Source organism: Streptopelia decaocto (assembly GCF_964273445.1).
Source record: "Streptopelia decaocto genome assembly, contig: HAP1_SCAFFOLD_796, whole genome shotgun sequence".
Classification (NCBI taxonomy): Eukaryota; Metazoa; Chordata; class Aves; order Columbiformes; family Columbidae; genus Streptopelia; species Streptopelia decaocto.
Genome location: NW_028115874.1, coordinates 1 through 55,908, shown reverse-complemented (window position 1 = coordinate 55,908; position 55,908 = coordinate 1). Strand labels below are relative to the sequence as shown.

Here is a 55,908-nt window from a genome sequence, read left to right as displayed (position 1 = left end):
GGGGGCACTGGTTGGACTGGGGGGTGCAGGGGGCACTTTGGGGGGGTCGGTTTGGGGGGGTCACTTTGGGGGGGTCGTTTGGGGTCCCACCTCGCAGCCGCGCGTCCTCGGGTCCGTCCTGCAGGGTCTCCAGGCGGGCGGCGAACGGGGGGTACGCCCTGGGGGGGCAGGGGCAGGGGTTTGGGGGTTCAGGGTTTGGGGGTTCGGGATGGGGGTGCGGGGGTTTGGGGGTTCAAGGGATTTGGGGGTTCAGGGTTCATGGGGTTCAGGGTTCAGGGTTTGGGGGATCAGGGGATTTGGGGGTTCAGGGTTTGGGGGTTCGGGGGTTCAGGATGGGGGTGCGGGGGTTTGGGGGTTCAAGGGATTTGGGGGTTCAGGGTTTGGGGGGTTCAGGGTTCATGGGGTTCAGGGTTCAGGGTTTGGGGGATCAGGGGATTTGGGGGTTCAGGGTTTGGGGGTTCGGGGGTTCAGGATGGGGGTGCGGGGGTTTGGGGGTTCAAGGGATTTGGGGGTTCAGGGTTTGGGGGGTTCAGGGTTCATGGGGTTCAGGGTTCAGGGTTTGGGGGATCAGGGGATTTGGGGGTTCAGGGTTTGGGGGTTCGGGGGTTCAGGATGGGGGTGCGGGGGTTTGGGGGTTCAAGGGATTTGGGGGTTCAGGGTTCGGGGGGTTCAGGGTTCAGGGTTTGGGGGATCAGGGGATTTGGGGGTTCAGGGTTTGGGGGTTCGGGGGTTCAGGATGGGGGTGCGGGGGTTTGGGGGTTCAAGGGATTTGGGGGTTCAGGGTTTGGGGGGTTCAGGTTTCATGGGGTTCATGGGGTTCAGGGTTCAGGGTTTGGGGGATCAGGGTTTGGGGGTTCGGGATGGGGGTGCGGGGGTTTGGGGGTTCAAGGGATTTGGGGGTTCAGGGTTTGGGGGTTTCAGGGTTCATGGGGTTCATGGGGTTCAGGGTTCAGGGTTTGGGGGATCAGGGTTTGGGGTTTCAGGGTTTTGGGGGTTCAGGTTTCATGGGGTTCGGGGGGTTCAGGTTGTTCAGAGACCTGGGGGTCGGGGGGTTCGGGGTTTCAGGGTTTGGGGGGTTCAGGGTTTCAGGGTTCAGGGGTTTGGGCTTCAGGGGGTTCTGGTGTTTGGGGTTCAGGGGGTTCAGGGGTTTGGGGGGTTCAGGGTTCGGGGTTCAGGTTTGGGGGTTCAGGGCTCAGGGTTCAGGGATTCGGGGTTCAGGTTTTGGGGGGTTCAGGGTTTGGGGGTTCAGGGGTTCGGTCCGTACCGCTGTCCCAGCCACTCGAGCAGCCGCAGCCGCCGGGCCGGGGGTTCAGGGGTCAGTTTGGGGGTTCAGGGGTCGGTTTGGGGGTTCAGGTTCAGGTTCAGGTTCATTACCGCTGTCCCAGCCACTCAAGCAGCCGCAGCCGCCGGGCCGGGGGCTCAGGGGTCAGTTCGGGGGTCAGTTTGGGGGTTCAGGGGTCAGTTCAGGGGTCGGTTTGGGGTTCAGGGGTTCAGGGTTTGGGGGTTCAGGGGTTCAGGTTCAGGTTCAGGTTCATTACCGCTGTCCCAGCCACTCGAGCAGCCGCAGCCGCAGCGCCGAGGGCGCGCAGAGCAGCCGCAGCGCCGCGGGCGGGGACAGCGGGGGCAGCGCCGACAGCGCCGGGCAGGAGAGAGCCTGGGAACGGGGGGGAACGGGACACTGAGCACCGGGACCCGGGACACCGGGACCCCCCGGCACCCCCGAGACACCGGGACAGCGGGAGCAGCGCCGACAGCGCGGGACACGACAGCGCCTGGGAATGGGGGGGACACTGAGCACCGGGACCCCCCGGGACACCGCGGGACAGACACCGGGACAGACACCGGAACACCGGGACAGACACCAGGACACCGCGGGACAGACACCGGGACACCGGGACGGACACCGGGACACCGGGAACCCCGGACACCGGGACAGGACAGCGCCTGGGAATGGGGGGGGACACTGAGCACCGGGACCCACGGGGACCCCCCGGGACCCCCGGGACAGACACCGGGACACCGGGACACCGGGACGGACACCGGGACACCGGGAACCCCGGACACCGGGACAGGACAGCGCCTGGGAACGGGGGGGACACTGAGCACCGGGACCCCCGGGACAGACACCGGGACGGACACCGGGACACCGGGACGGACACCGGGAACCCCGGACACCGGGACACCGGGACAGGACAGCGCCTGGGAACGGGGGGGACACTGAGCACCGGGACCCCCGGGACACCGGGACCCCCGGGACACCGCGGGACACGAGAGCGCCTGGGGGGACACTGAGCACCGGGACCCCCGGGACACCGCGGGACACGCCAGCGCCTGCGGGGCGGACACTGCGGCACCGGGACCCGGGGGAACCGAGACCCGAGACCCCCGGGACCGAGCCCTGGAGGCACCGGGACCCCCCGGCCCCGCCCCCGGCCCCGCCCCCCGGGCCCCCCGCCCCCGGTGCCGCCGTCACCTCCAGCCGCTCCAGCGCAGCCGCCGCCGCCGCCGCCGCCGCCATTTCCCGCGCTCCCGGCCGCCCGGCGCGATTGGCCGCCGCCGCGCCGCCGCGCACGCTGATTGGCCAGCGCCGCCGGGCGGCCCCGCCCACTGCAGTCCGCGCCCTCCTTTCCCTCTCGCTCCGCCCCGCTCGGCTGCCGCCAATCGGGAGCCTCCCCGCGCGCCGGCTCCGCCTCTCGACCAATAGGAGCGGGCGGAGCGGCGGAGTCCCCGCCCACTCCGGGAAGCGCCGCGTCAGTCGGTCGGTCCGTCCGTCCGTCCGTCCCGCAGCGACGTCACCGCCGTTCTTCCCGGGGGGGGCGGGGCCGAGGCCCGCGCGCGCGCTTCCGGGTGGCGCGCTTCATCATGGCGACCGCTGAGTGGGGCGGGGGGGCCCCAAAACTGACCAAAAACACCCCAAAAACACCCCAAAACTGACCAAAATCACCCCAAAACTGACCCAAAGCACCCCAAATCACCCCAAAACTGACACAAATCACCCCAAAACACCCCAAAACTGACCCAAATCACCCCAAAACTGACCCAAATCACCCCAAAACTGACCAAAAACAGCCCCAACACACCCCAAAACTGACCCAAAACACCCCAAAAACACCCCAAAACTGACCGAAATCACCCCAAAACTGACCAAAAACAGCCCAAATCGCCCCAAAACTGACCAAAGTCACCCAAAAGTGCCCCCCAACCCCCCTGTGCACTCAGCGTGGTGCTCGGGTACCAAAACACCTGAAACACCCCAAAACACCCCAAAAACACCCAAAAACAACCCCCAAAAGAAACATCCAAACACCCCAAACTCACCCAAAGTTCCCAAAAACACCCCCAGTGTCCCCAATGAGCCCCATTGGTCTCACCCATTGAGCTTTGGGGGCACTGGGGCTGCCAAATAGTGAGCTATAGGGGGCACTGGGGCTGCCAAATAGTGAGCCTTGGGGGGCTATGGGGCTGCCAAATAGTGAGCCTTGGGGGCAATGGGGCTGCCAAATAGTGAGCCTTGGGGGGCTATGGGGCTGCCAAATAGTGAGCCTTGGGGGGCTATGGGGCTGCCAAATAGTGAGCTATAGGGGGCAATGGGGCTGCTAAATAGGGAGCTATAGGGGGCTATGGGGCTGCCAAATAGTGAGCCTTGGGGGGCTATGGGGCTGCCAAATAGTGAGCCTTGGGGGGCTATGGGGCTGCCAAATAGTGAGCCTTGGGGGGCAATGGGGCTGCCAAATAGTGAGCTATAGGGGGCAATGGGGCTGCCAAATAGTGAGCCTTAGGGGGCTTTGGGGCTGTCTGTGGTGTCCATGATGTCCCATGGGGGGTCCCGGGGGGGGGGGTTTGTGGGGGGTCAGGGGGGGTTTTGGGGTCCTGGGGGGGTTTGTGGGTCCCGGGGGGGTCCTGGGGGGTCCCGGGGGGGTCTGGGGGTCCCAGGAGGGGGTCAGGGGTCTTTGGGGGGGCCCTGGGGGGGGGTCCGGGGGGGTCTGGGGGTCTCGGGGGTCCCCAGAGTGATGGACAGACAGACTGACCCCCCCAGGACGGATGGACAGACCGGCCCCCCCCGCAGCCGCTCGTCCCGTCCGTGTTTAATCACCCCGCGGGGGGGGGGTCGCACCGGTGCCGCCCTCACGTGACCCCCCCCCCCCAATTAAATAATCACATACGATAAATGAGAGTAAATTAAAACGCCCCCCCAGGGTGGGGGGTCAGTCAGGGGGACCCCCCCGGCTAAACGGGGCTCGTTGGGGGGGCCCGAGGGGCGGGGGGGCGGGTCTGGTGGGGGTGTCCCCAGTTTTCCCGCGAAACCCCCCCAGTTTTCCCGCGAACCTCGCCACTTCTCCCGCGAAATCCTTCCGACCACCCCTGGCTCCGCCCCCGACCTTCTCAGCCAATCAGAGCGCGGCGGCGCCGGCGCGGCTCCGGCCGTTTATGGCGCTGCGCGCGCTCTTCCCGCCCTTTTCGGCCAATCGCAGCGCAGCGCTCGCGGGACGGGCTCGTCACCGCCCCCCCCCCACCTCGGCTCCGCCCCCTCCCCGCCCCTCCCGGCCAATGGGAGCACAGCGCGCGCCGCCGCCGTTTGAAACACCCGCGGGCAACCTGAGCCCCGCCCACCCCCGCGCTCGCCGTCCTCTGATTGGTCACTTCGCGCCGCCGCTCACCTCCCCCCGCCCCGCCCACCCCGTGGCGCGCCTCCTCCCCCCCTCTCCTGATTGGCCCGCGCGGGCGGGCGGGGCGGGGCCGCGCCCGGAGTGACAGCGCCGCGGGCCAACGGCGACCCCGAAACACGCCAAAAACACCCAAATCACCCCAAAACTGACCCAAATCACCCCAAAACTGACCCAAAGCACCCCAAAACTGACTGAAATCACCCCAAATCACCCCAAAACTGACCGAAATCACCCCAAAACTGACCAAAAACACCCCAATAAGCCCCATTTGTCTCAGCCATTGAGCTATAGGGGGCAATGGGGCTGCCAGATAGTGAGCCTTGGGGGGCTATGGGGTTGCCAAATAGTGAGCCTTGGGGGGCTATGGGGCTGCCAGATAGTGAGCCTTGGGGGGCTATGGGGCTGCCAAATAGTGAGCCTTGGGGGGCTATGGGGCTGCCAGATATTGAGCCTTGGGGGGCAATGGGGCTGCCAGATAGTGAGCTATAGGGGGCAATGGGGCTGCCAAATAGTGAGCATTGGGGGGCTATGGGGCTGCCAAATAGTGAGCCTTGGGGGGCTATGGGGCTGCCAAATAGTGAGCCTTGGGGGGCTATGGGGCTGCCAGATAGTGAGCTATAGGGGGCAATGGGGCTGCCAAATAGTGAGCCTTGGGGGGCAATGGGGGACTCCTCCTCCCCCCTCTCCTGATTGGCCCACGCGGGCGGCGCGGCGGGCTCCCATTGGCTGCGGGGTGCGGTTGGCGGGTTTATTGTGGCTACGCGGGGGACACGGAGGAGCTGGACACCGAGGACACTTCGGTGCGCGACGTGGACACCTCGGAGCCGTCGTCGACCTTCTTCCCGAACAGCTGCAGGATGCAGTTCCGGAACTGCGGACACGGGGACACGGTCACGGGGGGACACGGACACGGGGACACGGACACACGGACACGGGGACACGCGGTCACGGGGGGACTCGGACACGGGGACACGGACGGACACACAGACACGGGGGTGGACACGGGGACACGGTCACGGGGGGACACGGACACGGGGACACGGACGGACACACGGACACGGGGGTGGACACGGGGACACGGTCACGGGGATGGAGACACGGACACGGGGACACACGGACATGGAGACACGGACGGACACGTGGACACGGGGATGGACACGGGGACACACGGACATGGAGACACGGACGGACACGTGGACACGGGGATGGACACGGGGACACACGGACATGGAGACACGGACGGACACGTGGACACGGGGACGGACACACGGACGGGCGGGGGTGGCTGCTGCCCGAGTCCCCGCGGCCGTGTCCGTGTGTCTGCGTGTCCGTGTGTCCGTCCCTGTTTTCCTGGGGCCATGTGTCCATGTCCGTGTGTCCGCGTGTCCATGTGTCCGTGTGTCTGTGTGTCTGCGTGTCCATGTGTCCGCGTGTCCGTCCCTGGGGCCATGTGTCCATGTCCGTGTGTCCGCGTGTCCGTCTGTCTGTGCGTCCGTGTGTCTGTCCCTGGAGCCACATGTCCATGTCCGTGTGTCTGTGTGTCCGTGTGTCCGTCCCTGTGTCCCTAGGGCCACGTGTCCGCGTGTCCATGTCCGTGTGTCCACGTGTCTGTGTGTCCACGTGTCTGTGTGTCCGTGTGTCCGTCCCTGTTTTCCTGGGGCCATGTGTCTGTGTCCGTGTGTCCGCGTGTCTATATGTCTGTGTGTCCATCTGTGTGTCTGTGTGTCCGTGAGTCCATGTGTCCGTGTGTCTGTCCGTGTCTCTGTGTGTCTGTGTGTCCGTGTGTCTGTGTGTGTGTGTCCGTGTGTCCGCGTGTCTGTGTGTGTGTGTCTGTCTGTCTGTCCGTGTGTCTGTGTGTCCGTGTGTCTGTCCCTGTGTGTCCGTGTGTCCGTACCTGTCTGTTCATGAAGACGTAGATGATGGGGTTGTAGATGGTGGCGCTCTTGGCGAAGTAGGCGGGGGTGTCCGTGTGTCTGTGTGTGTGTGTCCATGTGTCTGTCCGTGTGTCCGTGTGTCTGTCCGTGTGTCGGTGTGTCCGTACCTGTCTGTTCATGAAGACGTAGATGATGGGGTTGTAGATGGTGGCGCTCTTGGCGAAGTAGGCGGGGGTGTCCGTGTGTCTGTGTGTGTGTGTGTGTGTCTGTCCATGTGTCCGTGTGTCTGTCCGTGTGTCGGTGTGTCCGTGTGTCTGTCCCTGTGTGTCGGTGTGTCTGTACCTGTCTGTTCATGAAGACGTAGATGATGGGGTTGTAGATGGTGGCGCTCTTGGCGAAGTGGGCGGGGGTGTCCGTGTGTCTGTGTGTGTGTGTCCGTGTGTCCGTGTGTCTGTGTGTGTGTGTCCATGTGTCGGTGTGTCCGTACCTGTCTGTTCATGAAGACGTAGATGATGGGGTTGTAGATGGTGGCGCTCTTGGCGAAGTAGGCGGGGGTGTCCGTGTGTCTGTGTGTGTGTGTCCGTGTGTCTGTGTGTGTGTGTCCGTGTGTCTGTCCGTGTGTCTGTGTGTGTGTCCGTGTGTCGGTGTGTCCGTACCTGTCTGTTCATGAAGACGTAGATGATGGGGTTGTAGATGGTGGCGCTCTTGGCGAAGTAGGCGGGGGTGTCCGTGTGTCCGTGTGTCTGTGTGTGTGTGTCTGTCTGTCTGTCCGTGTGTCCGTGTGTCCGTGTGTCTGTGTGTGTGTGTGTGTGTCCGTGTGTCCGTGTGTCCGTACCTGTCTGTTCATGAAGACGTAGATGATGGGGTTGTAGATGGTGGCGCTCTTGGCGAAGTAGGCGGGGGTGTCCGTGTGTCTGTCTGTGTGTGTGTGTGTGTGTGTCTGTCTGTGTGTCCCTGTGTCTGTCTGTCTGTCTGTGTGTCTGTCTGTCCGTACCTGTCTGTTCATGAAGACGTAGATGATGGGGTTGTAGATGGTGGCGCTCTTGGCGAAGTAGGCGGGCAGCGCGGCCGCCAGGGGGTGGAAGGCGTAGCCGGGGTTGGCGGCGGCGAAACAGGCGAAGATGGTGTAGGGGCCCCAGCAGAAGCAGTAGGCGACGATCATCACCACCACCATGCGCGACACCTCCTTCTCCGCCTTCTGCGTCGACTCCGACTCCTTCTGCTGCGCCGCCACCTGGGGAGATGGGGGAGATGGGGGAGATGGGGGAGATGTGGGGCTGGGGGGTTATGGGGTTATGGGGGTTATGGGGCTGGGGGGTTATGGGGGTTATGGGGGTGATGGGGTTATGGGGTTATGGGGGTTATGGGGTTATGGGGTTATGGGGGTGATGGGGTTATGGGGTTATGGGGGTTATGGGGCTATGGGGGGTTATGGGGTTATGGGGCTATGGGGGTTATGGGGGTTATGGGCTTATGGGGGTTATGGGGGTGATGGGGTTATGGGGTTATGGGGGTTATGGGGTTATGGGGTTATGGGGGTGATGGGGTTATGGGGTTATGGGGGGTTATGGGGTTATGGGGTTATGGGGCTATGGGGGTGATGGGGTTATGGGGGTTATGGGGTTATGGGGGTTATGGGGGTTATGGGGCTATGGGGGTTATGGGGTTATGGGGTTATGGGGGTTATGGGGCTATGGGGTTTTGGGGGTTATGGGGTTATGGGGGTTATGGGGTTATGGGGTTATGGGGTTATGGGGTCTCTGACTCCTTCTCCGCCTTCTGCGTCAACTCCGACTCCTTCTGCTGGGCTGCGACCTATGGACATGGGGGAGATGTGGGGAGATGTGGGGAGATGTGGGGCTGGGGGGTTATGGGGGTTAAAGGGGACTCCGGCTTCTTCTGCTGCACCATGAGCTGGGGGGGGTATGGGGGGATGTGGGGGTTATGGGGGGATGTGGGGGCTATGGGGGGATGTGGGGGTTATGGGGGGATGTGGGGGTTATGGGGGGATGTGGGGACCCCGACTCCTGTTGCGCCGTCACCTGAACACGGGGACAAATGGGGGGTATGGAGGGTTATGGGGATGTGGGGAGACGTGGGGGACAAGCTGGGGGGCAGATCTATGGGTCAGGGCAGATCTATGGGTCAGGTCTATGGGTCAGGATGGATCTATGGGTCAGGTCTATGGGTCAGGGTGGATCTATGGGTCAGGTCTATGGGTCTCACCGCGCAGATGGCCAGCCAGACTTGCAGGTAGCGCAGGACGATGGGGCAGTGGGGGTGTGTGGGGTGGATCTATGGGGTGGATCTATGGGTCAGGGCGGATCTATGGGGCGGATCTATGGGTCAGGATGGATCTATGGGGCTCAGTGGGTCAGGTCTATGGGTCTCACCGCACGGATGCCCAGCCAGACTTGCAGGTAGCGCAGGACGATGGGGCAGTGGGGGTGTGTGGGGTGGATCTATGGGGTGGATCTATGGGTCAGGATGGATCTATGGGGCGGATCTATGGGTCAGGACGGATCTATGGGGCTCAGTGGGTCAGGTCTATGGGTCTCACCGCGCGGATGGCCAGCCAGACTTGCAGGTAGCGCAGGACGATGGGGCAGTGGGGGTGTGTGGGGTGGATCTATGGGGCGGATCTATGGGTCAGGATGGATCTATGGGGCGGATCTATGGGTCTCACCGCGCGGATGGCCAGCCAGACTTGCAGGTAGCACAGGACGATGATGGCGAGCGGGAAGAAGCAGCAGGTGACCATCAGCACCACCATGTAGCTCTGCACCCCCGGGTCGGAGCTGCCGCTGAACACGTCGGGGCCGCACGACGTCTTCAGCCCGTGGGGCCAGTACCTGCGGGGGGGCCGGCCCCACACGGCTCAGCCCCACAGCTCAGCCCCACAGCGGCTCAGCCCCACACCCGCTCCAGCCCCACACCCGCTCCAGCCCCACAGCGGCTCAGCCCCACAGCTCAGCCCCACAGCTCAGCCCCACACGGCTCAGCCCCACACGGCTCAGCCCCACAGCGGCTCAGCCCCACAGCTCAGCCCCACACGGCTCAGCCCCACAGCTCAGCCCCACACCCGCTCAGCCCCACACGGCTCAGCCCCACAGCGGCTCAGCCCCACACCGGCTCAGCCCCACACGGCTCAGCCCCACAGCGGCTCAGCCCCACACCTGCTCCAGCCCCACACAGCTCAGCCCCACACGGCTCAGCCCCACAGCGGCTCAACCCCACAGCGGCTCAGCCCCACAGCGGCTCAGCCCCACAGCTCAGCCCCACAGCGGCTCAGCCCCACACCGGCTCCAGCCCCACAGCCGCTCAGCCCCACAGCGGCTCAGCCCCACAGCTGCTCCAGCCCCACAGCGGCTCAGCCCCACACCCGCTCCAGCCCCACAGCGGCTCAGCCCCACAGCATCTCAGCCCCACACGGCTCAGCCCCACACGGCTCAGCCCCACAGCGGCTCAGCCCCACAGCTCAGCCCCACCTGCTCCAGCCCCACAGCGGCTCAGCCCCACAGCTCAGCCCCACCTGCTCCAGCCCCACAGCTCAGCCCCACAGCGGCTCAGCCCCACAGCTCAGCCCCACAGTGGCTCAGCCCCACAGCGGCTCAGCCCCACAGCTCAGCCCCACACGGCTCAGCCCCACACCCGCTCCAGCCCCACAGCGGCTCAGCCCCACACGGCTCAGCCCCACAGCCGCTCCGGCCCCACAGCGGCTCAGCCCCACAGCGGCTCAGCCCCACAGCTCAGCCCCACAGCTCAGCCCCACAGCGGCTCAGCCCCACAGCTCAGCCCCACAGCAGCTCAGCCCCACAGCAGCTCAGCCCCACAGCTCAGCCCCACAGCGGCTCAGCCCCACAGCTCAGCCCCACAGCTCAGCCCCACAGCGGCTCAGCCCCACAGCTCAGCCCCACAGCTCAGCCCCACCTGCTCCAGCCGAAGATGGGCGGCGCGGTCCACGCGCACGACCAGACCCATGAGAACACGATCCCGGCCAGCGCCAGCTTCCCGTCGAACTTGATGTTCCCGAAGGGCTTGCAGACCACGAACCAGCGCTCCCAGGAGATGATGGCGAGCGACCAGAGCGCCGTGATGCCTGTGGGGCAGGTTAGGGGCTGCCCCATAGCGAACGGACCCATGGAGCGCAGCCCCATAGAGCACAGCCCCATAGAACACAGCCCTATAGAGCACAGCCCCATAGAGCACAACCCCATAGAGCACAGCCCCATAGAACACATCCCTATAGAGCACAGACCCATAGAGCACATCCCTATAGAGCACAGACCCATAGAGCACAGCCCCATAGAACACATCCCTATAGAGCACAGCCCCATAGAGCACAGCCCCATAGAGCACAGCCCCATAGAACACATCCCTATAGAGCACAGCCCCATAGAGCACAGCCCCATAGAACACAGCCCCATAGAACACATCCCTATAGAGCACAGCCCCATAGAACACATCCCTATAGAGCACAGCCCCATAGAGCACAGACCCATAGAACACATCCCTATAGAGCACAGCCCCATGGAGCACAGACCCCTGGAGCACAGCCCCATAGAACACATCCCTATAACATATGGACCCATAGAGCACAGCCCCATGGAGCACAGCCCCATAGAACACAGCCCCATAGAACACATCCCTATAGAGCACAGCCCCATAGAGCACAGACCCATAGAACACATCCCTATAGCATATGGACCCATAGAGCACAGCCCCATGGAGCACAGCCCCATGGAGCACAGCCCCATAGAGCACAGCCCCGTAACAGGCTGACCCACAGCATTGAGCCCCACAGAGTACAGCCCCACAGCTCTGCCCCACACATCGCCCCACATCTCACCGCAGGCAGACACGGTGTAGCCCTCGATGACACACATGGGGTGCCCTCCATCTCACGCCACACCCTGCCCCACATCTCCCCACACCCTGCCCCACACATTGCCCCACATCTCACCGCAGGCAGACACGGTGTATCCTTCAATGACACACATGGGGTGTCCCACACCTCTCCCCACACCCTGCCCCACACTGACCCACACCCTGCCCCACATCTCCCTGCCCCACACATTGCCCCACATCTCACCGCAGGCAGACACGGTGTAGCCCTCGATGACACACATGGGGTGTCCCAGCACGAAGTACCCCGAGATCTGGTTGACCACGCTGATGGTGCCCCACACCCTGCCCCACATCTCCCCACACCCTGCCCCACATCTCCCCACACATTGCCCCACATCTCACCGCAGGCAGACACGGTGTATCCTTCAATGACACACATGGGGTGCCCCAGCACGAAGTACCCTGAGATCTGGTTGACCACGCTGATGGTGCCCCACACCCTGCCCCACATCTCCCCACACCCTGCCCCACACCCTGCCCCACACCCTGCCCCACATCTCCCTGCCCCACATCTCCCTGCCCCACATCTCCCCACACATTGCCCCACATCTCACCGCAGGCAGACACGGTGTATCCTTCAATGACACACATGGGGTGCCCCAGCACGAAGTACCCTGAGATCTGGTTGACCACGCTGATGGTGCCCCACACATTGCCCCACATCTCCCCACACCCTGCCCCACATCTCACCACAGGCAGACACGGTGTATCCTTCAATGACACACATGGGGTGTCCCAGCACGAAGTACCCCGAGATCTGGTTGACCACGCTGATGGTGCTGGCGATGACGGTCTCGCCCAGGTCGGCCAGCGCCAGGTTGACCAGGATCCAGTTGAGCGGGTGCCGCAGCTTCTTGAAGCGCCAGGTGGCCACCAGCACCAGCCCGTTGGTGAACACGGACGCCAGCACCACGAAGATCATCCACAGCGACGTCAGGTTGTACACCCAGCGCGGGGCGATGTGGTAGTTGGGGCCCTCGAAGGGACCTGGGGACATCGGGGTCACCAATGAGTCCCCATGGGTCACCATGGGTCACTATGGGTCACCATGGGTCACCAATGAGTCCCCATGGGTCACCATGGTCACCATGGGTCACCAATGACTCCCCATGGGTCACTATGGGTCACCAATGAGTCCCCATGGGTCACCAATGACTCCCTATGGGTCTCCAGTGGGGTCCCCAGTGTCACCAATGAGTCCCCATGGGTCACTATGGGTCACCAATGGGGTCACCAATGAGTCCCCATGGGTCACCATGGTCACCATGGGTCACCAATGGGGTCCCCAGTGTCACCAATGAGCCCCCAATGGGGTCCCCAGTGTCCCAAATGAGCCCCCAATGGGGTCCCCAGTGTCCCCATGGGTCACCAATGGTGTCCCCAGTGTCACCAATGAGTCCCCATGGGTCACCAATGGGATCTCCAGTGTCACCAATGGGTCCCCAATGGGGTCACCATGGGTCCCCATGGGTCACCAATGGGATCCCCAGTGTCCCCAATGGGGTCCCCAGTGTCCCCATGGGTCACCATGGGTCCCTAGTGTCCCCAATGGCGTCCCCAGTGTCACCATGGTCACCATGGGTCACCAGTGACTCCCTATGGGTCCCCAATGGGGTCCCCAGTGTCACCAATGAGTCCCCATGGGTCACTATGGGTCACCAATGGGATCCCCAGTGTGACCAATGAGTCCCCATGGGTCACCATGGGTCACCAGTGAGTCCCCATGGGTCACCAATGAGTCCCCATGGGTCACTATGGGACACCAATGGGGTCACCAATGAGTCCCCATGGGTCACTATGGGTCACCAGTGAGTCCCCATGGGTCACCAATGAGTCCCCATGGGTCACTATGGGTCACCAATGGGGTCACCAATGAGTCCCCATGGGTCACTATGGGTCACCAGTGAGTCCGCATGGGTCACCAATGAGTCCCCATGGGTCACCATCGGTCACCATGGGTCCCCAATGACTCCCCATGGGTCCCCAGTGTCACCAATGGGGTCCCCATGGGTCACCAATGACTCCCCATGGGTCACTAATGAGCCCCCAATGAGGTCCCCAGTGTCACCATGGGTCACCAATGGGGTCCCCATGGGTCACCAATGAGTCCCCATGGGTCACCGGTGTCCCCAATAGGGTCCCCAGTGTCACCAATGAGTCCCCATGGGTCACCAATGGGATCCCCAGTGTCACCAATGAGTCCCCATGGGTCACCATGGGTCCCCATGGGTCACCAATGAATCCCCATGGATCACCAGTGTCCCCAATGGGGTCCCCAGTGTCACCAAGGAGTCCCCATGGGTCACCAATGAGTCCCCATGGGTCACTATGGGTCACCAATGGGGTCCCCAGTGTCCCCAATGAGCCCTCAATGGGGTCCCCGGTGTCCCCATGGGTCACCAATGAGTCCCCATGGGTCACCAATGGGGTCCCCAGTGTCCCCATGGGTCACCAATGAGTCCCCATGGGTCACCAATGGGGTCCCCAGTGTCCCCAATGAGCCCTCAATGGGGTCCCCAGTGTCCCCATGGGTCACCAATGAGTCCCCATGGGTCACCAATGAGTCCCCATGGGTCACCAATGGGGTCCCCAGTGTCCCCAATGAGCCCCCAATGGGGTCCCCGGTGTCCCCATGGGTCACCAATGAGTCCCCATGGGTCACCAATGGGGTCCCCAGTGTCACCAATGAGCCCCCAATGGGGTCCCCAGTGTCCCCATGGGTCACCAATGAGTCCCCATGGGTCACCAATGGGGTCCCCAGTGTCCCCAATGAGCCCTCAATGGGGTCCCCAGTGTCCCCATGGGTCACCAATGAGTCCCCATGGGTCACCAATGGGGTCCCCAGTGTCCCCAATGAGCCCTCAATGGGGTCCCCAGTGTCCCCATGGGTCACCAATGAGCCACCATGGGTCACCAATGGGGTCCCCAGTGTCCCCATGGGTCACCAATGAGCCACCATGGGTCACCAGTGTCACCAATGGACACTGGGGGTGTCACCAGTGTCACCGGTGTCCCCAGTGGGTCACAGGGGCTCACCGGGGGTCCCCGTTGGGTCCCCAGTGTCCCCGACATCCCTGGTGTCCCAGTGGGTCCCAGTTGGGTCCCCAGTGTCCCCAACATCCTTGGTGGGTCCCAAGGGTCCCAGTGTCCCAGGGGGTCCCCATTGGGTCCCCAGGGGGTCCCAGTGTCCCCGGTGGGTCCTCAGTGGGTCCCCAATGAGCCCCTGGAGTCCCCACTGTCCCCATTGACCCCCATGTCCCCAATGTCCCCAATGTCCCCATTGCCCCCCATGTCCCCCATGTCCCCAATGTCCCCAATGTCCCCATCACCCCCAATGTCCCCATCACCCCCAATGTCCCCATCGACCCCATGTCCCCAATGTCCCCAATGTCCCCAATGTCCCCATCACCCCCCATGTCCCCATTGTCCCCATCACCCCCCATGTCCCCATTGTCCCCATTGCCCCCCATGTCCCCATTGTCCCCATTGCCCCCAATGTCCCCAATGTCCCCGATGTCCCCATCGACCCCCATGTCCCCATGTCCCCATCGACCCCCATGTCCCCAGTGTCCCCATTGTCCCCATCACCCCCAATGTCCCCATTGTCCCCATCACCCCCCCTGTCCCCATTGCCCCCAATGTCCCCAATGTCCCCATCACCCCCCATGTCCCCATTGTCCCCATTGCCCCCAATGTCCCCAATGTCCCCAATGTCCCCATCACCCCCCATGTCCCCATTGTCCCTATTGTCCCCAATGTCCCCATTGCCCCCAATGTCCCCAATGTCCCCATCACCCCCCATGTCCCCATCGCCCCCATTGCCCCCAATGTCCCCAATGTCCCCGATGTCCCCATCACCCCCATTGCCCCCATGTCCCCCCGGCCCCCCTCACCGCGGGTGTTGTTGCTGTTGGTGTAGGTGAACACGCTGTCCCGCGTCGTGTCCTCGTCCTCGTGGCGCCGCCGCGCGGCCGCGAACCCGTCCATGGTAACCACGGCAACCGCGCAACAACCGGAGCTGCGGGAACAGCCGGGAAACGGGGTAACAACCGGGAAACGGGGTAACCACGGCAACCGCGCAACAACCGGGAGCTGCGGGAACAACCGCGAACCGGGGTAACCGCGGCAACAACCGGGAACTGGGGGAACAACCGGGAAATGGGGTAACCGGGGGAACAACCAGGAGCTGTGGGAACAGCCGCGAACCGGGGTAACCACGGCAACCACGCAACAACCGGGAGCTGCGGGAACAACCGCAAAACGGGGTAACCATGGCAACTGCGCAACAACCGGGAGCTGCAGGAACAACTGGGAAACGGGGTAACCGGGGGAACAACCGGGAACTGGGGGAACAACCGGGAACCGGGGGAACAACCGGGAACTGGGGGAACCGCGGCAACAACCGGGGGAACAACCGGGAGCACTAACTGGGGTAACTGGGAGCAACCGGGGGGAACAACCGGTAACCGGGGTAACAACTGGGAGCATTAACTGGGGTAACCGAGGTAACAACCGGGGTAACCGGGAGCACTAACCAGGTAACCGGGGGGTAACGGGGTAACCGGGAGCACTAACCGGGTAACCGGGGGGTAACGGGGTAACCAGGAGCACTAACCGGGTAACCGGGGTGGTAACCGGGGTAACCGGGAGCACTAACCAGGTAACCGGGGGGTAACGGGGTAACCGGGAGCACTAACCGGGTAACCGGGGTAACAACTGGGGGAACAACCAGAATAACCGGGAGCACCGGGAGCACTAACCGGGTAACCGGGGTGGTAACCAGGGTGGTAACCGGGGTAACCAGGAGCACTAATGGGGTAACCGGGTGGTAACGGGGTAACCGGGAGCACTAACCGGGTAACCGGGGTGGTAACCGGGGTAACCAGGAGCACTAACCAGGTAACCGGGGGGGTAACCGGGCGGTAACGGGGTAACCGGGAGCACTAACCAGGTAACCGGGGTGGTAACCGGGGTAACCGGGAGCACTAACCGGGTAACCGGGGGGTAACGGGGTAACCGGGAGCACTAACCGGGTAACCGGGGTGGTAACCGGGGTAACCGGGAGCACTAACCGGGTAACCGGGGGGGTAACCGGGGTAAGAACCGGGGTAACCAGGAGCACTAATGGGGTAACCGGGCGGTAACGGGGTAACCGGGAGCACTAACCAGGTAACCAGGGGGTAACGGGGTAACCGGGAGCACTAACCGGGTAACCGGGAGCGGTAACCGGGGCAACAACCGGGGTAACAACCGGAATAACCAGGAGCACTAATGGGGTAACCGGGCGGTAACGGGGTAACCGGGAGCACTAACCAGGTAACCGGTGGTACCGGGCGGTAACCGGGGTGACCGGGTGACCGGTGCGAGGGTCCGTCGGCGCCGGGGCGCGGTGCCGCGGCTCTTATAGCCGCCCCCGATCCGCCGGCCCCCCCTGATCCCTTAATTGGGCCGGGGGGTTAATTGGTGCTAATCCCCCCCCCACCCGCCGCTGCACCGGGGCGCCCCCCCCCGACCGGGGGGCTGACCCACATAACGGGGTGGGGGGCTGAGCCACATAATGGGACATTGAACCCCCTGACCCACATAACGGGGTGGGGGGCTGACCCACATAATGGGACATTGAACCCCCCGACCCACATAACGGGTGTTGGACCCCTGACCCACATAACGGGGTGGGGGGCTGAGCCACATAATGGGACATTGAACCCCCTGACCCACATAACGGGTGTTGGACCCCTGACCCACATAACGGGGGTGGGGGGCTGACCCACATAACGGGTGTTGGACCCCTGACCCACATAACGGGTGTTGGACCCCTGACCCACATAACGGGTGTTGGACCCCTGACCCACATAACGGGGGTGGGGGGCTGACCCACATAATGGGACATTGAACCCCCTGACCCACATAACGGGTGTTGGACCCCTGACCCACATAACGGGTGTTGGACCCCCGACCCACATCACGGGTGTTGGACCCCAGACCCACATCATGGGGGTGGGGGGCTGACCCACATAATGGGACATTGAACCCCCCGACCCACATAATGGGTGTTGGACCCCTGACCCACATAACGGGTGTTGGACCCCCGACCCACATAACGGGGTGTTGGACCCCCGACCCACATAACGGGTGTTGGACCCCCGACCCACATCATGGGGTGTTGGACCCCCGACCCACATCATGGGGGTGGGGGGGCTGACCCACATAATGGGGTGTTGGACCCCTGACCCACATAACGGGTGTTGGACCCTTGACCCACATAATGGGTGTTGGACCCCCGACCCACATCATGGGGGTGGGGGGCTGACCCACATAACGGGTGTTGGACCCCTGACCCACATAACGGGTGTTGAACCCCCGACCCACATAACGGGTGTTGGACCCCCTGACCCACATAACGGGTGTTGGACCCCTGACCCACATAACGGGTGTTGAACCCCCGACCCACATAACGGGTGTTGAACCCCCGACCCACATCATGGGGTGTTGAACCCCCTGACCCATAGTGGAGTCCCAGACCCCCCCTGCCCCACATCCACCCCCCACCCCACACGCTGTGGGTCCGGCCCCCCCGCCCCCCCCACATCCACCCCCCCCGCCCCACACGCTGTGGGTCCGGCCCCCCCCCCCCCCCCCCCCCATCCGCCCCCCGCGCTCGGGGCGGTTACATCACCGGGGGGGGGAGGGGCTCCCCCGCCCCCCAATCAACCCACAGCCCTAATTACCAATTAGCCCGGGAGCTGGGGGGGGGGGCGGCCCCATGGGCGACAACGGGGGGGACCCGGGGGTGCTGCCCCATAGACGGGGGTGTCACCCCACAGATGGGGGCGCTGCCCCACAGATGGGGGTGTCGCCCCACACACGGGGGTGTCGCCCCACAGGCCCCCCCGCCCCTAATCCCCCCCCCCGGGTGGCCGGAGCCGCCCCCCCCCCCTAATCCGGGATTTTCGGGTCACCCCGGGGGAGCCCGATTAGGGGGCGCTGGAAACTTTAATCCGGGGGGCGGGAAAGGGGGGGGCGGGAAGGGGGGGGGCGGCGGCCGTGGGGCAGACGAGTGGGGCGCAGTGGGGCAGAGTGGGCGCAGTGGGGCGCAGTGGGCGCAGTGGGCGCAGTGGGGCAGAGTGGGCAAAGTGGGGCACAGTGGGGCACAGTGGGCGCAGTGGGGCAGACGAGTGGGGCGCAGTGGGGCAGAGTGGCCACAGTGGGGCACAGTGGGGCAGAGTGGGCGCAGTGGGCGCAGTGGGCGCAGTGGGGCAGAGTGGGGCAGAGTGGGCACAGTGGGTGCAGTGGGGCACAGTGGGCACAGTGGGGCAGAGTGGGCGCAGTGGGTGCAGTGGGGCAGAATGGGGCGCAGTGGGGCAGACGAGTGGGGCGCAGTGGGGCAGAGTGGCCACAGTGGGGCACAGTGGGGCAGAGTGGGCACAGTGGGTGCAGTGGGGCGCAGTGGGCACAGTGGGGCAGAGTGGGCACAGTGAGCACAGTGGGCGCAGTGGGGCAGACGAGTGGGGCGCAGTGGGGCGCAGTGGGCGCAGTGGGCGCAGTGGGGCACAGTGGGCGCAGTGGGTGCAGTGGGGCAGAGTGGGCGCAGTGAGCACAGTGGGCGCAGTGGGGCGCAGTGAGCACAGTGGGCACAGTGGGGCGCAGTGGGCGCAGTGGGTGCAGTGGGTGCAGTGGGGCGCAGTGGGGCAGACGAGTGGGGCGCAGTGGGTGCAGTGGGGCACAGTGGGGCAGAGTGGGCGCAGTGGGGTACAGTGGGGCTGGGACCCCCAGGGTGGGCGGGGGTTTGGGGGTCGGTGCCCCCCACTCATGTTTCCCCCCACTGGTGTTTCTGCCCACAGGGGCGGCCGGAGCTGGAGCCGGGGGGTGAGTGTTGGGGGACATGGGGCGATGTGGGGTGACGTGGGGTGACGTGGGGCGGCTGTGGGGCAGCACGAGCTGCTGTGGGGTGACGTGGGGCAGAAGGTGTGGGGCGTGTGGGGTGACACTGAGCCCCATGTGGCGCAGTGAGGAGCTGTGACCCGGGGGGCAGTGGGGGTCGCAGTGGGTCCGTGTCTATGGGGCAGTGGGGGTCGCAGTGGGTCCGTGTCCGTGGGGCAGTGGGGGTCCCAGTGGGGCCGTGTCCGTGGGGCAGTGGGGGGTCACAGTGGGTCCGTGTCCGTGGGGCAGTGGGGGTCGCAGTGGGTCCGTGTCCGTGGGGCAGTGGGGGTCCCAGTGGGGCCGTGTCCGTGGGGCAGTGGGGGGTCACAGTGGGTCCGTGTCCGTGGGGCAGTGGGGGTCGCAGTGGGTCCGTGTCCGTGGGGCAGTGGGGGTCGCGGTGGGTCCGTGTCTATGGGGCAGTGGGGGTCGCAGTGGGTCCGTGTCTATGGGGCAGTGGGGGTCGCAGTGGGTCCGTGTCCGTGGGGCAGTGGGGGTCGCAGTGGGGCCGTGTCCGTGGGGCAGTGGGGGTCGCAGTGGGTCCGTGTCCGTGGGGCAGTGGGGGTCGCGGTGGGTCCGTGTCTATGGGGCAGTGGGGGTCACAGTGGGGCCGTGTCTATGGGGCAGTGGGGGTCGCAGTGGGTCCGTGTCCGTGGGGCAGTGGGGGTCGCAGTGGGTCCGTGTCTATGGGGCAGTGGGGGTCGCAGTGGGTCCGTGTCTATGGGGCAGTGGGGGTCGCAGTGGGTCCGTGTCCGTGGGGCAGTGGGGGTCACAGTGGGTCCGTGTCCGTGGGGCAGTGGGGGTCGCAGTGGGTCCGTGTCTATGGGGCAGTGGGGGTCGCAGTGGGGCCGTGTCCGTGGGGCAGTGGGGGTCGCAGTGGGTCCGTGTCTATGGGGCAGTGGGGGTCACAGTGGGTCCGTGTCCGTGGGGCAGTGTGGGTCTCTATGGGTCTCTGTGTGTCCATATGTCTGTCCGTCTGTCCGTGCCCTGGGCCGTCCCCGGACACGCGTGGGGGGCGGAGGGGGGGGCTGTGGGGCAGTTGTGGGGCGGCTGTGGGGCTGGGGACGTCCATGGGGCAGCTGGGGGTGGCCGTGGGGTGTCTGTCCGTGGGGTGTCTGTGGGGCTGGGGGGTGTCTGTGGGGTGTCTGGCCGTGGGGTGGCCGTGGGGTGTCTGTGGGGCTGGGGGGTGTCCATGGGGTGTCTATGGGGTGTCTGTGGGGTGTCTGTTGGTGTCTATGGGGTGTCTATGGGGTGTCTGTGGGGTGTCTGTGGGGCTGGGGGGTGCCCACGGGGTGTCTATGGGGTGTCTGTGGGGTGGCCATGGGGTGTCCATGGGGTGTCTATGGGGTGTCTGTGGGGCTGGGGGTTGCCCGTGGGGTGCCCATGGGGTGCCCATGGGGTGTCTATGGGGCTGGGGGGTGTCTGTGGGGCAGTTCAGTTCAGTTCCGAGGCAGCAGCTGCGTCTCCATGTTTAATGTGTGGGGTGCGGGGGGTGTATGTACAACGCGGCCGTGGGGCTGCCCCACGGCGGGGGGGGGGGCGGGGGTGCGCGTGTCCCCGCCCCCCTGCGCCCCACAGCGCCCGAGCCGGGGGGCAGACGCCGTGGGGCAGACACCGTGGGGCAGACACTGTGGGGCGGTGCCATGGGGCAGATGCTGTGGGGCAGAACTCTCTGTGGGGCAGACGCCGTGGGGTGGTGCTGTGGGGCGGTGCCATGGGGCAGATGCTGTGGGGCAGATGCTGTGGGGCAGTGCTGTCTGTGGGGCTGCACTCTCCATGGGGCAGATGCTGTGGGGCTGCACTCTCCATGGGGCAGAGCTCACTGTGGGGCAGCACTGTCTGTGGGTCAGTGCCGTGGGGCAGAGGTTGTGGCGGGTCAGTGCCGTGGGGCAGGCGCTGTGGGGCAGAGGTCTCCGTGGGTCAGGGGTCTCTGTGGGTCGGGGTCTCCGTGGGTCGGGGTCTCCGTGGGTCAGGGGTCGCCGTGGGTCGGGGTCGCCGTGGGTCAGGGGTCTCCGTGGGTCAGGGGTCTCCATGGGTCAGGGGTCTCCGTGGGTCAGGGGTCGCCGTGGGGCAGGGGTCTCCGTGGGTCGGGGGTCGTGGGTCGGGGTCTCCGTGGGTCGGGGTCTCCGTGGGTCGGGGTCGCCGTGGGTCGGGGTCTCCGTGGGTCAGGGGTCTCCGTGGGTCGGGGTCTCTGTGGGTCGGGGGTCGCCGTGGGTCGGGGTCTCTGTGGGTCGGGGTCTCCGTGGGTCGGGGTCTCCGTGGGTTGGGGTCTCCGTGGGTCGGGGTCTCCGTGGGTTGGGGTTGCCGTGGGTCAGGGTCGCCGTGGGTCGGGGGTCGTGGGTCGGGGTCTCCGTGGGTCGGGGTCTCCGTGGGTCGGGGTCGCCGTGGGTCGGGGGTCGCCGTGGGTCAGGGGTCTCCGTGGGTCGGGGTCTCCGTGGGTCAGGGGTCGCCGTGGGTCGGGGTCTCCGTGGGTCAGGGGTCTCCGTGGGTCGGGGTCGCCGTGGGTCAGGGGTCGCCGTGGGTCGGGGTCGCCGTGGGTCGGGGGTCGTGGGTCGGGGTCGCCGTGGGTCGGGGTCGCCGTGGGTCGGGGTCTCCGTGGGTCAGGGGTCGCCGTGGGTCGGGGTCGCCGTGGGTCAGGGGTCTCCGTGGGTCAGGGGTCTCCGTGGGTCGGGGTCGCCGTGGGTCGGGGTCTCCGTGGGTCAGGGGTCTCCGTGGGTCGGGGTCGCCGTGGGTCAGGGGTCGCCGTGGGTCGGGGTCGCCGTGGGTCGGGGGTCGTGGGTCGGGGTCGCCGTGGGTCAGGGGTCGCCGTGGGTCGGGGTCGCCGTGGGTCAGGGGTCTCCGTGGGTCGGGGTCGCCGTGGGTCGGGGTCTCCGTGGGTCAGGGGTCTCCGTGGGTCGGGGTCGCCGTGGGTCAGGGGTCGCCGTGGGTCGGGGTCGCCGTGGGTCGGGGGTCGTGGGTCGGGGTCGCCGTGGGTCGGGGTCGCCGTGGGTCGGGGTCGCCGTGGGTCGGGGGTCGCCGTGGGTCGGGGTCGCCGTGGGTCAGGGGTCTCCGTGGGTCAGGGGTCTCCGTGGGTCGGGGTCGCCGTGGGTCGGGGTCTCCGTGGGTCAGGGGTCTCCGTGGGTCGGGGTCGCCGTGGGTCAGGGGTCGCCGTGGGTCGGGGTCGCCGTGGGTCGGGGGTCGTGGGTCGGGGTCGCCGTGGGTCAGGGGTCGCCGTGGGTCGGGGTCGCCGTGGGTCAGGGGTCTCCGTGGGTCGGGGTCGCCGTGGGTCGGGGTCTCCGTGGGTCAGGGGTCTCCGTGGGTCGGGGTCGCCGTGGGTCGGGGGTCGTGGGTCGGGGTCTCCGTGGGTCGGGGTCGCCGTGGGTCAGGGGTCGCCGTGGGTCGGGGTCGTGGGTCGGGGTCGCCCTATGCCGGGGCCACCTGGCTGGCGGAGGCGGAGCCCACGGAGGACACCTGGGTGGCCTGGGAGGAGCCCGACACGTCGTCCTCGTCCCCGAACGGGCTGCGCCCGCAGAACAGCAGCTTCAGCATGCAGGAGCGGAACTGGGGAATGACGTCATAGTGATGTCACACACCACCCATGACATCACACACCCTGTGACATCACCCCCTGCGCCCGCAGAACAGCAGCTTCAGCATGCAGGACCGGAACTGCGGGGAAATGACGTCATAGTGACGTCACACACCACCCATGACATCACACACACCCTGTGACATCACACACACACCCCCCTGCGCCCGCAGAACAGCAGCTTCAGCATGCACGACCGGAACTGGGGGGAAATGACATCATTGTGACATCACACACCACCCATGACATCACACACACCCTGTGACATCACCCCCTGCGCCCGCAGAACAGCAGCTTCAGCATGCAGGAGCGGAACTGGGGGGAAATGACGTCATAGTGACGTCACACACCACCCATGACATCACACACACCCTGTGACATCACGCCCTGCGCCCGCAGAACAGCAGCTTCAGCATGCACGACCGGAACTGGGGAATGACGTCATAGTGATGTCACACACCACCCATGACATCACACACACCCTGTGACATCACACACACCCCCCCCTGCGCCCGCAGAACAGCAGCTTCAGCATGCACGACCGGAACTGGGGAATGACGTCATAGTGATGTCACACACCACCCATGACATCACACACACCCTGTGACATCACCCCCTGCGCCCGCAGAACAGCAGCTTCAGCATGCACGACCGGAACTGGGGGAAATGACGTCACTGTGACGTCACTGTGACATCACACACACCCTGTGACATCACCCCCTGCGCCCGCAGAACAGCAGCTTCAGCATGCAGGAGCGGAACTGCGGGAATGACGTCATAGTGATGTCACACAGCCCCTGTGACATCGCACCCCTGTGATGTCACACATACACACACCCCCCCTTGATGTCATACATACCTCTATGATGTCATGCAACCCTCTGTGATGTCACACACCCCCATGACATCACACCCCCGTGATGTCACACACACCCCCTTTGATGTCATACATACCTCTATGATGTCACACAATCCTCTGCCCCACAGACCCCACAGCGCCCCATAGCGCCCCATAGCGCCCCACAGCGCCCCATAGCACTCCATAGCGCCCCATAGACCCCATAGCACCCCATAGACCCCATAGCATTCCACAGTGCCCCATAGCACCCCATAGCGCCCCATAGCGCCCCACAGCGCCCCATAGCACCCCATAGACCCCATAGCGCCCCATAGACCCCATAGCATTCCACAGCGCCCCATAGCACCCCACAGCACCCCACAGCGCCCCATAGACCCCATAGCGCCCCATAGCGCCCCATAGCACCCCACAGCACCCCACAGCGCCCTATAGACCCCATAGCGCCCCATAGCGCCCCATAGCACCCCACAGCACCCCACAGCGCCCCATAGACCCCATAGCGCCCCATAGCGCCCCATAGACCCCACAGCGCCCCATAGCGCCCCATAGACCCCATAGCGCCCCATAGCGCCCCATCACCTGTTTGTTCATGAAGACGTAGATGACGGGGTTGTAGACGGTGGAGGCCTTGGAGAACACCGAGGGCACCGACGCCAGCCCCATAGCGCCCCATAGCGCCCCATAGCGCCCCATAGTGACTCATAGCCCCCCATAGCGCCCCATAGCGCCCCATAGTGTCAACTGTTTGTTCATGAAGACGTAGATGACGGGGTTGTAGACGGTGGAGAACAGCCCCACGGACCCCATAGCGCCCCATAGTGACTCATAGCGCCCCACAGCGCCCCATAGCGCCCCATAGATCCCATAGCGTCACCTGTTTGTTCATGAAGACGTAGATGACGGGGTTGTAGACGGTGGAGGCCTTGGAGAACACGGAGGGCACCGACGCCAGCCCCATAGCGCCCCATGGAGCCCCATAGCGCCCCATAGTGACCCACAATGACCCATAGCGACCCATAGCACCCCATAGCGTCACCTGTTTGTTCATGAAGACGTAGATGACGGGGTTGTAGACGGTGGAGAACAGCCCCACGGACACCATAGCGCCCCATAGACCCCATAGCGCCCCATAGCGCCCCATCACCTGTTTGTTCATGAAGACGTAGATGACGGGGTTGTAGACGGTGGAGAACAGCCCCACGGACACCATAGTGCCCCATAGTGACTCATAGTGCCCCATAGTGACCCATAGTGACCCATAGCGCCCCATAGTGTCACCTGTTTGTTCATGAAGACGTAGATGACGGGGTTGTAGACGGTGGAGGCCTTGGAGAACACGGAGGGCACCGACGCCAGCCCCACGTCGAAGGGGCGGCCGCGGTGCGTCACCACCCAGAGCGCGAACACGGAGTAGGGCGCCCAGCACACCAGGAAGCCCAGCACCATCACCACCACCATGCGCGTCACCTCGCGCTCCGCCTTCTGCGTGCTGGCCGACTGTTCCTGCTGCCGCGCCACCTGTAATGTATGGATCATAGACATTAGATACACCAGATACACCATAGACGTCGTACAGGGACCCTATGGGACCCCCCCACGCCTTCTGCGTGCTGGCCGACTGTTCCTGCTGCCGGGCAACCTGTAATGTATGGATTGTATACATTATACATTGTACAGGGTCCCCCACACGCCTTCTGCGTGCTGGCCGACTGTTCCTGCTGCCGCGCCACCTGTAATGTATGGATCGTATACATTATACATCGTACAGGGACCCCCACACGCCTTCTGCGTGCTGGCCGACTGTTCCTGCTGACAGGCAACCTGTAATGTATGGATCATATACATTAGATACACCAGATACACCATAGACATCGTACAGGGACCCTATGGGACCCCCACACGCCTTCTGCGTGCTGGCCGACTGTTCCTGCTGCCGCGCCACCTGCAACGTATGGATCATATACATTATACATCGTACAGGGACCCTATGGGACCCCCACACGCCTTCTGCGTGCTGGCCGACTGTTCCTGCTGCCGCGCCACCTGCAATGTATGGATTGTATACATTATACATTGTACAGGGACCCCCACACGCCTTCTGCGTGCTGGCCGACTGTTCCTGCTGCCGGGCAACCTGTAATGTATGGATCATATACATTATACATCATACAGGGACCCCCACACGCCTTCTGTGTGCTGGCCGACTGTTCCTGCTGCCGCGCCACCTGGGGACGTATAGATCATATACGTTAGATACATCAGATACACCATAGACATCGTACAGGGACCCCCACACGCCTTCTGCGTGCTGGCCGACTGTTCCGGCTGCCGGGCAACCTGTAACGTATGGATCATATACATTATACATTGTACAGGGACCCTATGGGACCCCCACACGCCTTCTGCGTGCTGGCCGACTGTTCCTGCTGCCGGGCAACCTGTAACGTATGGATCATATACATTATACATTGTACGGGGACCCCCACACGCCTTCTGCGTGCTGGCCGACTGTTCCTGCTGCCGCGCCACCTGTAATGTATGGATCATAGACATTAGATACACCAGATACACCATAGACATCGTACAGGGACCCTATGGGACCCCCACACGCCTTCTGCGTGCTGGCCGACTGTTCCTGCTGCCGCGCCACCTGTAATGTATGGATCATATACATTATACATTGTACAGGGACCCTATGGGACCCCCACACGCCTTCTGCGTGCTGGCCGACTGTTCCTGCTGCCGCGCCACCTGTAATGTATGGATCGTATACATTATACATCATACAGGGACCCCCACACGCCTTCTGCGTGCTGGCCGACTGTTCCTGCTGCCGGGCAACCTGTAATGTATGGATCATATACATTATACATTGTACAGGGACCCTATGGGACCCCCACACGCCTTCTGCGTGCTGGCTGACTGTTCCTGCTGCCGGGCAACCTGTAATGTATGGATCATATACATTATACATCATACAGGGACCCCCACACGCCTTCTGCGTGCTGGCCGACTGTTCCTGCTGACAGGCAACCTGGAACGTATGGATCATATACTTTATACATTGTACGGGGACCCCCACACGCCTTCTGCGTGCTGGCCGACTGTTCCGACTGTTTGGGGGGTTTCGGGGGTGTTTTTGGGTGTTTGGGGGTGTTTTGAGGGTGTTTTGGTGTGTTTTGGGGGTGTTTGGGGGCGTTTTGGGGGTGTTTGGGGGTGTTTCGGGGTGTTTGGAGGTGTTTGGGGGTGTTTTGAGGGTGTTTTGGTGGTGTTTGGGGGTGTTTTCGTGGTGTTTTGGGGTGTTTTGAGGGTGTTTGGCGGGGTTTTGGGGGTGTTTGGGGGGGTTTTTAAGGGGTTTTGGGGGGGTTTGGGGGGGTTTGGGGGGGGTTTGCTGTGTTTGGGGGTGTTTGGGGGTGTTTTCGTGGTGTTCTGGGGTGTCTTGGGGTGTACTGGGGTGTTTGGGGGTGTTTTGAGGGTGTTTTTGGGGTGTTTTTGGGTGTTTTTGGGTGTTTTGGGGTGTTTTGGGGTGTTTTGGGGATGTTTGGGGGATGTTTGGGGGTGTTTTGGGGTGTTTTTGGGTGGTTTTGGGGTGTTTGGGGGGTGTTTTGCGGTGTTTTGGGGTGTTTCAGGGGTGTTTTGGGGGTGTTTTGGTGGTGTTTGGTGGTGTTTGGGGGTGTTTGGGGGTGTTTGGGGGTGTTTTTGGGGTGTTTTGGTGGTGTTTGGGGGTGTTTGGGGGGTGTTTTGTGGTGTTTTGGGGTGTTTCAGGGGTGTTTGGGGGTGTTTTTGGGGTGTTTTTGGGGTGTTTTTGGGGTGTTTTGGGGTGTTTTGGGGTGTTTTGGTGCGTACCGCGCGCAGGGTGAGCAGCAGGCGGCCGTAGGAGAAGACGATGAGCGCCAGGGGGACCCCGAAGCAGAAGCAGAACAGGAAGATGACGTAGGACTCGTTGTTCCACTTGTTGTTGGACGTGTACCAGTCGGGCCCACAGGAGCACTGCAGCCCCTCGGGGATGTACCTGAATACACCCGAAATACACCCCAAATACACCCGAAATACACCCAAACACCCCAGGACAGCACTGCAGCCCCTCGGGGATGTACCTGAATACACCCGAAATACACCCCAAATACACCCCAAATACACCCAAACACCCCAGGACAGCACTGCAGCCCCTCGGGGATGTACCTGTCACCCGAAATACACCCAAAATACACCCAAACACCCCAAAATACACCCCAAAATACACCTAAATACACCCAAAATACACCCCAAATACACCCAAACACCCCAGTACAGCACTGCAGCCCCTCAGGGATGTACCTGTCACCCGAAATACACCCAAAATACACCCCAAATACACCTAAATACACCCCAAATACACCAAAAATACACCCCAAATACACCCAAATACACCCCAAATACACCCAAACACCCCAGGACAGCACTGCAGCCCCTCGGGGATGTACCTGAATACACCCGAAATACACCCCAAATACACCCAAACACCCCTAAATACACCCTAAATACACCCCAAATACACCCCAAATACACCCAAACACCCCTAAATACACCCCAAATACACCCCAAATACACCCCAAATACCCCTAAATACACCCCAAAATACACCTAAATACACCCCAAATACACCCAAAAACCCCAGTACAGCACTGCAGCCCCTCGGGGATGTACCTGAATACACCCAAAATACACCCCAAATACACCCAAACACCCCTAAATACACCCCAAAATACACCTAAATACACCCAAAATACACCCCAAATACACCCAAACACCCCAGTACAGCACTGCAGCCCCTCAGGGATGTACCTGTCACCCGAAATACACCCCAAATACACCCCAAATACACCTAAATACACCCCAAATACACCTAAACACACCCCAAATACACCCAAACACCCCAGTACAGCACTGCAGCCCCTCGGGGATGTACCTGAATACACCCGAAATACACCCCAAATACACCCCAAATACACCTAAATACACCCCAAACTACACCCCAAATACACCCCAACCAACACCCCAGCGCCCCCACCTGCTCCAGCCGAAGAGCGGCGGCACGGCGGCCACCAACAACACCCCAAACTACACCCCAAACACACCCCAACTACACCCCAACTACATCCCAACTACACCCCAACTACACCCCAACTACACCCCAACTACACCCCAAACTACACCCCAAACTACACCCCAAATACATCCCAAACTACACCCCAACTACACCCCAACTACACCCCAACCGACACCCCAGCGCCCCCACCTGCTCCAGCCAAAGAGCGGCGGCGCGGCGGCCACCAGCAACACCCCAAATACACCCCAAATACACCCCAAGTACACCCCAAGTACACCCCATGGCCCCCACCTGCTCCAGCCGAAGAGCGGCGGCGCGGCGGCCACCAGCAACACCCCAAACTACACCCCAACTACACCCCAACTACACCCCAACTACACCCCAACTACACCCCAACCGACACCCCAGTGCCCCCACCTGCTCCAGCCGAAGAGCGGCGGCGCGGCGGCCACCAGCCCCAGCACCCAGGTGGCCGCGCAGCCCAGCACCGCGTGGCTGCCGCGGAACGTGAAGTTGCCCAGCGGTTTGCAGATCACCAGGAACCGCTCGAACGCCACCACGGCCAGCGACCATAGGGACACCATGCCTGGGAACATATAGATAACGTATAGACACCATAGAGACACCATAGAGACACCATAGAGACACCATGGGGCGGTTTGCAGATCACCAGGAACCGCTCGAACGCCACCACGGCCAGCGACCATAGGGACACCATGCCTGGGAACATATAGATAACGTATAGACACCATAGAGACACCATAGAGACACCATAGAGACACCATGGGGCGGTTTGCAGATCACCAGGAACCGCTCGAACGCCACCACGGCCAGAGACCATAGGGACACCATGCCTGGGAACATATAGATAACGTATAGACACCATAGAGACACCATAGAGACACCATGGGATATCATAGACATCATAGAGACACCATAGAGACACCATAGAGACACCATGGGGCGGTTTGCAGATCACCAGGAACCGCTCGAACGCCACCACGGCCAGCGACCATAGGGACACCATGCCTGGGAACATATAGATAACGTATAGACACCATAGAGACACCATGGGATATCATAGAGACACCATGGGATATCATAGACACCATAGAGACACCATAGAGACACCATAGAGACACCATAGAGACACCATGGGGCGGTTTGCAGATCACCAGGAACCGCTCGAACGCCACCACGGCCAGAGACCATAGGGACACCATGCCTGGGAACATATAGATAACATATAGACACCATAGAGACACCATAGAGACACCATAGAGACACCATAGAGACACCATGGGGCGGTTTGCAGATCACCAGGAACCGCTCGAACGCCACCACGGCCAGAGACCATAGGGACACCATGCCTGGGAACATATAGATAACATATAGACACCATAGAGACACCATAGAGACACCATGGGATATCATAGAGACACCATGGGATATCATAGAGACACCATGGGATATCATAGACACCATAGAGACACCATGGGATAGCATAGACACCACAGAGACACCATAGAGACACCATAGAGACATCATGGGACACCATAGACACCATGGGACATCATAGACACCATATAGACATCATGGGACACCATAGAGACCATAGAGACACCATAGACACGATGGGACATCATGGACACCATAGACACCGTGGGACATCATAGACACCGTGGGACATCATGGCCAGTGACCACAGTGACACCATGTCTGGGGACACCATATAGACCCCATGGGACATCATGGACACCATGGGACATCATGGACACCACAGACAGCCCCATAGCCCAAGGCTCACTATTTGGCAGCCCCATAGCCCACCAAGGCTCACTATTTGGCAGCCCCATAGGCCCCAAGGCTCACTATTTGGCAGCCCCATAGCCCCCCAAGGCTCACTATTTGGCAGCCCCATTGCCCCCTATAGCTCACTATTTGGCAGCCCCATAGCCCCCCAAGGCTCACTATTTGGCAGCCCCATAGCCCCCCAAGGCTCACTATTTGGGGGCAATGGGGCTGCCAGATAGTGAGCCTTGGGGGGCTATGGGGCTGCCAAATAGTGAGCCTTGGGGTCCCAGTGTCCCAAGGTCCCACCATCTCTGTGCCCAATGTCCCAACATCCAATGTCCCAATGTCCCAACGCCCCAACATCTCCATGCCCAACGTCCCAATGTCTTCACGCCCAACATCCCAACATCCAATGTCCCAACTTCCCAAGGTCCCAATGTCCAATGTCCCAACGTCCCAACGTCCCAACGTCCCAATGTCTTCATGCCAAATGTCCCAAGGTCCCAACGTCTAATGTCCCAATGTCCCAACATCCCAACGTCCAATGTCCCAAGGTCCCAACGTCTCCGTGCCCAATGTCCCAACGGCCAATGTCCCAACGTCTCTGTGCCCAGTGTCCCAAGGTCCCAACATCCCAACATCCAACGTCCCAATGTCTCCATGCCCAACGTCCCAACATCCTCATGCCCAACATCCCAATGTCCCAACGTCCAATGTCCCAACATCCCAAGGTCTCCGTGCCCAACATCCCAACATCCCAACGTCCAATGTCCCAACCTCCCAACGTCTCCATGACCAACATCCCAATGTCCCAATGTCCCAATGTCCCAACGTCCCAAGGTCCCAACATCCCAACGTCCCAATGTCCCAACGTCCCAAGGTCCCAACATCCCAACATCCAAAGTCCCAATGTCCCAAGGTCCCAACGTCTCCATGCCCAACGTCCCAATGTCTCCATGCCCAAAGTCCCAATGTCCAATGTCCCAATGTCTCCGTGCCCAAGGTCCCAACATCCCAACGTCCAACGTCCCAACGTCCAATGTCTTCATGCCCAATGTCCCAACGTCCCAACGTCCAATGTCCCAACGTCCCAATGTCCAATGTCCCAACGTCCCAATGTCCAATGTCCCAATGTCCAATGTCCCCACGTACCAACGTCCAATGTCCCAACGTCTCTGTGCCCAACATCCCAATGTCTCAACATCTCCATGCCCCACGTCCCAACGTCCCAACATCCAATGTCCCAACATCCCAATGTCTTCATGCCCAGCATCCCAATGTCCCAACATCCAATGTCCCAACGTCTCCATGCCCAACATCCCAAGGTCCCAATGTCCCAACGTCTCTGTGCCCAGTGTCCCAACGTCCCAATGTCCCAACGTCTCCATGCCCAACGTCCCAGGGTCTTCATGCCCAACATCCCAATGTCCCAACCTCCAATGTCCCAACATCCCAACGTCCCAACGTCCAACATCCCCACGTCCCAACGTCCCAACGTCCCAACGTCCCAACGTCCCAATGTCCAATGTCCCAAGGTCCCAATGTCCAATGTCCCAAGGTCCCAACGTCCCAACGTCCAACGTCCCAACATCCCAATGTGCAATGTCCCAACATCCCAAGGTCCCAACATCCCAATGTCCCAACATCCCAATGTCCCAACATCCCAATGTCCCAATGTGCAATGTCCCAACATCCAATGTCCCAACGTCCCAACATCCCAAGGTCCCAACATCTCCATGCCCAACATCCCAAAGTCCCAACGTCCAATGTCCCAACGTCCCAACGTCCAGCATCCCAACATCCCAACGTCCCAACGTCCCAACGTCCCCACGTCCCAACGTCCAACATCCCAACGTCCCAACGTCCAACGTCCCAATGTCCCAACGTCCAACGTCCCAACGTCCAACATCCCAACGTCCCAACGTCCAACATCCCAACGTCCCAACGTCCAACATCCCAACGTCCCAATGTCCAACATCCCAACGTCCAACGTCCAACGTCCCAACGTCCCAACATCCCAACGTCCAACGTCCAACGTCCCAACGTCCAACGTCCCAACGTCCCAACGTCCAATGTCCCAAGGTCCCAATGTCCAATGTCCCAAGGTCCCAATGTCCAATGTCCCAAGGTCCCAACGTCCCAACGTCCAACATCCCAAGGTCCCAACGTCCCAACATCCAACATCCCAACGTCCCAATGTCCAACATCCCAACGTCCAACATCCCAAGGTCCCAACGTCCCAACATCCAACATCCCAACGTCCAACATCCCAACGTCCCAACGTCCAACATCCCAACATCCCAACATCCCAACGTCCCAACGTCCCAAAGTCCAACATCCCAACGTCCCAAGGTCCCAATGTCCAATGTCCCAACGTCCCAACGTCCCAATGTCTTCATGCCCAATGTCCCAAGGTCCCAATGTCCAATGTCCCAATGTCCCAACGTCCCAATGTCCCAACGTCTCTGTGCCCAACATCCCAATGTCGCAACGTCCAACATCCCAACGTCCCAATGTCCCAACATCCCAATGTCCCAACGTCCCAACGTCCCAATGTCCCAACGTCCAACATCCCAACGTCCCAACGTCCCAATGTCCCAACATCCCAATGTCCCAACGTCCCAACGTCCAACATCCCAACGTCCTAACGTCCAACATCCCAACATCCCAACGTCCCAACGTCCAACATCCCAACGTCCCAACGTCCAACATCCCAACGTCCCAAGGTCCCAACGTCCAACATCCCAACATCCCAACGTCCAATGTCCCAAGGTCCCAATGTCCAATGTCCCAAGGTCCCAACGTCCAACATCCCAACGTCCCAACGTCCAACGTCCAACGTCCCAAGGTCCCAATGTCCCAAGGTCCCAACGTCCCAACGTCCAACATCCCAACGTCCCAACGTCCAACGTCCAACATCCCAACGTCCCAATGTCCCAACATCCCAACGTCCCAACGTCCAACATCCCAACGTCCCAACATCCCAACGTCCCAACGTCCAACATCCCAACGTCCCAACGTCCCAACCTCCCAACGTCCCAACGTCCCAACGTCCCAACATCCCAACATCCCAACGTCCCAACGTCCCAACGTCCAACATCCCAACGTCCCAACGTCCAACGTCCCAACGTCCCAACGTCCAACATCCCAATGTCCCAACGTCCAACATCCCAAGGTCCCAATGTCCAATGTCCCAAGGTCCCAAGGTCCCAACGTCCAACATCCCAACGTCCCAACGTCCCAACATCCCAACGTCCCAACGTCCAACATCCCAACGTCCCAACGTCCAACGTCCCAACGTCCCAACGTCCAACATCCCAACGTCCCAATGTCCAACATCCCAAGGTCCCAATGTCCAATGTCCCAAGGTCCCAAGGTCCCAACGTCCAACGTCCCAACGTCCCAACGTCCCAACGTCCCAACGTCCCAAAGTCCCAACATCCCAACGTCCCAACGTCCAACATCCCAACGTCCAACATCCCAATGTCCAACGTCCCAACGTCCAACATCCCAATGTCCCAATGTCCAACATCCCAAGGTCCCAATGTCCAATGTCCCAATGTCCCAACGTCCCAATGTCCCAACGTCTCTGTGCCCAACATCCCAATTTCGCAACGTCCAACATCCCAACGTCCCAACGTCCAATGTCCCAAGGTCCCAATGTCCAATGTCCCAACGTCCCAACGTCCCAACGTCCCAACATCCCAACGTCCCAAAGTCCCAAAGTCCCAACATCCCAACGTCCCAACGTCCAACATCCCAACATCCCAACGTCCCAATGTCCAACGTCCCAACGTCCAACATCCCAACGTCCCAACGTCCAATGTCCCAACGTCCCAACGTCCAACATCCCAATGTCCCAACGTCCAATGTCCCAACGTCCCAATGTCCAATGTCCCAATGTCCAACGTCCCAACGTCCAACATCCCAACGTCCCAACGTCCCAACGTCCAACATCCCAACATCCCAACGTCCCAACATCCAACATCCCAATGTCCAACGTCCCAACATCCCAACGTCCCAACGTCCCAACGTCCAACATCCCAACGTCCCAACGTCCAATGTCCCAACGTCCCAACGTCCCAACGTCCAACATCCCAACATCCCAATATCCAACGTCCCAACATCCCAAGGTCCCCGTCCCCGCGCCGTTACCGCCGAGCGTGGCGGCGAACCCCTCGATCTTGCAGGCCGTGGGCCCCAGCGCGAAGTACATCTGCGAGAAGCTGTAGAAGGCGGTGGTGGAGCCCACGCAGATCACCAGCAGGTTGGCGGCCGCCAGGTTCACCAGGATGTAGTTGAGGTGCGAGCGCAGCTTCTTGTAGCGCGCGGTGCAGGCGATGGTGAGCGCGTTGAGCGGCCCGCCCAGCGCGATCAGCGCCAGCATGAACGCCGCCATGGCGCGGAACACGCCGGGGCCGCCCAGGTGCGTCTGCGGCACCGCGAACGGGCTCAGCGCCGTCAGGTTGGGCGCGTCCAGCACCATGGGGATGTAGAAGTCGTCGGGGAGCTCGTCGCGCGGCTCGCGCGCCCGCTGCATGATGGACGGACAAACAGACGTGGGGGGGGGGGACACGCCGGACCCCCTTTATAGGGTGGGGGGCGGATGGCGCTAATCGGGTGACGCGGCAAAGCGCGGCTGAGCCCGGCTCATCCGCCGGCCGGCGCTGGCCAAGCCGGGCTTAACCACCCCGCAAGCCGCTTTGGGGGGCGCTAATCGCCCCCGAGCCCCGATTAGCGCCCCCCCCCGGGGATCAGGGTTAGTGGGCCCCCCCCCCACACGCACTGTGGGGTAAGGGGGGGGGGGGCCATGGAGACCCCCCCCCCACACGCACTGTGGGGTAACGGGGGGGGGCCATGGAGACCCCCCCCACACGCACTGTGGGGTAAGGGGGGGGGCCATGGAGACACCCCCCCCCACACGCACTGTGGGGTAAGGGGGGGGGGGCCATGGAGACCCCCCACACACACACTGTGGGGTAAGGGGGGGGCCATGGAGACACCCCCCCCACACGCACTGTGGGGTAAGGGGGGGGGGCCATGGAGACCCCCCCCACACGCACTGTGGGGTAAGGGGGGGGCCATGGAGACCCCCCCCACACGCACTGTGGGGTAAGGGGGGGGGGGGGCCATGGAGACCCCCCCCCACACGCACTGTGGGGTAAGGGGGGGGGGGGGCCATGGAGACCCCCCCCCCACGCACTGTGGGGTAAGGGGGGGGGGCCATGGAGACCCCCCCCCACACGCACTGTGGGGTAAGGGGGGGGGGCCATGGAGACCCCCCCCACACGCACTGTGGGGTAAGGGGGGGGCCATGGAGACCCCCCCCACACGCACTGTGGGGTAAGGGGGGGGGGGGCCATGGAGAGCCCGAAGTGGGGGTGTGGGTGGGGGGGCCCAAAAATCAAGGGAAATGCCCCAAAACGGCGTCGGGGCTGCGCCCCCTGCTGGAGCGCAGTGCAACTGCACCCCCCCGATGAACCCCGATGGAGCTGCACCCCCAAACTGCACCCCAATGGAGCTGCACCCCCCAATGCACCCCAATGCAACTGCACCCCCAAACTGCACCCCAATGGAGCTGCACCCCCAGATTGCACCCCAATGCAACTGCACCCCCCAATGCACCCCAATGCAACTGCACCCCCAGATTGCACCCCAATGGAGCTGCACCCCCATGATGAACCCCGATGGAGCTGCACCCCCAAACTGCACCCCAATGGAGCTGCACCCCCAAACTGCACCCCAATGCAACTGCACCCCCAAACTGCACCCCAATGGAGCTGCACCCCCAAACTGCACCCCAATGCAACTGCACCCCCAAACTGCACCCCAATGGAGCTGCACCCCCCAATGCACCCCAATGGAGCTGCACCCCCAAACTGCACCCCAATGCAACTGCACCCCCAGACTGCACCCCAATGGAGCTGCATCCCCCAATGCACCCCAATGGAGCTGCACCCCCAGACTGCACCCCAATGGAGCTGCATCCCCCAATGCACCCCAATGGAGCTGCACCCCCAAACTGCACCCCAATGGAGCTGCACCCCCCAATGCACCCCAATGGAGCTGCACCCCCCTACTCCACCCCAATGGAGCTGCACCCCCAGATTGCACCCCAATGGAGCTGCACCCCCAAACTCCACCCCAATGGAGCTGCACCCCCAAACTGCACCCCAATGCAACTGCACCCCCAGACTGCACCCCCGGATTGCACCCCAACCCCCCTGAGCCCACCCTGCACCCCTAAAACTGTCCTGACCCCCCTGCACCCCAAACTGTCCTGAGCTCACCCTGCACCCCCAAAGCACCCTGACTCCCCCCTGCACCCCCAAACTGTCCTGACCCCCCTGCACCCCCAAACTGTCCTGGCCCCCCTGCACCCCCAAACTGTCCTGGCCCCCCTGCACCCCCAAAGCACCCTGACCCCCTTGCACCCCAAAACTGCACTGACCCCCCTGCACCCCAAAACTGCCCTGAGCTCCCCCTGCACCCCCAATGCACCCTGACCCCCTGCACCCCAAAACTGCCCTGAGCTCCCCCTGCACCCCCAATGCACCCTGACCCCCTGCACCCCCAAACTGCACTGACCCCCCTGCACCCCCAAACTGTCCTGACACCCTGCACCCCCAAACTGCCCTGGCCCCCTGCACCCCCAAACTGTCCTGACCCCCTGCACCCCCAAACTGCGCTGACCCCCTGCACCCCAAAACTGCCCTGAGCTCCCCCTGCACCCCCAAACTGCACTGACCCCCCTGCACCCCCAAATTGCCCTGAGCTCCCCCTGCACCCCCAATGCACCCTGACCCCCCGCACCCCAAACTGCCCTGACCCCCCCTGCACCCCAAACTGCGCTGCCCCCCAAGCCCCGCCCCCCCGGTCCGGGGTCCCGGTTGGGGGGGGGTCCCCAAAGCCGGCGCTCGGGCCCCCCCCCCGCGCCCCGGGGGGGGAGCGGCCGCTAATCCGGGCGGTTAAACCGGATTTAGCGCTAAATCGGGACCGGAGCTGCCAGATTACGGACCGACCGACGGACCGACCGACGGACGGACAGAGCGGGGGGGCGCGGGGACAGACGGACAGAGCGGGGGGGCGCGGGGACAGACGGACAGAGCGGGAGGGCGCGGGGACAGACGGACAGAGCGGGGGGGCGCGGGGACAGACGGACAGAGCGGGGTGCCATGGGGACAGATGGACAGAGCGGGGGGGCGCGGGGACAGACGGACAGAGCGGGGGGGCGCGGGGACAGACGGACGGACAGAGCGGGGTGCCATGGGGACAGATGGACGGACAGAGGGGGGTGCCATGGGGACAGACGGACAGAGCGGGGTGCCATGGGGACAGACGGACGGACAGAGCGGGGTGCCGTGGGGACAGATGGACGGACAGAGCGGGGTGCCGTGGGGACAGACGGACGGACAGAGCGGGGTGCCGTGGGGACAGACGGACGGACAGAGGGGGTGCCATGGGGACAGACGGACAGAGGGGGGTGCCGTGGGGACAGACGGACAGAGGGGGGTGCCGTGGGGACAGACGGACAGAGCGGGGTGCCGTGGGGACAGACGGACGGACAGAGCGGGGTGCCGTGGGGACAGACAGACGGACAGAGGCGGGTGCCGTGGGGACAGACGGACGGACAGAGCGGGGTGCCGTGGGGACAGACGGACGGACAGAGCGGGGTGCCATGGGGACAGACGGACAGAGCGGGGTGCCATGGGAACAGACAGACGGACAGAGCGGGGTGCCGTGGGGACAGACAGACGGACAGAGGCGGGTGCCGTGGGGACAGACGGACAGACAGAGCGGGGTGCCGTGGGGACAGACGGACAGAGCGGAGGGGCGCGGGGACAGACCGCCCGGCCCCGCATGGGGGTCCCCGGACAGACGGACAGACAGAGCGGGGTGCCGTGGGGACAGACAGACGGACAGAGGGGGGTGCTGTGGGGACAGACGGACAGAGCGGGGTGCTGTGGGGACAGACGGACAGAGCGGGGGGGCGCGGGGACAGACCGCCCGGCCCCGCATGGGGGTCCCCGGACAGACGGACGGACAGAGCGGGGTGCCATGGGGACAGACGGACAGACAGAGCGGGGTGCCGTGGGGACAGACGGACAGAGCGGGGTGCCATGGGGACAGACAGACGGACGGACGGACGGGGTAACCGGGGTACCCGGGGACACCCGGGACCCCCATCAGTTACTGGGGGGTCAGGACCCCCCGGAGGGACCCAAGGGACCCCCAGAGGGACCCCCTGAGGGACCGGGGGGGATTGGGGACCCCCTGAGGGACCCCCATCAATTCCTGGGGGTCCAGACAACCCTGAGGGACCCGGGGGGGGATTTGGGACCCTCGGGACCCCCCCGAGGTACCTGAGGGACCCCCCTGAAGTAACTGAGGTACCGGGGGGGGGGATTTGGGACCCTCGGGACCCCCCCGAGGGACCCCCGGCACCCCCATAAGTTACGGGGGGGGTCAGGACCCCCCTGAGGGACCCCTGAGGTACCGGGGGGGCGGATTAGGGACCCTCGGGAACCCCCCTGAGGTACCGGGTGGGGGGATTTGGGACCCCTGGGACCCCCTGAGGTACCTGAGGGACCCCCGAGGGGCCCCTGGGACCCCCACAAGTTACGGGGGGTCCGGACCCCCCTGAGGGACCCAAGGGACACCCGGGACCCCCTGAGGTACCGGGGGGGGGCGGATTTGGGACACCCGGGACCCCCCCCGAGGGACCCCCATACGTCACTGGGGGGTCAGGACCCCCCCGAGGGACCCCTGGGACCCCCCCGAGGTACCGGGGGGGCGGATTAGGGACACCTGGGACCCCCCTGAGGGACCCCCGGGACCCCCATCAGTTACGGGGGGGTCAGGACCCCCCTGAGATACCGGGGGGGGGTGGGATTTGGGACCCTCGGGACCCCCCCGAGGCACCGGGGGGGGGATCTGGGACCCTCGGGACCCCCCCGAGGCACCGGGGGGACCCCCCCAAGTTCCGGGGGCTCCGCCCCCCCCCGCGAGCGCCGCGTCCCCGCGCCCGGCGGCGCCGGGGGGGCGGGGGGGGGGCGGGGCGGCGCCGGGACCGTTACGGCCGTTGGATTTCAAACCCGCTCTCCGCGCGGGGAGCGCCGGGCGGGGGGGGGGGGGGGGGGGGCGTGGCCGGCCGGCCTCGCCCCGCCCACCTTTCGGGGCCGTGACGGGCGGCGCGGGGCGACCAATGGGAGCGCGGCGTCCCGGCGCGGGGCCAACGGGCGGCCGCGCGCGCTTCGGCGGCCCCGCCCCCCCCGGGACGTCGTAACTGACAGCGCTTCCCGCCAATTCCAACGGCCGCCGGGAGCGCGCCGGCCCCTCCCCCCCGCGGCGGCGGGGTTGTTGGTGGGGGGGGGAAGGCGGCGGCCAATCGCCGCGCGCCGCCCCGTTGAGCGGCGGGCGGGGCGGCCAATGGCAGCGCGGGCGGGGCGGGGCGCGGGCCGCTCCGCGTTTCCTCTCCGGCTCGGTTCGGGCCCCCCCCCCCCCCCCCCGCCACACGCGCTCCCTCCCTCTGCCCCCCGCCCCCCTCGGCGGCCCCCCCCCGCCCCGGCCCCCCCCTCCCCGCTCTCCCCGCGGCTTCTTCGCTGCGAAGAAAATGGCGGCGGCGCCGAGCGGCGACGAGGAGCGGCTGTGAGTGCGGGGGGGGGGGGCGGGCGGGGCGGGGGCGCGGGGCCGGGGGAGCGCGGGGGGGAGGGGGGGGGGCGGGGGGTCCCGCCGCTGTTTTCCCGCGCGCGCGCGAAAGACGCGCGACCCCCCCCCCCCCCGCCCCCCGCCCCGCGCTTCCCCTTCACACCCCCCCCCCACCCCCCACCCCCCACCCCTCCCGCGCTTTTCTCCTCCCGCCCCCCCCCCCACACCCCCCCGCCCCTCCGTGCGCGCGCGCCCGCGCGGGAACGGCGGAAAAACCGGGGGGGGGGTGTGTGCGCCGTGAGTGCGTCACTAACGGCCGCGGCCCCCCCGCGCGCGGACCGCGCCGGAACAGCCGCCCCCCCGCCGCGGGGAACCCCCCCGGGGGCGCCCCCCCCCCCCCGCGGAACCCGCGCGGAACGGAACCCCCGCCCCGCCCCCCCCGAAGCGCCCCCAAAATGTCCCGCGTGCGCGGCGCCTGAAATGACCGAAATCGGCCCAAAATGTCCCAAACGCGGTGTTTGTGACACACCCCGAAATGCCCCAAATTGCCCCAAAATGTCCCGAACGCGGTGTTTGTGACACACCCCGAAATGCCCCAAATTGCCCCAAAATGTCACAAACACGCGGTGCCCAAAATGCCCCAAATTTCCCCAAAATGTCCCGTGTGCACGGCCCCCAAAACGCCCGAAATTGCCCCAAAATGTCCCGTGTACGTGGTGCCCGAAATGCCCCAAATTGCCCCAAAATGTCGCACGTACACGGTGCCCGAAACGCCCAAAATTGGCCCAAAATGTCCCAAACGTGGCGTTTGCGACACACCCCAAAATGAACCAAATGAGCCCAAAATGTCCTGTGTACATTGCGCCCAAAATACCTGAAATTGCCCCAAAATGTCCCAAACGCGGCGTTTGCGACGCGCCCTGAAATGCCCCAAATGAGCCCAAAATGTCCCAAACACGGAATGCCTGAAATGCCTGAAATTGCCCCAAAATGTCCCGTGTACGCGGCCCCCGAAATGCCTGAAATTGGCCCAAAATGTCCCAAAAATGGTGTTTGTGACACACCCCGAAATGCCCCAAATTGCCCCAAAATGTCCCGTGTACATTCTGCTTGAAATTGCCCCAAAATGTCCCGTGTACGCGGCGCCCGAAACACCCAAAATTGGCCCAAAATGTCCCAAACGCGGCGTTTGCGACACACCCCAAAATGAACCAAATGAGCCCAAAATGTCCTGTGTACATTGCGCCCAAAATGCCCGAAATTGCCCCAAAATGTCCCAAACGCGGCGTTTGCGACGCGCCCCGAAATGCCCCAAATTGCCCCAAAATGTCCTGTGTACGCGGTGCCCGAAATGCCCGAAATTGGCCCAAAATGTCCCGTGTGCGTGGCGCCCGAAACGACCGAAATCGGCCCAAAATGTCCCAAACGCGGTGTTTGCGACACACCCCGAAATGCCCCAAATTGCCCCAAAATGTCACAAACACGCGGTGCCCGAAACGCCCCAAATTGCCCCAAATGTCCCAAACGCGGTGTTTGCGACACACCCCAAAACGCCCGAAATTGCCCCAAAATGTCCCATGTACGTGGTGCCCGAAATGCCCCAAATTGCCCCAAAATGTCGCACGTACACGGTGCCCGAAACGCCCAAAATTGGCCCAAAATGTCCCAAACGCGGCGTTTGCGACGCGCCCCGAAATGAACCAAATGAGCCCAAAATGTCCTGTGTACATTGCGCCCAAAATACCTGAAATTGGCCCAAAATGTCACAAACACGCGGTGCCCAAAATACCTGAAATTGCCCCAAAATGTCCCAAACACGCGGTGCCCGAAATGCCCCAAATTGCCCCAAAATGTCCCAAACGCGGCATTTGCGCCACTCACCAAAATACCCAAAATGAGCCCAAAATGTCCCAAACACGCAGCACCTGAAATGCCCCAAATTGCCCCAAAATGTCCCGTGTGCGCGGCCCCCGAAATGACCGAAATTGCCCCAAAATGTCCCAAATGTGGTGTTTGCGACACACCCCAAAATGCCCCAAATTGCCCCAAAATGTCACAAACACGGGGTGTCTGAAATGCCCCGAATTGGCCCAAAATGTCCCAAACGCGGCGTTTGCGACGCGCCCCGAAATGAACCAAATGAGCCCAAAATGTCCCAAAAATGGTGTTTGCGATGCTCCCCAAAATACCCGAAATGAGCCCAAAATGTCCCGTGTACGTGGTGCCCAAAACACCTGAAATTGCCCCAAAATGTCCCAAACACGCGGTGCCCGAAATGCTGAAATTGCCCCAAAATGTCCCAAACACGAGGTGCCCGAAATGCCCGAAATTGGCCCAAAATGTCCCAAACACGCGGTGCCCAAAATGCCCCAAATTGGCCCAAAATGTCCCAAACGCGGCGTTTGCGCCACTCACCAAAATACCCAAAATGAGCCCAAAATGTCCCAAACACGCAGCACCTGAAATGCTCAAAATTGCCCCAAAATGTCCCGTTTACGCGGCGCCCGAAACGCCCCAAATTGCCCCAAAATGTCCCAAAATGGTGTTTGTGACACACCCCAAAATGCCCCAAATTGCCCCAAAATGTCCTGTGTACGCGGTGCCCGAAATGCCCGAAATTGGCCCAAAATGTCCCAAACGCGGCGTTTGCGTCGCGCCCCGAAATGAACCAAATGAGCCCAAAATGTCCCAAAAATGGTGTTTGCGATGCTCCCCAAAATACCCGAAATGAGCCCAAAATGTCCCATGTACGTGGTGCCCAAAACACCTGAAATTGCCCCAAAATGTCCCAAACACGCGGTGCCCGAAACGCCCCAAATTGGCCCAAAATGTCCCAAACACGCGGTGCCCGAAATGCCTGAAATTGCCCCAAAATGTCCCAAACACGAGGTGCCTGAAATGCCCCAAATTGCCCCAAAATGTCCCAAACACGCGGTGCCCGAAATGCCCAAAATTGCCCCAAAATGTCCCAAACGCGGCGTTTGCGCCACTCACCAAAATACCCAAAATGAGCCCAAAATGTCCCAAACACGCAGCACCTGAAATGCTCAAAATTGCCCCAAAATGTCCCGTTTACGCAGCGCCTGAAACGCCCCAAATTGCCCCGAAATGTCCCAAAAATGGTGTTTGTGACACACCCCAAAATGCCCCAAATTGCCCCAAAATGTCCCGTGTACGCGGTGCCCGAAACGCCCGAAATTGGCCCAAAATGTCCCAAACGTGGCGTTTGCGACGCACCCCAAAATGAACCAAATGAGCCCAAAATGTCCCAAAAATGGTGTTTGCGATGCTCCCCAAAATACCCGAAATGAGCCCAAAATGTCCCAAACACGCAGCACCTGAAATGCTCAAAATTGCCCCAAAATGTCCCAAACGCGGCGTTTGCGACGCGCCCCGAAATGCCCCAAATTGCCCCAAAATGTCCCGTGTACGTTGTGCTTGAAATTGCCCCAAAATGTCCCAAAAATGGTGTTTGCGACGCTCCCCAAAATGCCCCAAATTGCCCCAAAATGTCCTGTGTACGCGGTGCCCAAAACGCCCGAAATTGGCCCAAAATGTCCCAAAAATGGTGTTTGCGCCGCTCACCAAAATACCCGAAATTGCCCCAAAATGTCCCAAACACGCGGTGCCCGAAATGCCCCAAATTGGCCCAAAATGTCCCAAACACGAGGTGCCCGAAATACCTGAAATTAGCCCAAAATGTCCCAAATGCGGCGTTTGCGACACACCCTGAAATGCCCCAAATTAGCCCAAAATGTCCCAAACACGGGGTGCCCGAAATGCCCCAAATTGCCCCAAAATGTCCCAAACACGTGGTGCCCGAAATGCCTGAAATTAACCCAAAATCCGTCTCTGACGCTGCGCCCGAAATTGCCCAAAATGCCCCAAAATGCGGCGCTGACGCTGCGCTCAAAATGCCCCAAATTAACCCAAAATCCGGCCCCGAAATGCGACAAATTAACCCAAAATTCCACCCGTTTCCCCCGTTTCCGCCCGTTTTCCCCATTTTTCCGTTTTTCCCGTTCCCGCCTGTTTTTCCGCGTTTTCCCCATTTCCGCCTGTTTTCCGTTTCCGCCCGTTTTCCCGTTTTTCCCGTTTTTTCCCCATTTTCCCCGTTTTTCCCGTTTCCGCCCATTTTCCCCGTTTTCCCCATTTTCCCGTTTTCCCTGTTTTTCCCGTTTTTCCTGTTTTCGCCTGTTTTTCCGTTTCCGCCCGTTTTCCCCGTTTTCCCTGTTTTTCCCATTCCCATCCATTTTTCCCCATTTTCCCCATTTCCGCCTGTTTTCCGTTTTTCCCTCTTTTTCCCTGTTTTTCTTTGTTTTCCCGTTTTCCCCGTTTTTCCCCATTTCCGCCCATTTTTCCCGTTTTCCCCGTTTTTCCCCCGTTTTTCCGGTTTTTCCCCATTTCCGCCTGTTTTTCCGTTTCCCCGTTTTCCCATTTTCCCCGTTTTCCCCATTTCCCCGTTTTCCCGTTTTCCCCGTTTTCCCCGTTTTCCCCGTTTTCCCCGTTTCCCCCGTTTCCGCCCGTTTTCCCCGTTTTTCCGTTTCCGCCCGTTTTCCCATTTTCCCCGTTTTCCCCGTTTTCCCGTTTTCCCCATTTCCCCGTTTTTCCCGTTTTCCCCGTTTCCCCGTTTTCCCCATTTCCCCGTTTTCCCCATTTCCCCGTTTCCCCGTTTCCGCCCGTTTCCGCCCGTTTCCGCCCGTTTTCCCCGTTCCGCCCGTTTTCCCCGTTTCCCCGTTTCCGCCCGTTTCCCCGTTTCCGCCCGTTTTCCCCGTTTCCCCGTTTCCGCCCGTTTTCCCCGTTTCCCCCGTTTTCCCCGTTTCCGCCCGTTTTCCCCGTTTTCCCCGTTTTTCCCCGTTTCCCCATTTCCCCGTTTCCGCCCGTTTTCCCCGTTTCCCCGTTTTCCCCGTTTCCGCCCGTTTCCGCCCGTTTTCCCCGTTTCCCCATTTCCCCGTTTCCGCCCGTTTTTCCGTTTCCGCCCGTTTTCCCCGTTTCCCCGTTTCCGCCCGTTTTCCCCGTTTCCCCGTTTCCGCCCGTTTTCCCCGTTTTCCCCGTTTCCGCCCGTTTCCGCCCGTTTTCCCCGTTTTTCCGTTTCCGCCCGTTTCCGCCCGTTTTCCCCGTTTTTCCGTTTCCGCCCGTTTCCCCGTTTCCGCCCGTTTCCCCGTTTCCGCCCGTTTTCCCCGTTTCCCCGTTGTTTTCGTTGCCGCCCGCGGGTCCCGCTGTTGGGGTTCGGGGACCCCCTGTCCGTCCGTCTGTCCGCCCCGTGTCTCTCCGTCTGTCCGTGTGTCCGTCTGTCCGCAGGGAGCGGCGCCCGGAGCAGACCCGTGTGGGGACCCCCGTCCTGTGTCCGTCTGTCCGTCTGTCTGTCCGTCTGTCCGTCCGTCTGTCTGTCTGTCCGTCTGTCTGTCCGCAGGGAGGAGCAGCCGCAGCAGCCGTTGGCGCCCGTCCCGTGTCCGTGTGTCCGTCCGTCCCGTGTCTGTGTGTCTGTGTGTCTGTCCGTCCGTCCCGTGTCCGTGTGTCCGTCCGTCCGTCCCGTGTTCCTGTGTCCGTGTGTCTGTGTGTCTGTCCGTCCGTCCCATGTCCGTGTGTCTGTCCGTCCGTCCCGTGTTCATGTGTCTGTGTGTCTGTCCCGTGTCTGTGTGTCCGTCCGTCCCATGTCCGTGTGTCTGTGTGTCCGTCTGTCTGTCCTGTGTCCGTGTGTCTGTCCGTCCGTCCCGTGTCCGTGTGTCCGTCCGTCCCGTGTCCGTGTGTCCGTGTGTCCGTCCGTCCCATGTCCACGTGTCTGTCCGTCCGTCCTGTGTCTGTGTGTCCGTGTGTCTGTCCATCCTGTGTCTGTGTGTCCGTGTGTCTGTCCATCCTGTGTCCGTGTGTCTGTCCGTCCCGTGTCTGTCTGTCTGACCGTCTCTCGTCTGTCTGTCTGTCCCCGCAGGGAGGAGCAGCCGGCGCTGCCCGTCCTCTGTCCGTCTGTCTGTCTGTCCCACGTCCGTCCATCTGACCGCCTGTCCATCTGTCTGCGCCATGCCTGACCGCCTGTCCGTCTGTCTGTCCCGTGTCTGACCCTCTGTCCGTCCGTCTGTCTGTCCCATGTCTGACCGTGTGTCCGTCTGTCTGTCCCATGTCTGACCCTGTGTCCGTCTGTCTGTCCCATGTCTGACCGTGTGTCCGTCTGTCTGTCTGTCCCGTGTCTGACCGTGTGTCCGTCTGTCCGTCCGCAGGGAGGAGCGGCCCCCGCGGCCCAAGAAGCCGAAGCGCCGGGACGAGTCTCTGTCTGTCTGTCCGTCTGTCCGTCTGTCCTGTATCTGTGTGTCCATGTGTCTGTCTGTCCCATACCTGACTGTCCGTCTGTCCATCCGCAGGGAGGAGCGCCCCCCGCGGCCCAAGAAGCCGAAGCGCCGGGACGAGTCTGTCCTGTATCTGTCTGTCTGTCTGTCCGTCTGTCTGTCCCGTATCTGTCTGTCTGTCTGTCTGTCTGTCTGTCCTGTATCTGTCTGTCTGTCCGTCTGTCCCGTATCTGACCCTGTGTCCGTCTGTCCGTCCGCAGGGAGGAGCGCCCCCCGCGGCCCAAGAAGCCGAAGCGCCGGGACGAGTCTGTCCTGTATCTGTCTGTCTGTCTGTCCGTCTGTCCCATATCTAACCCTGTGTCCGTCTGTCCGTCCGCAGGGAGGAGCGCCCCCCGCGGCCCAAGAAGCCGAAGCGCCGGGACGAGTCTGTCCTGTATCTGTCTGTCTGTCTGTCCGTCTGTCCCATATCTAACCCTGTGTCCGTCTGTCCGTCCGCAGGGAGGAGCGCCCCCCGCGGCCCAAGAAGCCGAAGCGCCGGGACGAGTCTGTCCTGTATCTGTCTGTCTGTCTGTCCGTCTGTCCCATATCTAACCCTGTGTCCGTCTGTCCGTCCGCAGGGAGGAGCGCCCCCCGCGGCCCAAGAAGCCGAAGCGCCGGGACGAGTCTCCGGCGCCGGAACCGGCGGAAGCCGAGGGGTCCGGGGGCAGCGCCGCCGCCCCCCCCGCCCCGGAGCCCGCGGCCTCGCCCCGCCCCCCCGCCTCGCCCCGCCCCCCGCGGCCCGCCTCGCCACGCCCCCCCGCCTCGCCACGCCCCCCCGCCTCGCCCCGCCCCCCGTCGCCCCGCCCCCCGCGGGCGGGGTCTCCCAAGCCGCGCCGCTCGGTGATCCGGGACCGGGGGCCCATGTACCACGACCCCACGCTGCCGCCCGGCTGGACCCGCAAGCTCAAGCAGCGCAAGTCGGGCCGCTCGGCCGGCAAGTTCGACGTCTACCTGATCAAGTGAGTCCTGACCCATTGCCGCCTCTTTTGGACCCGTTTCCGCCTCCTTTTGCCCCGTTTCCGCCTCTATTTCCCCCATTTCCACCTCCTTTGGGCTCATTTCCGCCTCCTTTGGGCTCATTTCCACCTCTTTTGCCCCATTTCCGCCTCTATTTCCCCCATTTCCACCTCCTTTGGGCTCATTTCCGCCTCCTTTGGGCTCATTTCCGCCTCTTTTGCCCCATTTCCGCCTCTATTTCCCCCATTTCCACCTCCTTTGGGCTCATTTCCGCCTCTTTTGCCCCATTTCCGCCTCTATTTCCCCCATTTCCACCTCCTTTGGGCTCATTTCCGCATCCTTTTGCCCCATTTCCTCCTCCTTTTGCCCCGTTTCCACCTCCTTTGGGCTCATTTCCTCCTCCTTTTGCCCCGTTTCCGCCTCCTTTTGCCCCACTTCCTCCTCCTTTTGCCTCGTTTCCGCCTCCTCTTGGTTCATTTCCGCCTCCTTTTGCCCCATTTCCTCCTCCTTTTGCCCCATTTCCGCCTCTATTTGCCCCGTTTCCGCCTCCTTTTGCCCCATTTCCTCCTCCTTTTGCCCCATTTCCGCCTCTATTTGCCCCATTTCCTCCTCCTTTTGCCCCATTTCCGCCTCTATTTGCCCCGTTTCTGCCTCCTTTTGCCCCATTTCCGCCTATTTTGCCCCGTTTCCGCCTCTTTTGCCCGTTTCCGCCTCCTTTTGCCTCGTTTCCGCCTCCTTTTGCCCCATTTCCTCCTCCTTTTGCCTCGTTTCCGCCTCCTTTTGCCCCATTTCCTCCTCCTTTTGCCTCATTTCCGCCTCTTTTGCTCCGTTTCCGCCTCTTTTGCCCCATTTCCACCTCCTTTTGCCCCATTTCCGCCTCTATTTCCCCCATTTCCACCTCCTTTGGGCTTATTTCCGCCTCCTTTTGCCCCATTTCCGCCTCCTTTTGCCCCATTTCCGCCTCCTTTTGCCCCATTTCTGCCTCCTTTTGCCCCACTTCCTCCTCCTTTTGCCCCGTTTCTGCCTCCTCTTGGTTCATTTCCGCCTCCTTTTGCCCCATTTCCGCCTCCTTTTGCCCCGTTTCCACCTCCTTTTGCCCCATTTCCGCCTCCTTTTGGCGCTTTTCCGCCTCCTTTTGGTGCTTTTCCGCCTCTTTTGGACCCGTTTCCGCCTCCTCTTGCCCCATTTCCGCCTCCTTTTGGTGCTTTTCCGCCTCCTTTTGCCCCATTTCCGCCTCTATTTGCCCCATTTCCGCCTCTATTTGCCCCGTTTCCGCCTCCTTTTGCCCCGTTTCCTCCTCCTTTTGCCTCATTTCCGCCTCTTTTGCCCCGTTTCCTCCTCCTTTTGCCTCATTTCCGCCTCTTTTGCCCCGTTTCCTCTTCCTTTTGCCTCATTTCCGCCTCTTTTGCCCCGTTTCCGCCTCGTTTTGCCCCATTTCCGCCTCCTTTTGCCCCGTTTCCGCCTCCTTTTGGCTCCTTTCCCCTCCCCAACACGTCCTCTCCCGCCCTTTTTTTGTGTTTTCCCGCCCTTTTGCTTTTTCCCGCTCTTTTGCATTTTCCCACCCTTTTCCTTTTCCCGCCCTTTTGCTTTTTCCCGCCCTTTTGCGTTTTCCCGCCATTTTGCTTTTTCCCGCCATTTTGCCTTTTTCCCGCCCCTTTGCGTTTTCCCGCCCTTTTGCCTTTTTCCCGCTCTTTTGCTTTTCCCCCCCTTTACATTTTCCCGCCCTTTTATATTTTTCCCGCCCTTTTGCTTTTTCAGCCTCTTTTGCCTTTTTCCCGCCCTTTTGCTTTTTCCCGCTCTTTTGTGTTTTCCCGCCCTTTTGCCTTTTTCCCACTATTTTGCTTTTTCCCGCCTTTTTACTTTTTCCTGCCCTTTTGCCTTTTTCCCGCCCTTTTACATTTTCCCGCTCTTCTGCTTTTTCCCGCCCTTTTGCTTTTCCCCACCCCTTTAAATTTTCCCGCTCTTTTGCTTTTTCCCGCCCTTTTACATTTTCCCGCCATTTTGCCTTTTCCCGCCCTTTTGCTTTTTCCCGCCCTTTTATGTTTTCCCGCCCTTTTGCCTTTTTCCCGCCCTTTTGCTTTTTCCCTCCCTTTTACATTTACCCGCCCTTTTGTATTTTCCCGCTCTTTTACTTTCCCACTCTTTTTTTCCTTTTCCCGCCCTTTTGCCTTTTTCCCGCCAATTTGGTTTTTCCCGCCCTTTTACATTTTCCCGCTCTTTTGCTTTTTCCCGCCCTTTTGCCTTTTTCCCGCCCTTTTGCCTTTTCCCGCTCTTTTGCTTTTTCCCGCCCTTTTGCTCTTTCCCGCCCTTTTACATTTTCCCGCCCTTTTGCCTTTTCCCGCCCTTTTACATTTTCCCGCTCTTTTTTTTTTTCCTGCTTTTACATTTTCCCGCCCTTTTGCCTTTTTCCCGCCGTTTTGCTTTTTCCCACAATTTTGCTTTTTCCCGCTCTTTTCCTTTTTCCCGCCCTTTTACATTTTCCCGCCCTTTTGCCTTTTCCCGCTCTTTAAATGCTTTTCCCCCCTTGTTCCTTTTTCCCGCCCTTTTGTTTTTTCCCGCCCTTTTACATTTTCCCGCCCTTTTGCTTTTTCCCGCCCTTTTATGTTTTCCTGCTCTTTTTTGCTTTTTCCCACCTTTTTGCTTTTTCCCGCTCTTTTCAATTTTCCCGCTCTTTTGCCTTTTCCCGCCCTTTTCCTTTTTCCCGCTCTTTTTTATTTTCCCACCCTTTTTTGCCTTTTCCAACTATTTTCCTTTTTCCCGCCCTTTTAATTTTTCCCGCTCTTTTTTTGCTTTCCTCCCTTTTTTGCTTTTTCCCGCCATTTTGCTTTTCCCACTCTTTTGCTTTTTCCCGCCCTTTTTTCCTTTTTCCCGCCCTTTTCCTTTTCCCGCCCTTTTGCTTTTTCCCGCCCTTTTCCTTTTCCCGCCCTTTTGCTTTTTCCCGCCCTTTTCTTTTTCCCACCCTTTTCTCCTTTTCCCGCCCTTTTGCTTTTTCCCGCCCTTTTCCTTTTCCCGCCCTTTTGCTTTTTCCCGCCCTTTTCCTTTTCCCGCCCTTTTCCTTTTCCCGCCCTTTTCTCCTTTTTCCCGCCCTTTTTTCCTTTTCCCGCCCTTTTGCTTTTTCCCGCCCTTTTCCTTTTCCCGCCCTTTTCCTTTTTCCCGCCCTTTTCCTTTTCCCGCCCTTTTCTCCTTTTTCCCGCCCTTTTTTCCTTTTCCCGCCCTTTTGCTTTTTCCCGCCCTTTTCCTTTTCCCGCCCTTTTCTCCTTTTTCCCGCCCTTTTTTCCTTTTCCCGCCCTTTTTTCCTTTTCCCGCCCTTTTGCTTTTTCCCGCCCTTTTCCTTTTTCCCGCCTTTTTCCTTTTCCCGCTCTTTTCCTTTTTCCCGCTCTTTTCCTTTTTCCCGCCCTTTTTTCCTTTTCCCGCCCTTTTCCTTTTTCCCGCCCTTTTCCTTTTCCCGCTCTTTTCCTTTCCCGCCCTTTTCCTTTTTCCTGCCCTTTTCCTTTTCCCGCCCTTTTCCTTTTTCCCGCCCTTTTCCGTTTTCCCGCCCTTTTCCTTTTCCCCGCTCTTTTCCTTTTCCCGCCCTTTTCCTTTTTCCCGCCCTTTTCCGTTTTCCCGCCCTTTTCCTTTTCCCCGCCCTTTTCCTTTTCCCGCCCTTTTCCTTTTTCCCGCCCTTTTCTCCTTTTTCCCGCCCTTTTCCCGCCCTTTTCCTTTTCCCGCCTTTTTCCTTTTTCCCGCCCTTTTCCTTTTCCCGCCCTTTTCCTTTTCCCGCCCTTTTCCCCGTTACCCCCACATTAATTACCCCCCCGGCTGTGGTTCCCCCTCCCCATTGATTCCCCCGATATCAATTAATTAAGTCGCTAATTAACCGTGTTCCCCGCTGGCGGGGAGGTCGTTCCGCTGTGTTCCCCCCATATCCATTAATTAATTAACACCATGTTAATTAACGCGCAGGGGAGGGCGTTCGCTCCGAGACGGAGCCGATATGAACCCCAATATCCATTAATTAATTAACACTGTGTTAATTAACGCGCAGGGGAGGGCGTTCGCTCCGAGACGGAGCCGATATGAACCCCAATATCCATTAATTAATTAACACTGTGTTAATTAACGCGCAGGGGAGGGTGTTCGCTCCAAGCTGGAGCTGATCACGGACCCCAGTGTCCATTAATTAATTAACACCGTGTTAATTAGCACCTGAACCCCAATACCCATCAATTAACGATCTATTGACCCCAATACCCATCAATTAACGATCTATTGACCCCAATACCCATGAATTAACAACGTATTGACCCCAATACCCATCAATTGACGATGTATTGATCCCAATACCCATCAATTAACGATCTATTGACCCCAATACCCATCAATTAACGATCTATTGACCCCAATACCCATGAATTAACAACGTATTGACCCCAATACCCATCAATTGACGATGTATTGATCCCAGTACCCATCAATTGATGACGTATTGACCCCAATACCCATCAATTGACGATGTATTGATCCCAATACCCACCAATTGATGACGTATTGACCCCAATACCCATCAATTGATGACGTATTGACCCCAATACCCATCAATTAACGATCTATTGATCCCAATACCCATCAATTAACGATCTATTGATCCCAATACCCATCAATTGATGACGTATTGACCCCAATACCCATCAATTGACGATGTATTGACCCCAATACCCACCAATTGACAATCTATTGATTATCCCAGCGCACAAAGGAAGGCGTCCCGGTACTAATTACCTAATTAACGAGTGTGTTAATTATTCTCAGCCCGCAGGGGAAGGCGTTCCGCTCCAAGGTGGAGCTCATCGCCCACTTTGAGAAGGTGGGGGACACGTCGCTGGACCCCAACGACTTCGACTTCACGGTGACGGGCCGGGGCAGCCCCTCCCGGCGGGAACCGCGGCCCCCCCGGCCCCCCCGGCCGCGCGGCGGGGGGGGCGGGGCCGGCGGGGGGGGGGCGGGGTCCGGCCGGGGGCGGGGCCGCCCGCGCGGCTCCAGCAAAGCCCGCCCCCCCGCGCCCCCGCCCCCCCCCCCCACCCACCCCGGCGCCGCCGCCGCCGCCCCCCCCACCCGCCTGCTGGTGAAGACGCCGTTCGCGGGGGGGGGCGGCCGGGGGGAGGGGGAGCGGGGGGGGGGGGGCGCCCCCCCCAGCCCCCCCCGGCGCCCCGGGCGGAAGCGCAAAGCGGAGCCGGACGCGCTGCCCAAAAAAAGGGGGCGCAAGCCGGGGGGGGGCGGCGGTGCGGCGGGGGGGGGCGGCGCGGCGGGGGCGGGCGGGGGGGCGTCCGGGGGGGCCCCCCCCCCCGAGGCGAAGAAGACGGCCCCCCCCGCGCTGACCGAGTCGCTGCTGCCCATCAAGAAGCGCAAGACGCGGGAGGGGGCGCTGGGCGAGAGCCCCCCCCCCGGCCCCCCCCGCGGGCGCCGCAGCAAGGAGAGCAGCCCCCGCGCCGCCCCCCCGAAAAAGGAGCCGCCGGACCCCCCCTCCTCGCCGCACCCCCCCCCCCCGCCGCCCCCCCCGCCGCCGCCGCCGCCGCCCCCCCCCCCCACCACCCGGGACTTGAGCCCCCCCGACGGCTGCGCCCCCGATAAGACTCGCCCCCCCCCCGCCACGCCGCCCCCCCCCGCCCCGAAGCACCGGGGGGGGGACCCCGAGAACAAGGACGTTGTGGCGGCCGCCGCCCCCCCGGCGCCCCCCCCCTCGCCGCCGCCCCCCCGGACGCCGCTGCCCGAGCGGGTCAGCTGACTGCGCCCCCCCCCACGGACACACGGACGCCCCCCCCAGCGCCCGCCCCCCCCCGCGCCCCCCCCGCTTTGCACTTTGCTCGATGGAAACGGGGCGGGGGGGCGGAGCCCCGACCTGCGCCCCCCCCCGCCGGGTGGTTTTGGGGGGGGGGTCTCCAAGGAGGAGGGGGGGGTCTGACCCCCCCCCCACGCCCCTCCCCCCCCCACCCCGCCCCCCCCCCGGTCGCCGCTTTTCTCGTTCTTCCAGTTTTTCGTTCCCCGTTTTTCGCCGGTTTGCACTAAAGGGGGGGGCGGGGAAGGCCCCGCCCCCCGGGCCGCTGCGGCCAATGGGGAGCGGGGGGATCCGGCGGCCAGCCAATCGGGGCGCGGCGGGGGCGGGGCCGCGTCGGCGGATCCGGGGTTGAGCCAATGGGAAGCGGCGCTGCGTCGTGGGCCAATCGGGAGTGACTGTGGCGGCGGGAGCTGGGCTTGAGCCAATCAGGAGCGGCGTTCTGGTGGGGCGGGATCCGGTGTGGAGCCAATCAGGGGCGGCGCTCGCCGGGGGCGGGGTGCGGGCCCCGGCCAATCAGGGGCGACTCCGCGGGAGCAGGGTCTGGTCTGGAGCCAATCGGGAGCGACTTCGGGTTGGGATCCAGGCCGCAGCCAATCAGGGCGCAGGGCGGGGTCTCCAGCCAATGGGGAGCTCCGGGCAGCTCGAGGGGACCTGGTCCCCAGCCAATCAGAGGGGGCTCGGGGCAGGGAGGGGCCTCGAGGGGTGTGAGCCAATCAGGAGAGAGGGCGGGGCCGGGCGCGGGCCAATCGCGGCTCTGGGCGGGGGCGGGGCCCGGCCGGGATCCAATCAGGAGTGGTTTGGATTGGAGGGGCGGGTCCGGCCCCCGCCCGGTGGCCAATCGGGAGCCGGGCGGGGCCCCGGGCCAATGGGCAGCGGCCGCGGGCTGGGGGCGGGCTCTGAGCCAGCCAATAGGAGCTGACCTGGCGGGGGGGGGGGGGGGGTGGGGGCGGGGTCTGGTCCGTGTCCTCTGCCCCCCCCGGGGTGTCCCCACGGGTCCTGGGGTGTCACTGTCACCAATGGGGGGGGTCCCCCATTCCGGGGGGGGGGGTCACCGTCCCCTGGGGTCCCGGCCTGGGGGGTCCCACCTTTGGGGGGGGGGGGCCCATCTTTAGGGGGGGGTCCCCATCTTTGGAGGGGGGGTCCCCATGTTCTGGGTGTCCCCATAGTTGGGGGGTGTCCCCCTCTCGGGGTGTCCCCATAGTTGGGGGGGGGGTCCCCATGTTCTGGGTGTCCCCATAGTTGGGGGGGGGGGTCCCCGTATTCGGGGTGTCCCCATTTTGGGGTGCCCCCCCCCGCCCCCCCCAGGTCCCGTCCTGCACTTTAGGGCTCGGGGGTGTCCCCATGTCCCCCCCCCCCCCCCCCAATCTCTTCCAGCCGCTCGCCCCCCCCCACCCCCCCCACCCCCCCCGGCTCCCCATGGCAATAAGGGGGGGAGGAGCAGGGGCCCGATCCTGGGCCGCCCCCCCCCCCCCCCCCCGGGGTCCGGGGGGGCGCGGGGGGGGGCGGGGGGGGCCCCCCAGCACCTATTTATTGTTCCCGAGTCGCGCGGGGAGACGTTTTGCCTTATAAATTTACAAAAAACAACAAAAACCCCCCTCGGCTGTGGATTCTTCCGGGGGGGGGGGAGGGGGGAGGCCCCGCCCCCCCCCCCCCGGGTCTGTGTCTGTGCTGGAGTTGATCTATAAATCTGTGTATCCAACACCCGCCTCCCGCCTCTTTCTGGGACCCCCCCGGGCCCCCCCCCACCCCCCGGGCCCCCCCCGCGTCCCGCCGGCTCCGCGCATCCCCATTGGATCCCCCGCCGTGACGTCACTGGATCGCGGACTCCCCCCCCCCCCCCCCCCAGCGCAGCGCGGCGCGGGATCCCCGCCTCTCCGCTGACGTCACTCGCGAGGGGCGTGGCTACGCGCGGCGGTTCTGGCGCGCTCAAGGTGGCGCCGTCTCCATGGAAACGGCGACGCGTCCGCCGCGCGAAAAATGGCGGCGCTTAAAGGGGCCGCGCACGGAGAGGCGGGAACGGGGGGGCAACGGGGTGTCCACGCCCCCCCCCGGGGGCTCCACGCGTGTCCGTGTACCCCCCCCCAACACGGGGGTGGCGCGTTAATTAGCGGCGTCGGTAATTGGGGGTCCGGAGAGGTCTGGGGGGCACTGGGGGGGGTTGGAGTGACATGGGGGGGATGTGGGTGGTAGCATGGGGGGGGTGGGGGTGTCATGGCGGGGGGGGGGTGTGGGTGATACCATGGGGGGGACACGGGGGGGTCCTGGGGACTTTGAGGGGGTTGGGATGATACCATGGGGGGAGCACACGGGGGGTCCTGGGGGACTTTGGGGGGGTTGTGGGTGGTACCATGGGGGGAACACACGGGGGGGTCCTGGGGGACTTTGGGGGGGTTGGGGTGATACCATGGGGGACACACGGGGGGGTCCTGGGGGACTTTGGGGGGGATGGGGTGATACCATGGGGGGACACACGGGGGGGTCCTGGGGGGCTTTGG

General features: G+C 62.5%; 3 protein-coding genes and 1 long non-coding RNA gene across 4 annotated transcripts; 1 reads left to right on the top strand and 3 right to left on the bottom strand.

Moving 5' to 3' along the window:
* Positions 1–89: 89 nt before the first annotated feature.
* On the bottom strand, positions 90–2,583 carry LOC309452531. The gene is made up of 3 exons (XR_014186573.1): positions 2,474–2,583; positions 1,539–1,654; positions 90–158 (listed from the first exon to the last, which is right to left on the bottom strand). It is a non-coding gene; the product is annotated as an uncharacterized lncRNA (long non-coding RNA).
* Positions 2,584–5,424: 2,841 nt separating this feature from the next.
* On the bottom strand, positions 5,425–17,222 carry LOC309452530 (red-sensitive opsin; the record flags this gene model as incomplete). The annotated part of the gene is made up of 10 exons (XM_082077150.1): positions 5,425–5,538; positions 7,536–7,775; positions 9,228–9,393; positions 10,472–10,640; positions 12,140–12,436; positions 15,343–15,588; positions 16,025–16,165; positions 16,440–16,650; positions 16,763–16,887; positions 17,195–17,222. The coding sequence occupies 10 exons, from the start codon at positions 17,220–17,222 to the stop codon at positions 5,425–5,427; spliced, it is 1,737 nt and encodes a 578-aa protein (XP_081933276.1).
* A 5,498-nt stretch (positions 17,223–22,720) lies between these two features.
* Positions 22,721–35,216, bottom strand: LOC309452529 (blue-sensitive opsin; the record flags this gene model as incomplete). Its single annotated transcript, XM_082077149.1, has 6 exons — positions 22,721–22,865; positions 23,652–23,695; positions 25,072–25,311; positions 27,640–27,805; positions 29,300–29,468; positions 34,832–35,216. 6 exons carry the CDS (start codon positions 35,214–35,216, stop codon positions 22,769–22,771), a joined length of 1,101 nt encoding a protein of 366 aa, XP_081933275.1. The 3' UTR covers positions 22,721–22,768.
* A 5,023-nt stretch (positions 35,217–40,239) lies between these two features.
* On the top strand, positions 40,240–55,106 carry LOC309452528 (uncharacterized protein). Its single transcript, XM_082077148.1, has 3 exons — positions 40,240–40,324; positions 47,223–47,603; positions 52,390–55,106. The coding sequence occupies exons 1-3, from the start codon at positions 40,290–40,292 to the stop codon at positions 53,360–53,362; spliced, it is 1,389 nt and encodes a 462-aa protein (XP_081933274.1). The 5' UTR covers positions 40,240–40,289; the 3' UTR covers positions 53,363–55,106.
* Positions 55,107–55,908: the final 802 nt, after the last annotated feature.

Bases quoted from the DNA above. Each gene is read 5' to 3' on its own strand.
- LOC309452528 (XM_082077148.1), top strand. From the start codon at position 40,290: ATGGCGGCGGCGCCGAGCGGCGACGAGGAGCGGCT. The intron at 40,325-47,222 runs GTGAGTGCGGGG...GTCCGTCCGCAG, and splicing joins AGCGGCGACGAGGAGCGGCT to GGAGGAGCGCCCCCCGCGGC. The intron at 47,604-52,389 runs GTGAGTCCTGAC...AATTATTCTCAG, and splicing joins TTCGACGTCTACCTGATCAA to CCCGCAGGGGAAGGCGTTCC.